Source organism: Marmota flaviventris, chromosome 13 (assembly GCF_047511675.1).
Source record: "Marmota flaviventris isolate mMarFla1 chromosome 13, mMarFla1.hap1, whole genome shotgun sequence".
Lineage (NCBI taxonomy): Eukaryota > Metazoa > Chordata > Mammalia > Rodentia > Sciuridae > Marmota > Marmota flaviventris.
Window position 1 is genome coordinate 91375709 of NC_092510.1, and position 60948 is coordinate 91436656.

The window sequence follows — 60948 nt, forward strand, 5'->3', positions numbered from 1 at the left end:
TCCATAATTTAGCCCCTGAACCTTGCAATTCCGCAGGCTGGCACATGCTTACCCACCTTAAACACCTCCCTGCCTTTCCCTAGGGGGCGTCCCATAAGGACACCAGTGGCTGTTTACAGAGCCCTTCTATGCCCAGGCCTTGGCATGGATCATTTCACTATTATAGGAAGAAACCAAAGCACCGAAAGGTTGAGTGAGTTCGGGTGTCTGCCAGCACCTACAAGAACAGAAATAGCACCACATCGAAGATTTTTAGTGTGTGTGTTTAAGGGATTTTATGAATTACTTTTGTGTGTGTGCGCGCGCACACGAGCGTGTACTAAGATTGAACTCAGGGGTGCTTTACTGCTGAGCCACTTATTTTTCACTTTGAGGCAGGATCTCCCTAAGTTGCTGAGTGTCTTGCTAAGTTGCTGAGTCTGGCTCCACACTTGTGATCCTCCTGCCTCAGCCTTCTGAGTGTGCCGGGCATGAATTACTTTCTGTTTCTAAAGCATGGCACCTTCTAACCCCTTTAAAAATAGTTCTATATATTTGTTAAACAACTCCACTCCAAATGCCTTCCATATAAGGAAAAGTAAGTAGGGACAGGGTGTAGCTAGGTGGTAGAGTGCAATACTTAGCATGTGTGAGGTCCTGGGTTCATGTACCAGCAGAGAGATCAGTAAGTTGTTATCAATACTTGTCTCAAGTAGACAAGAAGAGGCCAACATCATGTCTTAACATTGTTGAGATGAAATAAAATAATACCTGATCCTGTAAAGGAGGCACCGAAAAGAACTTACCTTGCCCTTGGCCTTCTTCACTTTGGCTATAAAAAGATTCTGTGCTTTGGAATCAGATCTGGATTCACATCCTATTCTATTGTTATAGAGACTGAAGTGGATTACTTACCTTTTCTGAGCCTGCTTTCTGATTTGAAACATGGACAATAACAATGCCTTGCTTAGTAGTTACAAAGTTTAACATTTGAAATAATAAAGTGGCCAGCACACAGAAAGCACTCAAAATAGAGTCATTATAATTGTGATTTGGTTATTATTATTATAAATACCACTGTGGTAGGGTCAGCTGTATGGAGCTGCGGGCAGCAGTAGTAAGCCCAGCAGAAGGAACAACTTGTACTTTTGGTCTTTCCTTGAAAATCTAACCTGGGAGGTGGGCTGGCTGAGAGATCTTCTGCTGTGTGATGATCAGTGACCTTTGCTGATGCCCATGCTTAATATTTATTTATTTTTTTTAGTTCTTGTATGGCATCTTACTGGCATTTATGGGGCATAATTAGAGTCATGCCTGCTGGGAGTCCAGTGATGCAGAAATCCACAAACTTTGCAGCTTAGGACTGAGTTGTTAGCGTTTATGTGGAACTCAGAGTCTTAAGTTCTCATTCAAATAAAAGGACAGGGGCTGGGGTGTAGCTCAGTGGTGGAGTGCATGCTTAGCATGCATGGGCCCTGGGTTCCATTCCCAGAACCCAAAGCAACAACCACAAAATAATAAAACAGTGGAACAGACATTCCTGCCGAGGGCATTGGGAAACATTTGGATAGGCAGCTCTTGCATCCTCCCTTGAGTCCACCGTAAGTGTTCCAAATCCCTCTATCTGACCAAACACTTCTCATTCACTCATTAATCCAATAAAAATGTTGCTAAGCATCTGCTCTGTGCCAGGTATTATTTTGACACTGGGATTATACTGGAAAACCAAGCAAATATACTTTCTCTTTGCACTGAGCTCCCAGTCTAATGAGGCAATACACCATAAACACACAATCTGAATGCAGAGAGTTGAACAGGGTTGTCAAGGGCAGGAAGGGGACCCAGGACACGAGTCAGTGATGTTCTGGGAAATGTTAAACATTAGGTTACAGATTTTACTGATCTGTGGTATAAATATTCCTACTTGGCTGATTTCAGGCCACCAACGTGGTATCACTGATGTTATGGGAGTTGGGAAGCAGTGTGCCATAGTACACAAATATAGTATTTCTACCATCTACATAAATATCTAAAATAATCTTAAGAGCATAGACAGTGAAGTATAGTAAAATTATTGGGAGGCTATGATTTAAGAATTACCGTTATAATTTGTTTAATTATAAGTTTATATGAATTGTTATGGAAGGCTGTAACAGCTGGCTGTAAAAATTCCTGGAGATTTAATAATAGGCTCTTGTGACCTAGCACGAGCTGGCTCTAGCACACCAATGAAGCAGGTCCAGGGTGGAACAAAACGTAGTCTCCCCCTCCCCCGTCCTTCCAGCTGTGTCTTGCTCCAACCTCTACACCCTTGCTTATTCTGTGCCTTAGCAGAAGAGTCTGTCTCCTTCCTCACCTCCATTCTTACCCTTCCATTCTTTAAAGGTGGCTGAGACCTCCTGCCTGGTACAACCATTTTCTCTTCCAGGTTGTCCCAAACTTTTCTATGGGAATTGCACCCCTCCATCCACAGCAGCAGGAGTAGCCAGGTTTGGATGGTATGACCCTGTCACTCTGGCTGACTTTAATTGAAATAAAGAATAGCCATCTAACCCAGGTTAGAATGAGGACCACAAAAAACGATTGCATCTTGCTGCTGGTAAATACTTATTTATGAAAAGCAGAAATGTTCGTGAGACATGAGGCAGAGGAATGAAGTGGTGGGCAGAGAGTGAAGATGGGGTGAGGGTAAGTTCTGAGTTCTCTTTAGTACCCAGGCCCTACTGTGGTCTATCCCGGAAGCCCAGCTGCATCCCTGCTCTGCATTCCATGGGGTGTTTCTGACCTCCTGAGAGCACACCTTTAAATCATCCTTGATAAGATCCCTGTCTTGCACAGCCACATCAATGTTTATAGCAGCTCAATTCACAATAGCTAAACTATGGAACCAACCTAGATGCCCTTCAACACATGAATGGATAAAGAAAATGTGATACATATATACAAATGGAATATTACTCAGCCTTCAAGAGGAATGAAATTATGGCATTTGCAGGTAAATGGATGGAACTAGAGAATATCATACTAAGTGAAATAAGCCAATCCCAGAAAACCAAAAGCTGAATCTTTTCTCTGATAAGCAGAAGCTAATCCATAGTGGGGCCAGATGATGGGGAAGATTAAGGAAATTTGGTTTGTGTAGAGGTGAGTGAGGGAAGGGGTGGGGTTGTAGGGATGGGAAGGACGGCAGAAAGAGACAGACATCATTACTCTATATACATGTATGATTTCACTAGTGGAGTGACTCTGAACCATGGACAACCAGGGGAATGAGAAGTTGGGCTCCATTTGTGTTCTATATGTCAAAATGCATTCTGCTATAAAATAAACAAATGATTTAATTTAAAAAATCCCTGTCTTGGCTCTGCTTCTAGGAATCTGTTGTAAGCTACTGGATGATCAGAAAATACATCCTTTCATAATTTATTTATTTTTTTAAAGAGAGAGAGAGAGAATTTTTTAATATTTATTTTTTTTTTAGTTCTTGGCGGACACAACATCTTTGTTTGTATGTGGTGCTGAGGATCAAACCCGGGCCGCACGCATGCCAGGCGAGCGCGCTACCGCTTGAGCCACATCCCCAGCCCCTCATAACTTATTTTTTAGTTAGCTCTTAGAGAAATCGACAACCAAAAGAGCCCCACTGACCCAGAAGTCCTCCCTGGCCCATCTAGCCTTCTGTGAGTCACTTAACAAGACTCTCGCTGCCTTTCTCTGTGAACATGATGGAAGATGGCTAGCCTCAGAAGGGCATCCTTGGCCTTCAGAGATGACCAGTCTTCACAAGCCCAATTAACCACAATTGTCATGTCCAAGTTCCAATTACAAATTCTGATAATCCAGTTTGGTTCAGGTGTCCACTGCTAATGCTGTCAACTGTGTTGCACGGGATGAAGGTAATTGTACAAACACAGGTGCCCAGTCAGAGCCATCCCTGGAAGTGGCAAGAGGTGTTCTCAAGGAGGGACAGGCACAGCAAGTATTTCTTGCATAGCCTGCATGAGGTCTTCATTTCTCCCATCCTCACTGCAGGGAGGAGGTGGTCTTCTGGCAAAAGAATATATCCAAGTTCTTTATCAGAGGAGATTCATATCAGCAAGACATTCACTCTGAGGTGAGGATACAGACAAATAGGCCTGACCGATGTCTATAACCAAGGAGCCTAGAAAAGAATAAGGACACGGCACCCCCACAAGGCAGGCGTGACCCAGAAGGAACAGGCTGGGATATATCCTGACCGGCCATGAAACATGTATGTTAATGCACAAAGCAAAGCACTGGGAACCTGCTTGGCCCTCCTAAATGAGTAGAGGTTATCATCACCATTGTCATCCTTTGGTGATAGCCTGTGCCTATGTGCCTTTCCAGCCACCAAATGGAGAAATCACAGGGTTATGGGTGTGTAAGTTCCTCTTCTCTCTTGGTCTCAATTTCCCCATCTCTAAAATGAGGTCGGATCAGATACTCCACAATTTTTTCTCCTGATTTGATATCAATTCCTGATTTGATATTTTCCAGCTCTACAAAAGTACAGATTCAGAGGTCCACCTCCCATAGGCTCAGAGAAGTTTCTGGGTTTGGAAACGCCATGTTAGATAATTCCAGGGTATGTGTGTGGCGGAGCTTGTGATCAAAGAGCTCAGAGCCAAGCAGCCTGTGTTTCTGCCTTCCTCCTCCACGACTCCAAGTGAGCCACAGAGAACCTCTGGAAAAATCAGAGTGGCAGGGAGGGTGTGAGCCTCTCTGGGGGTAGACACCCTGCTTCAGTACTCAGAGAAAGTAGAACTGGGTAGTTGCTCAAGCCATCAAGGATGGCAGAGTGTGACATAAGACATTGAGCAAAGGAGCCAGATCAAGGATTCTTGCACAGAGGACCAGATTGCACAGTATCCAGAGAGCTACTTAACCCACTGTGGCTTGGCCTCATCATCTGAAAAATGCACATGGTAACACAAACCCTGAGAGGCAGGCAGGGGTGGGGAGAATGACAGTTGATAACGAGCAGAAAGCCTGGCGCCTGATGTGAAGCATCAGAGAAGTGGTGGCTGTGATCTCTGCTGTTGTACAAAGAGAGTTGTGCAGGAGGAAGAGCCAGAAGGGATTCCCCAGGCCCTGCGGCTTCCCTGGCTGCTTCTCAATGGAAAAACCAGGAAGGAAGTTCTGCACTTTTTCTTTCTCTGCCATTTGAACACCACCAGCCTTTCCTGCTCTGATCTCTGGCACCCAGCAGTTATTGACTCTGGTGCATTTTGTCTTGCATTACAGGGAGTTTTACTCTGGTCAAACATGGGGCTGCTGCCAGCAACTAGACTGGGAATGGACACCTTGCCATCTGGTCCAGTCCTCTGTTTGGTACATGAGTTATCCCAAATTGGAGTCATGTAGCACCTGCAAGAGACCAGGGAACTCATGTTTGTACCAGGACTTTTCAGAGAGTGTCCTATGCCCTGCTCCATTATATATGGCTGTTTCTCAAATGCATGTTTGATACTGTTGTGATAAATAAGATCATTTGTTTGTTTAAAAGTGAACTTGCACTCATCTCTCTGGCCAGTGTGGATTTTCTCAATTGCCTAAGATAGTAGGCACCATCACACTACTGAGCACATCCATTTATGGAGAACACTGTGTTCAGTCTTTCTCCCACTGAGTCTTCCCACTGCTCCATGAAGAGGCAAGTAACTGTGCCCATTATGCAAATGAGTAAACTAAGACTGAGGTATGTTAAGTCAGTTGTCCAGAGTTCCAGGACAGGCAGATGCCAAGGGTTCCAACTCTGAACTTCTGACTCCAAAGCCCCAGCTGACTGTTCTCATTTTAGGCCAGAGACGCACCTGGCGTTTCTGGGTTCTTCATTCTGGATGAAGCTGGGAACGACTCTCCTTTATTCCTTTCCGTGGGTCTATCTGCTTTTGTCACATGTCCTCTACTTTTGTGGGGAGCCCATTTCACCAAAGTGGGCCCTGGGCTGAAATCTGCCGCCGCTGGTCCTAGCTCACCCTACTGAGCTCTTGGGCCGCAGCCCAGTTCCAGAGCAGCTGTCTGTCCACCCCAACCCCTAGACTCCTTCAGACTCCCGCCATAAATTCCTGGCCTCAGTTTCCTCCCAAGCAGGGAGCTTGCTGCCTTCAAGCGGGGCACAGTGAGGGGTTTCATAAAGTGAAACAGCTCGCTGGGCGAACGCCCGCCGGGATCCAGCGTCTCCATCCTCCCTGCTGCCCACTGGCGGGGCTGATGCTCCTCCCCCCCACCGCTGCCGGCCTGGCTGCCCCGCCCCGAGGGCGGCTCCCGCCCGCGCCCTGCCCACCGGCCGCTCACCCCGCAGCGCCCCCGCCCAGCCGCCCGGAACCAGCTGAGCGCAGCTGGACCCAGCAGCCGCGGTCGCCAGCTCCTCGGTAGCAGGTAGGGGTGACCGCCGGGGCGTCGGAGGCCGCGGGATGATCTCTCTCCTCTCCCTCCTCTCCAGCTCCCAGCTTGTGCGCGCCTGCAGCTCGACCCGGCCGCCGGGCATCGCTGGAGAGGGCTTGCTTGCCCCCTTTGGGGGTCTTCCAGGGGACCCGGGAATGTAGTCCCAGGGCTGGGCAGGAGCGGGGAGTTGGGGGTGGGCAGGCCTCCACCCACAGGCTCCGCTGCGCTGCTAACCTTGCCTCACCCCCGCGGGTGGGGGAACTGGGCCGGGGTCGCCCTCGCACTTGGGGTGTTGGACCGAGAAGGCAGGTGAGTGCCTGCCGGCGGTCTGGGCGGTGGCTTCGCAGAGGTGTCTGGGCGGTGGCTTCGCAGAGGTGTCTGCGCAGCGGTTCCTCCACTCCTGGGTAACACCTTTGTCTGCTTTCCCGGGCGATGGGGAGCCTCCACCTCCTCCTTCTTTCTGGGACCAGGACTGTTAGAAAGTTCTTCCTTGTATGGGGCTGAAATCTGCATGCGTCTGTTACCTGTAGGCGCTGTCTCCTCCCGGGCTCTGCAGGGTGCGTTACCTTGCCCCACGCCCGCGCGAACTCCTTTCAGAGTTGAAGACAGTGATTGGAACCCCTTCTCGCAGAGCTCCCATCTCTTCTCAGGTCCACCCTCCCCACGACCTAAGTAAACCACCTTCCCTCTGTCCTGTGCATACTAGCTAGCTACCCTAGGCAGGGCCCAGGGAGAGCCCCAATCCAGGGAAGTCTGAGGACTGGGGTGTGGGTGCGGAGACGTTGGCTCTGCTCAGACATCCATTCCCTATGCTGCCCTCTCAGAGCAGAGAGGGCATCTTTAAAACGCCCAGCCCTCATCCCTGGCTGTCCCCATGATAGAGCTACGCGGAAGGCGGGGCCTCAGGGGAGGTGCCTCTCTCGCTTTTGTTTGGCTTTTAGTACTTTTCAAAGACTTATTAATCCTGTATGTCCTGTTCTCCCAGGACCACATTTCTGACCAGGGCACGAGGACCTTTTGCCCTTTGCCCTTTATACTGACCATAGCTCCTTGGAGACTCACCCCCATCCCCATTCCACAGTGAGGAAACTCTAGGACCGAGTTCATGGGGCTCTTAGTCACATAGCAGCCAGGCCAGGACCCAGTTCCTACCTGCCCTTTGCTGACTCCTGGCTGGTGGGACTTTCGACTCTTTCTCTGGTATTCCATTCACTGAAGGACCCAGTCCACTCCCGACATACCCTTGGGGTTCTGGCTGATGTTTCTTGGGGGATATTAAGGGTAAGTGGCTTGGGACAGAGGAGGATGGGAAGAGGCACAGTTGGTATCCAGTTTCTTTGAAGCTGCATTTTCCTCTCCTGGAGCCCCCCCCCCCCCCATTTATAAATGCCAAGGGAAATTGTAAGCAGCTGGGGCAGCTTGGTTTGGCACTTGGGTGAGTTACATAGCAGCAAAGGTTTCCATGTGAACCAGGAAAGGGAACTTTACTCCAGAATTTTCCATAGTCTTCTTATTATGGACTAATATGAACCCCAGGGGAACAGGACTATTAGCCTGTCATGGCATTTCCTTCCTTTTCTCCTACCCCATTGTAGTACCCTTCTGGGGCCCAGGAACCATCCTCAAGGTACTTCCCATCTATAGTGGTTGGTACAGCTGTGCCATACTGAGATCAGTTTTAGGTTGTGAGAGGGGTGACTAATTCTGGGGGAACCAGATCTCAGAAGTGAGTAATTATTTATCAGGAAAAAAAAATGGATCCTAGGGAAAGCTATTCTAAGAAGCAGGGACAGTTTATGCAAAGGCACTGAGGTTTTCTGAACAATCCTCATGGCTATAATGGTAGGTGGGAGGAGTGGTGGAGTGGTGGAGTTGGGATTGTAAATGAAGATGGAGCTGAATTATAAACTAGGGACTTGGACATAATTCTGAAGACAGTGAGGAACTGAGAAAGGTTTCAAAGAGAGCAGTGATAAATACTGTCATTAATCTGGTGGCTGATATATGGGGTGCAGTGGAAGGTGCTGAATGGGAGGCAGGGAGACCTATAGGAGGTTATCCCTGGTCCAGGTGAAAGGGCAGGCAGGTCTGAACTAGAGCGGAGCCTGAGGGATTGAGCAGAGTGGCAGATTCTGAAAGCCCAGCTAAAGGTCTCAGAAGCTGCCACAAATTTCATCTAAGAAAAGACAGCAACTGGAGAAAGCAAACCAGGTAAAGCTGCTTCATTATTTTCAGTATGGTTGTTTTGTTCCTCTTTGTTAGTTTTAAAACAAGAAAAAAAATTTTTTTTTAAGATTTAAAAATAGAGAAGAGTTCACACGCAATTTTGTCCCTCCAAACCCTCTTCTTCCCCAGAGGTGGCCACTGGTTAACAGTGGTGTGTGCACTTCACTGAACTGTTTGTTACAAGCAAGAGCTGTCGACCAGAGGTCTTCAAGATTCTTAGCCATGCAGGGCCAGTGGTCACCCCTCTCTACTCCACGAGGGCAGTTTGGGTCCTTCATGACATGTGTCCAGGTCATAGAGATGACTTCTGGTGATACACTCTTTTTTTTTTTTTCTTTTCAAGATATGTTTACAACCTGTGTCTGCAGTTTCTGAGTGTGGATTTGCTTACTAGAGACCACCTGCTTGAGGGAAGTTAGAAGCACTGGCTTAGGAGTACAGCTGCAGTCTTAGTTCTTCTGGGTGACCTTGGGTTCCTCATCTGTAAAACAGAAGGCTTTTGGTCTGCATGATCATGATCATCATTGTCATCAAAAGTTACCTTTTAATATATCACACACTGGAATATTGATTATTTCATGGATTCCTCATAACTGTTCCTCTGGGGCAGATAAGAATGATTCCGTTTTACAGATGAGGAAACTGAGGTTTCCAGAAGATATATAACGTGCCTCAGTTGTGTGGCTATTTAAGGAGATGGTATCAGGATTCCAGAAGTCTGACTACAGAGCTGTAGCTGTTAATTACTGCACAAAATGTTCTCCCACAGTTTCTGTCTAGTCTGAGCACTGTAAGAGGTGTGGATGTGTGTGTGTGTGGGGGGGGGGGGGGGTGTCTGCTATGGCTGTTAGGAGGGATAGACTTAGTGGCTCAGCACAAAGCGGAGAGGCCTGGAGGGGCCCTCTTATTTATCAACTCCTCCTTTTCTTTACCATCAACAGGGCCCCTGAGTTTAGGCAGTCTCTTGCATATTTCAGGAAATCCAGGCTCCTAGACACAGACTTTGATGGACAAGGTCATTTGGTGAAATGGGAGCCCAGCGTAGACTGGTCCCCTCTTTTCACTATTTGAGCCCTTGTTGTGGAAATCTATCTAAAGAAGCCAGGGAAAGTGGGTCCCCTTGTGCCCCCTGGTTATTCCCTGAGGAAGTGTGGGCTAAAGCAGAGAAAAGCAGGTCCCAGGAGTTAGGCGAATTTGGGGGGAGGGAAAGAAAGAGAGCAGTGTTTAGGCAGCTGAGGGATGTTAAGTAAAAATATCTCCTGCCTTTCAGTGAGCCAGTGTGTCATATTTCAGCTTGATGTGGTTTGTGAAGTTGGAGACCACAGGAAGCTCAGTTCTTGCTCTGACCAGCTTCCCCTCCCCCGTCCCCTCTATAGGCCTGCTAGCCCCTGCCCTGTCCAGGACCACATCAGCAATTAAGGGAGGGCAGAGAATAGCAATGGGCGTGGTGGACAAGGCTAAGCTGCTGGAGGCCTGGGCTTGGGTCCTGGCTTTGCCACTGACAGTGCTTGGTGACTTGAACTGTTGTATGCCTTTCTCTGGGCCCCAGACTCCATTCCACACTATGGCTGGACAGCATGATGTCAGGTTTTCAGTGCTGATGGCCTCCAAGTCAAAAGGCTTTGTGTTCAGCGCAGGAGCATGACATCTACATGTCTGAGAGCACAAAATGAGCTCACAGAAGTCATGCACCTTAGTTCAGCTGCTCTTGAGTTTGGCCTTTTGGGGTTCAATTGAGGGCCCTCATTTTGCAGACAGGAAATTGAGGCCTAGGATTCATTTGCATACCCTTCTTCTAATAACAAGCAATGATAATGATGCCACTGTACAGAGATGTTAGCTGTGTGTGTTACTTTTTGCTTTCACTGTTTTTTGGGGGTTTTTTTGGCTTTGTTTTGGAACCAGAGATTAAACTCGGGGGTGCTCCACCACTGAGCCACATAGCCCTATTTTGTATTTTATTTAGAGACAGGGTCTCATGAGTTGTTTACGCCTCGCTGCTGCAGAGACTGGCTTTGAACTCATGATCCTCCTGCCTCAGCCTCCCAAGCTGCTTGGATTACAGACATGCACCACTGCACCCAGCTGCTTTCACTGTTTTTTGACAGTCTTATGAAGGAAGAGGACTCCACTTTATAGATGAGAAAACTGAGGCTCTGCCTAGAGAAACGAAATAACCTTTTTTTCTTTGAGCCTCACAATATCCCTGAGGTTGTCATGAGGTGATATATTTTGCTGATGAGGAGAACTGAGGCCCAGAGCTGTGAGCTCCCTTGCCCAGGGGGTCACCTGGACAGCGAGGTTCCTTCCCAGGCCCTCCTGCTTCCCCTCGTGCTGGCTTTGTTTTTTCTGCATCACAGGGCACCTCTGCCTCTCTTGTATTCAGTACTTGGATTAAGGAATAAGAACAGCTTTTTCCTGGGCTGTGAAGTGTCCCTGACACCCATTCGTCCTAGAGGGATTCAGAAAGAATTTGAGCCATGGAGCCATGTAGGGAACTCTGAGGAAGGACCAGGCCAGGAGGAGTGGCTTCATTTATTCTTCTGAGCTAATTAAACAAATAGTTTTTTTTGTTTGTTTTTTTTTTTTACTTTCTAATTTCAACAAATATATCATCTGGGTATATGTGAGCCTTCAGGGTGGGGCTGGGCCCGGCTTCAGTGGCTGTGGCTGGGCTGGGCTCTCGCTGGCACTCTGTAAATACTGGTTAAATTTGGGGAGTGGCTTAGTGACATTGGTAGCATATGTATTTTTCTCTTTCCTCCTCCATGAACCTTTATCCCCCTTATAATAAATGCTTCTGATGGAAAATTTAGAGGAAAACATATTTTAAAAAATAAGAACTGACTGTAATTCTACCAAGCAGAAGCAATCACTGCTAACATTTGGGTACATTTTCTTCCTGATATTTTCAGTGCCTTTGTTTTGATGCCATGTAAAATTGTGGTCATACTGCTTTTATAATTTTCTATCCTGGCTTTTTGGGGTTTTAAAAGTCTACTATATTTAAGTAGTATAAATGCATATTTAGTTTATTTCACTCTGAATAGATGAGGGGATTAAAATGAAACGATGCATTTTATTAAATTTTTTTTTTGTTTTGTTTTTTGACAGTGCTTAGAATCAAACCCAGGCCCTCAAGCAGGCTGGGCACCTGCTAAACTCCATCCCAGCCTTACTGTTTTAAATTATGAAAGTGATTCATGCGCATAAGACTTTTCATCACTCTCTAACATGCCATCTTTGATGTGCATATGCCATGTTTACTTGATAATCCTCTATTATTAAATATTTAGGCTGTTTACAAACACTAGTGTAATGAACACCCTGGGGCATAAGTTTTTGTATCTTCACAAAGGTATCTGCACAGTCCAGTGGCAGGAAAGGCTAAAGAGTTAAGATTCCAGGCTGAGAGCAGAGAGAACTTTGTTCTGCTTCCAATTTCTGCTTTGCACTTGCAATAAGACCTTGAGCAAGTCACGTCTCTGTGCTTTGGTTTCCTCATCTGTAGAGTTAGGATTTCAACACTGAGTTCATAGGAATTTAAAAAATGCTTAACATGGTGCTTGACAAGTGCGGTCCTTCAGGTACTAGGAGTTTCTATTCTCTCATTTGATTCAGAACTGCCTTAGGAAGGGGCAGGGAGGGGTAGGTCATTCCCTTCTATGGATCAGCTTATGTGTTCTTGGCTTCATGAGTTCGGTTGGGTTGAAGAGTGCTGTTTAAGAGGTAGACTTTTGTGGGCTACCCTGTGGCCCTAGCCCCATGCCACTCTTCCCCAGGGTATCTCTGTTTCTCTTACAAAGCATATTCCAGTTCCAATGACTGCCTTCTTTCTAGAATATTCTTTCAGAAGTAGGATCTATCAGCCCAGCTTTTTTAGCAGTGTTTAAAAAGACCATAACATTCATGGTTGTATACAGTTCAGCATTAGGGCTTCATCAGAGAGCTTTTCAGAAATGTGGGATCTCAGGCTCTGCCTTAGAGTTGCCGTATTTAGCAAGTTAAACACACACAGGATGCTAAATTAGAATTTCAGATAAAAATGAATAATTGTTTAAGCACAGTATCCTTCCTGCAATATTTAGGACATACTTCTACCAGAAACTTTCACTGTGTATCCAAAATTCAAGTTTAAGTGGGCGTCCTGTATTTTATCTGGCAACCCCATCTATTCTGGGCCTACTGAATTCAAATCTGCATTTTCACAAGATCACCATGGGATTCATGGGCAAATTCAAGTGTGAGAAACATTTCACCAGGGCCCCTGCCATCAAAGTTCAGGGGGGAGTTTTTTGGTAATGAATGCGTTTGTAAAAGAGAATGCCCTATTTGTAAGGAGACTGACTGATCATTCCCAAATCAATCATTTGTACACATCTACACTGTATTTGTTTGTTTTTCTGTTTTTGTTTTGTAGTAGGTTTTGCAGTGCTGGGGATTGGGCCCAGGGCCTTTCACGTGCTAGGCAAACACTCTATCCCTGAGCTGTATCCCCAGCCCTTAGGCTTTTTAAATAGAGGGTCCTTGCACATTGTCAGATGAAGGGAAAAATTCTTTGGTAAGAGGCCCAGGCCTCTTTCAAGGCCTTAGTTTCCTTGTCTATAAAATGGACCACATCCTAAGCATCCCTGCCAGTGCTCAGGCCAGGTCACTCCTCTGCTTCCACACTTATAACTGAAGGACTGGACTTTGTATTCCCAACTCCAGAGACTTCGGTATGTCTGTGGCCACTCTGGGCAGAGGACACTTCTCCTGACTCAAGACAGATTCTTTCCAGACTCCCCTTTAAAGCTGGCTCTTAGGAATCAGGAATTGCCTGGCTGCATCTCATGGACCTCATGGACCCGATGTTCATGCCCCAAGACAGCAAGTGTGTTTTCCAAAGCACACAGCAAGCTGTCTGACTGCTGTTCTGCCACTTGTGAGATTTCAAAAATACTCACCTAAACCAAAATGCCCTGGGAGGATCAAGGAACTTGGCCATGGTCATGCCCCTAGTTTGTCTGGGCTGTGTGGTCTTGGGTAAGTCATTTCCCTCTCTGGCCTGTCCCCCACCTTCCAATCCATGAACTGGGAATGGCACCTTCTCTTGTTCTACCAGGGTCTACTTCTCCACCTGTCTAGGGTCCGATTGGAGCTTTCGTGCCTCCTAGTGTGGGTGTGAGATCAGTGACCTAACACTAGGACATGAAAAATGTCTCAGGCCCCTTCTCCCCTCAGACTGATTAACCCATAACTATGAGTTTCTAGAATCTGGACAATCTTTGAAATGTTTACTACCTAGTTGCAAAGTGAGGCAGGGCCCTCTTTAGCAGAGAGTGACTCAGTAGGAAGCCATCTGAAGGGGGAGGATACGCCAGAGGGCTTAGCGTTTGGCTTAGATAAATGTTTCCACCAGAAGGTTTTGTGCTTAAGATCATAAACATTATTCTCTGAGTATCTGTGAATGCAAACTCTAGCTCCTGGAGAGGCCCCAGTCTGTTTCTGTCCCTGAGCTAAGAATGATTTTTATACTTTAAAAGAGCTATTTTAAAAAAACAAAAAAGATATGGGGAAGAATATGCAGCACAGGTTAAGGAGGTATGCAAAGACTTAAGTAGGTATGCCTAGCCCTCTGCAGAGGAGGTTCGCCAACCCGCATCTAGAGCAACCAAAACTTTGTGTTTTTCTCGAGTGAGCAAGAAGCCTAGCCTTACAGTTGACATTTAGTAAGACCAAGGATAGGGGAGGCAGCCTGGTTTGGTGGGAACTGTCTAAACATCTTAGCTGTGTGACTCTAAGTCTTTGTATTTGCTTTGCCAAAGGAGAACAATATTATCTACCTGGTAGAGTTATCGGGAGGCTGAATCATGGCGACTATGGAGTTTAACACTTGGTGCACAGAAAGTGATAACTGCTTGTCGGGGGTGGTAGTTTTAATCCTTTTGGCGTTACTGGACATTCGACACCTGAAAGTCCTCCCAATGAATTGGGGGTGGTCCCGTAGGATGAAAAAAGGCTCTGTCCCAGCCTCCCCCACTCCACCCCAGCTTCCCCTGCTCCACCCTTTAGCCACCCAAAGTTCTGCAGCAGCTTGCACATTTTGACTAATGAAGCAGACTGAATTGGGGAGGGGGGCTCTAAATTTAGGAGCAACTTCCTCATGCTGAGAATGAAGTGAAGGGTTGCACTCCCAACCCTGGGAGCACAGATCGCCTGCCCACTGTCTGTCCCGCGTGGGCCAGCTAAATCTTCCTATGTGCATTTCCTGCCTTTTGCCCCTCTTTGGCCAACTGAGTCTGCACATGTGTGTCACCTGACTTTCATTTCTACAATTTGTAACTTCTTCTATGGGAGTAGGGATAGGCGACCTAGCTGCGTCTCCCCAGTTTGGTCAAACTGCATAAAGTTCACTATTCATTTTTCCATCTTTGCTTATTTCTGGGATCTGGGCAGGGTCCCTGGGCAAGGCTGCTGGTAATGCTAGGGGTGCACTCTGTCCCCTGGGCTGGCCTTCACACCGGTGGACGGCTCTGATGCAGAATATGCCCCTCACCTTGTGCTGGGAGTTATAATTCAGCCAATAGGCACTGAGTGAGCACCCGCTGGGGTTATGAGTACTGAAAAGAAACCTCTGTCTTTTCTGGCCCTGGTGGGAGCTTGTGGGCGGTGGACTAGAGTCAATGGTTTGTGGACCTTGTTTTTAAGTTGCTGTAGCCTCAAGGTCCAAAATGGAAAACAGACCCACTTAGAGTTGGTTAGCTGGGCTCATTGTAAACCCAGCCAAGTTTGAAAACCAGGCCTCCTGCTGTCCTGATCTTGGGGAGAATGAGGTGCTTTTCTTGCCCATAGATGGCAGCATCTGTACTCTCAGCAGGCTCTATGGGAGTGCGTGTGGACACACGTGTTATGCGTGTGTGCTAGCATATGATTTTCTGTTTTCTTCCTTTAGTAAATCTGGAGCTGTGGTGGCCTTGGCCCAAGGCCAGGCTCTGGGATATATGAGCTGCTGACGTGGAAAAACCATTCCAGTGCAGTGTGACAGGGAAGACCTGGGGGCGGTGGGGACTCAGAGGAAACAGTCTGTCTAAGGGTTGTGTGGAGGAGTCAAGGGACAGAGTGCAGTCATGTCTGGCTGGAGCCTGGCGGGGTGCAGGTGGAAGACAGGAACCGGTGAGAGCTGAGGCTCCAGGGGTGGGCGGGGGCAGATCATGAAAGGTGATCGAAAAGTATGTTAAGGGTCTTGCCCTTTGTCTGGGGGCCTTACAGGAGCCATGGCAGAGTCTGTGCAGAGAAGCAACTTGGTCTGGGCCTGCTTTGAAGAGGTGGCATTGTTGGGGAGATAGAGGAGGCAGGAGGACCAGTTGGGGTGACTGCAGCCATCCAAGTGAGAGGAAATGGTGCATGGACCAAGATGCTGGTGTCAGGGGTGAGGCGGAGGGGACAGTGAGAGCAGCGAGTGGAGGAGGGCGATCCCTGGCATCTGGCTGGTCCCTTGTGTGTTTGATGGATGGTGGTGATGTTTGCTGAGAGGGCGACTCTGGGGTAGAGGGGGCACAGAGCAGGTTGCCCGTGGGAGCATAGGCAGCACCTTGGGTGAGCGTGAGCATGGGATTTGGGGTGTGTAGCAGAGAAGGGGGCTGGATTTGAAAAGTTCCATCTCACCCAGAGTTGACAGAGTGTGAAAGGTCATTCGTCTCTCTGCAGGAATGACCAAACTCAACTTTGCTTTAACCTGTCCCTTGGAACCGGGAAGTTTCTCCAGGACTCTCTGAGAAAGGCCATTTAACCCCAGGTCCAGGGCCCAGATAAACATCTGACCTCTGGCCTCCTAGGCTTTGGGTACCTTGATTCCAGGTCCACTGCTGTCCACTTGTGTCATTAAAAATGCAGAGACTGTCAGCAATGCCTGGGCCATTTACCATCAGCCTGAGAACAGGGCTTATTGTGTCCTAATCCCAGGCACTTGCAGAGCCCCCCTCATTGGGATCTTGGACTCTCCCTTTGGCTTGGAGAAGCTGGTTTGGGCAGAGAATTCTTCCAGTGTGGGCAGGATGGGCTTGCTCACCTGCTCCCCTTATGTAGATAGATGACCCTGGGTGCTAGGCATAATGGTGCACGCCTGTAATCCCAGCAACTCTGGAGGCTGAGGCAGGAGAATTGTAAAAAGTTTTTTTGGAAAAGGATTGGGGACATAGCTCAGTGGAAGAGGCGCGTGTGCACGCGCACACACACACACACAACACACACACACACACACACACACACACACGAGAACTCTGGGTAGTGAGGAAGGGCAAAACTCCAAGTTGTACCCCCTGGTCCTGCCGTGCGTCAGGTCCTATGCTGGGCTCAAGCCTCAGCGGTGCAGCAGACAGAGCCCTTGCCTCCAGGAGCTCGTGGCCTGTGGGAGACGAAGACCACCACCAGATGGTGACGGTGCAGTCTTGCGCAGTCGTGGAGCAGCAGAACAATAATAGAGCATTCTGTAGGTGGAAATGTCACGTGTAACAGAATAGGTCCCCAAACTGCTCACATCCAGGATGAAAAAGACACAATTTATAGGAAAAGATTTAGGAATTAAATGACTAATAAGTAAAGAGTAAATATATGCAAAACCCTTGACTTTTTTTGTGTGTTGTTTAATCCTCAGGATGTCTTCATGAGGTAGGTTTTAATATTATCCTGCTTGTGGGGCTCAGTGGTCGAGTACCCCTGAGTTCAATCCCCAGTAATGTGTGTGTGTGTGTGTGTGTGGTGTGTGTGTGTGTGTGTATAACCCCCTTGAACAGAGACTCAGAGAAGTGCTGTGGCTTGCTTGGTTACACAGGTGAGGGGCCAGTTGGTGTAACTCTAGAGTTATACAGTCCTTAGGTTGGCTGAATCCACACAATAGGGCTGCCTTAAATGCTCAAGGAATTTTAGGCTGGATGAATAGAAGCATGTATCTCGGGTGATGGAGGCGAGAGTCCTGTCCACCCTGCATGTCTGAATGTCTAATTCTAGGTCTTGTGCTGTCAGTAGGGATGGGGTTCATCTGGAGCATGTTGGGAAATGGAGTGAGGAAACTGGGTACCCTTGTGTTGGGAAGAGCTAAAGGAAAGAGGATACGCAACTTGACTTGGGGGTCAAGAATCACTATTTTCAAGTGACCAAGGAGCCGTTGGGAACCAGGGGGACGGAAGAGTTCTGGGTGACCCCAGAAGGTAGCACTGAGGCCAGGCCAGCAGGTGCAAGTTATGAGGGGTTTTAGTGCATCCTAGGGACGATTCTTTTGTTGGCAGCCTTGACGGGAACTGAGTGCCCGGTGGCTGCTGGAGGTGAAGTGTGTGCTGAGGTTCTCGGCCCTTTGTTTTCAGGTGCTGCTGACTCCCCTGGTCCTGTGCTTCACTCTGCCCTCGGAGCAGCTCTTCTCCCTGCACGGCCTGGAAGGTAGGTGCAGCATGGCAGACGCCCATCGTCCTCCTGAGCCCAGCCCTGGCTGCCCAGGGGAGTCTGGAGGGACTCCAGGGGGAAGCAGCCTCTGGTGGCCATAGTGGATCCAAAGAGAGTCCCGGGTTTTCCTCCTAAGGCTCAGAGCACGCCTCTAGGTTACCTCCTTTGCTCCTCTTGGTCCTCAAGAGGGGGCCAGGTGACCCTGCAGGAAGAGGCAAGGACCCGGCTGGGTGCCCCTAGGCCTGGCTCCCCCCTGACTGTGCTGCTCCCTGGCAGCGTGAAGTGACTTTCCTTCTCAAGGCTCAGAGAGCTCTTCTGTGGAAGGTCAATTCCCTGTGAGGAAGAGGGACGGGAATTCTGCCCGGAGACTTTGGAGAGGCCTGGGGTGTGGTCCCAGGTCCCTGACTGGTTGACCTTGGGAGCAGCACCTGAGAGTGAGTCACCGGTGTGGATGAGTCATTCCCGCAGGTGGCTGGCAGGGTGGGGCCACCTGACTCTCAGATTCCCAGGTGAGCTGAGGTGGGTGGGGCGCAGAGGTGAGGGCGGAGTCCCAGCGTGGGCCTCAGTTTCTCTGCCCACGAGTTGAGCACCTCCGTCCCCCCTCCCCACCACCTATCAAGATTGTCCTGAGGACAAAATAAGCTCCAAGATGCCAGAGGGCTTTGCAAGGTGTGAAACAGGAAGCAACACTTCCGGGGCCACAACCTTCTGCTTCTGACAACGGAAGAGAAGGAATTCTGATTAGCAGTTGAGGGAAGCTCCTGGAGCACCTGCCAGATCATGCTGTCACTCTCGGTGGCCAGAAGGAGGAAGGGATGAGTGCAGATGGCTTGCTTGTCCCTGCAGCCACTGTCTTTCTCTCCCAGAGCCTAGGTCCCCAGCCCTTTTTATGTTTTATTTAGAAACAGGATCTCACTAAATTATTTAGGGCCTTGCCAAGTTCCTGAGGCTGGCTTTGAACCTGCGATCCTCCTGCCTCAGCCTCCCAAGCTGCTCGAAGGCCGCATGCGCCCCCACGCTGGGCTGAAAATGCCTTTTGATGGTCTCCAGGGTTCTTTGACCTCAAAGCCAGGGATTCCTAGAGGGACCCGTGGGCCCAGAAAGGGGCCTTGTCCTACTTCAGGTGCCCAAGGACCATGTCTCAGTTCTGATGCTCCTGCTTTGACACCCCCAAAAGCTGAACTGCCTCAAAGTCGTCTGCTGATAAAGAGTGTTCTAGTCTGCGCATGCTTTTGGTAATGATGTCTTCTGCCTGCCCCAGAAGGCCCAGCCTGTCACCTGAGAGCTTTGCCTGTTCACCCTGTCAGTCCTCTGTCCCCTGCAGTGTACCCACCTCACAGTCTCCAGGAATGTTGGTTCAACTAGGAGACCCCAGTGACCTCCTGGTCAAACCCTTAGGTCTCCTTTTCTGCATCTCTGGCGCATGTCTAATTCCTCCTTCTAGAACTCCTTCCTCTTTGCTCCTGGGATGCTGTGCTATTATTTTATTCCCCAATTTCTCTGATCTTAGTCGGGGTCCTGTTTTACTGCCTCAAATGTTCCCCAGGATTCTGACCACTTCTTGTCTTGAGTTGCATAAATAGATCCATTCATGCCTTCATTCACTTATTTATTTATTTCTGAACCTGACAGATATTTAGGGCCTTAGCTGGGTGTTGATACCACAGATTTGTTCTCTGTTCAGCTGTGAAGGAAATGATGGGGAAAGGGTGGGGTCTTGTCTTGATGGGTCAGGAAGCCTCCCGTGGAAAACCCAACCCCTGAGGAGGGAGCAGGAGGCGGTGGGGTGAGCATGGATGATGGAAGGATTCCTCTGGCAGAGCAAATGGCTGGGGAGGCTCAGAGGCAGGGGAATGCTCAGGAACTAAAAGAAGGGAGGGAGGTCTGCCAGGGAAGGGGCCATGGTGGCAGAGGAGCGAGGGACCTGGAACAACCACGTTATTGGGCCCTGGAGTCTGGGTTTTATGCTAGGCACCAGGAACCGCTGGAATTTTTTAAGGGAGGCAGTGACTTGCCCAAATCTCATTAGTAGAACCCCTGAGACACTAGGAGGACCCTCCAAAGCCCTGGGGCTGTAATTTTTGGTTCTTCCACACTGGGGTGTCCTGATGCTACACCATGATATGAGGCTTGGCCTTGGGCAGTCCTGGGAGTGAGCACTTTTCCAGGATTTTCTTGTTCTGTTTTTTCACACAGAGGCCAAACTTCACCGACTTGGACGGGGACCTGAGTCACCATTCCCTTGCCCTGGAGAGCCGCTCTTGTCCCAGGGGGAGACAGTGGTGGCTAATGCCCAGAGTGCATTTCGGCTGCCAAGGGGCCCAGGGAACCAGCAAGGGCTTCTCCTCCTCTTGAGATAAGGAATGGGCTAAAAAGGGGAGTTGAGCACTCTGGGAAGAGGGTTGTGTTTGCCACCTGGAGGAGCCCCTGTGCTTGGGGACTAGTGATCAGCATTTGGGAGTTGAGGTGGGAAGTGGCAAAAGGGGACATGGAAAGCAGGGTTGGGAGAGGCCTTGGATGTTTAGCCCTGACCCTCAGGGCACCACAGAGCCATGGAACAACCTGATCAGTGGATTTCAGAGCAGTCAATCACAGCAGGCAGAGGGGAGGGTGGATCGACAAGGATGGTGTGGGAAGCCGGTTGGCAAGAACAGTGTCACTGGGGGAACGTTGTCACCCGCCTTCACTACACACACAGAAAGATCTTCCATTCCCCTTTCTGTTCCTTGCCCTTGATGGGTTTTGCCCCCATTGACCTGCCTGAGCTGCCCAGAGCTAGGCCACTGCAGCTGGGCTCAGGGGCAAACAGGTCTGAGCATGACCAGGGCTTGCTATGTGTCCCTTAACACTTTCCGAGTCCCTCTCAGACTCAATTTCCTCATCCGTTCAATGGGGCAATGAGGTCGTTGAGATCTAAGTAATGGGAAAAGTGGGGTCCTTCGCAGTGCTCGGTGCATGGGATGGCATCTTCATCTTATGGCTGAGGAATCTGGGGTCCAGAGAGGGACAGTGGCACATCCAAGGTCACTTCCGTGGAGGCCTCAAATCTGATCATTTATTGCAATTCCAATTTTTCAAATGGTGATCATTTAAATATTCCCAGGTCAACTAGGGGAGAAAATAAAACAGGCATCTGAGGGGCAGGGGTTGTCCCCAAACAGTTCCAGGGAGCATCCTGGATAGAAGGACCGGAGGGCATTACATCCAGCCTCCCTAGTTCACCTGTGGGGATGCCAAGGCCCAGGGAGAGGTAGTGACTGGCAGCCAGGGTGGGGGTCGGGGAAGGCGGAGGTCGAGGCAGAGCTCAGTGGTGTATAGTAGGCAGTGGGGCTCTTCGCACGGCCTCAGGCTTAAGAAAGTGAACTGCAGCATGAACAATGGTTTCCCGAGGAAGTTTTGGTTTTTCACTGTGTGGAGGAGAAAGGCTGTTTTGGGAACTGCATGCCCGTGAGGTCTGTGGAGTCCGGCTTGGCACAGCTATTTCCGACTAAGCCCTAGGATCCTATTTATAGGCCAGTGTGAATAAGTTGGCTCTGTCAGAAGGCCGGCTTCCCTCTGCCCAGCCCCGCCATGACTGAGGAGGAAACCCTCAGGGACAATTGTGACCCATGGGTAAGTAGCAAGTGATCTGAAGTGCTCAGAGGAGGGGCTCCTGGGAGCCTGCGGGGAGCCACACTTTTGATTTCTGGTTCAGCCACCAGCAAGGATGAAACCTGTTCCCATCCTGTTCTCCCTCTGCTTTCAAAGTCCCCAGCGTCTCACACCTAAAGCCCGACTGTAGCAGCCAGGCCCTCGCGCCCCCTGGCTCCAGCTACACCTCCACACTGAGCATGCCCTGTGCGGGCCACACCGCCAGGCATTTGCTTCTGCTGTTCCTCCCACCTGGCTGGCCGGGTCCCCTGGTGGTGCATCCTTCAAGGCTCTACTTCAGTGTTTCCTTTTCGTGGCTCCATCTGGTGTGGGTTCCCTTCTTTGTGCTCCTGCTGCTCACAGCCACTTGAGTGGCTCCCTGTCTTCCCGTGTGTGCTCCCCAGGGGGCCTGGGAGTCCTGAGATGAGGCCTGACACTGAGGAAGAAAGAAAGGAGGAACACCTTTGTGACCGAGCACCTGTCATGGCTGCTCACCTTGTGTGTCTGATGGCACCTGATCTGCATGCCCTTCCGTACGAGGCACTTTTTACAGGTGTGCAGGAGAAAGAGTCAGGCTCAGAGTCAAATGTTCCTGGATGCAAGCTGTGCTCTGCACTTTTTTGTTGCCTTTGGCTGAACTTCTTTGAGCCTCAGTTTTCCTATCTATAAAACGGGATGATGTCACCATGGGTTTGGGGGAGGGTTCAGCCTGACAATGCATATGAATTATTATGGAGGCGTCTGGTCCATAATGAACTTCTGTGTGAGGTAAGAGATCTTATTTCCAGGTGGGGAAAAAAGGCTCTAAGTTGGGGAGCTCCTTATCTAGGGCCCCACATGGGTTAGTGGCCAAGAGGAGAGATCATGTCTGGGAAGTCTGGGCCTCCTACTCCACCCTGTGTTCTCTCTCCCCGCCTTTCTTGGCCCCTTGGGCCTATTATGTTCCCCAGATCAGGGAAGCTTTGTTTGGGATTGTTTTTCCTAAGAACTTTCCTCTGTGGTGCCACAAGATGACTCAGAGCCCTGAGTCACAGGAGGATGAGGGCAGGGGGAGGCGTGGGAGGGAGGTGGAGGGAAAGGAGAGATGGGAAAAGGAAGGGGCCCCAATTCTAGTCCTGGCTCTCTCTTTGCCTGATTATGTGAGCCTGCTGAGTTCCCTCTCTCCTGGCCTTGGTTTCCCCAAGTATGAGAAACCCCAGATTCCTGGACCCAGCCCAGATCTACAGACCCAGAGGCTAGGGCTGGGCCAGGGCATCTGTAGTCTTCCTGAGCTCCCTAGGGATTCCCCTGCACACCTGGTCTGCAGAGGTGTTGGGATCCACCGGCTGGTGTAATGCTGCAGGGAGCTCCCAGCTGTGCCTCCAAGTGGTAGCTCACGGGATGCTTACTTCTCTTGCCAAGGGCTTGGGCACAATGGTACACCAGAAGGCCAATGGCTTTTATTTTTCCTTTTTTTTTTTTTAATTAAAAAAAACCAGCATTCTTGATATATACTTTACCTAATTTATTGAAGTAAATTTACATGCATATAATCCACCCATTTTCATGAATTCAATGATTTTGAGTACATTGACAGAGTTATGCAACCATCTTCATATCAAGTTTAAGAACATTTTCATTATCCCTAAAATACTCTTCATGCCTGCCTGCAGTCTGCCCCACCGGGCCCTGGGCTAACCACTAATCTGCGTTCTGTCTCTTTGAATGCCCAGCCCCCTTGTCCTCTCCCAGTGTCACCCTTTCTGGTTCTTTGACTTTGTGCAAAGTTTTGCTCTGCTCTGAACCTTGGATTTCTCCTTATCGAGAGAGGGGATAATCACACCCTCTTTGCAGGAGGTTGCTTGAATGTCACCAATGTGCACAGAGTGTCTCAGGCTCAGTAAGAACTGGGCACGTGGGAGCCTGGTGCTCAGCACACAGGACATCTGTTAACAGTCCGAGCCCACATTTTAAAGTACTAACTTTGTGTCAGGCCCTGGGCTAAGCACCTTAAATGCATTATCTATTTTAATCCCTGGGACAATCGTATTAGATGAGTGTTCATATCATTTCCATTTTATAGCTGAAGAAACTGAGGCACTGAGGAATAGCTTTTGCAAAGTCAGGTTGGTGATGACAGCTGGGAATCTGTCCCACTTAATTGCTACACTGCTTACCTGCCCTTCTCCTCCAACTTTGAATGTGAACCATGGAGCAAGGACCTCAATGCATAGATTCAGGACAAGATTGATGACATGTACTCCAAGGGATAGGATCTGGACATGGGCATGGGATTGGAAAGATGGTACAAGTGCAGGGTATGTCACACGACAGACATGACGTGGTGCATGAAGCATGACTGGGGCTTACATGCTGTGGGCTGCAGCCTCCAGGTAGATACCCAGGATGATGATGTGTGGGGGACACAGACCTAGTGTGTGGCACAGTCACATGGAATATGTGACGCTGGGCCCAGTACAATGTATATGATACAGAGAAGGGGTCACAAGAGTATAGGACTTGAGATAGGGCAACCATGCAGGCTCCAAGGCAACGGTGGGACCCTTTTTCATCTGGGATCCTCCAGCATGTCAGAGCCTGGGGCCCCTGAGGGTGGTGGCAGGAGCCATTTTTCTCCTCCTCACAAAGGCCTGCCTGTTTTCTTCCCTCCTCCCCCCTGTCTCTTTGGATGCCAAAGAGTGGGAGTGTCCCAGAGGAGTGGTGGGACCAGAGTACCCCCCCCCGCCCCCGCCTGACTAGCTCAGAGAGGGGTCAGGGAGTGGGGCCAAGTCCACACTCAAGAGGGGCCTGCCAGGCCCCCAGATCCCCTCTCAGAGCCCGCCAGCCAGCATTGGCTGAGCTGGGTGTTGGAGCCCGGTAATTTTCCTCTAAGCCCTGCTCCCCTCCTAGCTGCCGCTGCTGGCTCACAACTTGTCTGCATTCCAGGGCTTAGGGGAGAGCGTGCTGTCGAGATCCAGGAAGCAAATGGCTAACAGCTGCTGTGGAAGCGGTAGCAGTGCAGGGGAGGAGGCTGTTGTTTTAAAAAAAATTTATTTTAGTTGAGATGAACACAATAATTTATTTTATTTATTTATTTTTATATGCAGTGCTGAGGATCGAACCCAGGGCCTCACACATGCTAGGCAAGCGCACTACTGCTGAGCCACAGTTCCAGCCCAAGGCACACATTTCTTGATTCCTCCTAGCACCTGGAACTCAGGACCAAAATGAGTCTTATCTGCACAAGAGTCCCACTAGCCTGAGAAGACTGAGGCTCAGAGAGGCAAAGAGCTTGTCTAAGCTCATGCAGAGAAGCAGAGCCATGGCTAGCCCCCAGGGCGCCTGCAGGCAGGAAACTGAGGTCATACAGAGACCAGGTTAGATGGCACAGAGGATGTTGGTGGTGGTCAGTGGGCAAGGAGTTTTTAAGGGCACGTGGGCACCAGATCATAAAGGGCCAAGCTTAGGAGTCCTGACTCCTCCTCTTGAGCAGGGAATAACACAACTTGAAGGGACAAGGGGCTGAGTGGGGAGAGAATTCAGGCCAGTGAGGAAGCTGATACAGTGATCTCAGGACACTGAGCTTGTATAGTGGCTAGTGTGGGAGTCTAGGGGCTGGGTGTCAGGGAGGGACAGAGAGTGCAGTTGAGTATCTCTGCTGTCGTCTCAGCCCTATTAACTGTCCTCATGGGATGATCCTGGTTGGGACCTGCCTCCAAGTGTCCCAGAGCATTCTAGAATTAGCCTACAGAAGGAGAGGGTCAGGCATCTGTGGGATGATAGATGATTGGCAGGTACCTGGTTGGAGGTGAGGCCCCAGAGCACCTGGGAGAGAAGGCAACACACATTCCTGGAGCCTTTCTTTCTGTCTGTGTAGTGTTTTGAGAGGAGGGACAGCGTTCCAGTGTTGTGCCTCAGTTTAAGTTAAAAGTTTAAAAAATACTTTTATAAAAACCTATTAGAATTAAAAGGATTAGTAACAATAAAAATATCTTTGAGCGTTTGATATTGTAGCTCAAAGTTTGAGATAAATTTCAGACTCTAATGATGCTACAGTGTTTGGATGCTGCAGTATTTTTCTTTAAAAATAAATTTTACTATGTATATTTAAAGAATATAACACGGTGGTATATGATGTATGTAAGTAGTGAATCAAATGCACAATCTATTGCTTCACATCTTTACCCATTATTTGTATCCATTTTGTGATGAGGACAGTTAAAATCTCACTTAGCCAGGATCCCAAATACAGTTCAATTTGATTGCTGTGCTTAGCTCCTACACTTCTTTATCCCACACATCTGCTACTTTGTATCCTCTGGGCTTCCTTGTCTCATTGGAGTTTTTTCTGTAACCAATTTTTACTGGTATTAAGGACCAGTAAACCTGTTAGATGATCTGACCAGTCCTTGTGTGTGTGTGTGTGTGTGTGTGTGTGTGTGGTGCTGGGGATTGAACCCAGGGCCTTGTGCATGCAAGGCAAGCACTCTACCAGCTGAGCTATATCACCAACTCTGTCTGACCAGGCTTTACCTGAGGACACTAAAAGCTCAGAGAGGTTGAGTGCCTTGCCCAGCTAGTGGTTGTCAGGGCTGGGATCCTCGGGTGGAGCAGAAAGGTTAAGTTCAGAGAGGAGGGGTGTCATAAGGAGACACAGGGAGGGGGAGGGGAATGAGTGGCAAGGCTGCCTCTCCTGAAACGATCTTCCATCCCTGGTACCAGCCCAACCCCAGTTCTCCAGTCCTGGGTTGGAATGTCCCAGCCCTCCTCTGCTTTAGAGGCAGACTCAGGTGGTCCAGGATAGGTGTGGGGACAATAGAGCTGAGGCTTGCAGGGTGTGGACAGGTGCAGGGTGGTCATCTTTGGATGTCAGGGTTACCGAGCACTTACTGAATGCCAAGCACAATGTCAGTGGCTCCTTCCATCCTACCAGACACCGCACAGGCTAGGAATCATTATGCCTTTTACACAAGTGTTGCAGAAGGAGCCTCTTGCCTGTGTCCCCTGGTGGTAGATTTGGGCTCTTTTCAAGTTCATCCCTGGACATGGCTTGGTATTCCCTTGATGGGAAGATCATTCAGCCTTCACGCTCTTGGTCATTCTCGTGTCTCCACCTCACGGAGACTCAGCACGGGCTCCTGGATTCTGGTCTCCGCCTTTCCCCTCCGTTTACCGGCTTTTGTTCTTCTCAGGGAGTTCTGCTTGCAGGTACAAAGTGACACCCAAACAGTGGGCTGGAGCTTCCTCCCAGAACCAAGCACTAAGGGAATCTGAGCTGTGCGGGGCCCGAGGACAGAGAAGGGCTTCATCTGGAGCCCACGACAGGAGGACGTGGCACCATCACATGATGGCACGCACCCTTCTTTCCACCAGCATGGCGGCTGGCCCTGGTGGATCCCAGTGAAGGATGAACTTGATCCCCAGACAGGCAGGAGGGGACTGAGGGCGGGGGCCTTCAGGTACAATATTATTGGCTTTTTGCTTTTTCTCTCAACATCCTTGAATCCCAGAGTCCCAAGGTCCTTAGAGATGGTCTGGTTTGCTTGTCACTTGAGTTCTCTTGGCTGGGTCACCATTTAGCATCTCATTACCTCTGAGGAGAGAGAAGGGAATCATTATTTTTTTCCAGTTTTTTAAAAAAATTGTGATAAAATACACACACCATAAAATTGATCACCTTAACCACTTCAAAGTGAATGGTTTGGTGGTATTGAAGACATTGATAGTGTGTAACCATCACCCCCATTCGTCTTCAGAACTCTTCCTCTTGTGGATCTGAAACTCTGTCCCACTCCCGCAGCCTCTGACAGCCATCAGTCTACTTTCTGCCCCTGAATTTTGACTACTCTGAGTTCCTCATATAAGCATTTGTCTTCTTGTGAATGGCTTATGTCATTTAGCATAATGTCCTCAAGGTTTGTTCACTGGGCAGAATTCCCTTCCGTGTTAAGGCTGAGTGACATTCTGTGGTAGAGAGGTGTATTTTGCTTATTTATTCATTCACCCACGGACACTTGGCTTGCTTCCATGTTTGAGCTCTTGTGAATGATCCTGCTATAAACACGGATATGCAGGTCTCTTTGAGACCTTGCTGTTGGAAATCAGCATCTTTGAACATCTATTTTATGAAAGGCATGGTCCTAGGCTCTTTCGCATTTATGGTCTCATTTTGTCCTCCCAACTATCATTCAAAAAAGGCATTTTTTACTCATATTTTATACATAAGGAAATCGAGTCTCAGAGAGATAGAAACTCACCCAAGTGCACCGCCTAACAATAATAGCAGCTTTCTTTACACAAGCTTAATCTGCAGCAAGCCCTGTGCTAAGCCCCAAACATATTTTACCTTATTACGTTCTCACAATAATCCTAGGAAGAAGGCATTTGCAGATGAGGAAATCGAAGGTCAGAGAACCAAAGTGACTTCTCAAAGCCACCCAGTTGCTCAGAGCTGCTCTGGTAGACCAGAACTTAAACCCAGGTGTTTCTGGGTTAGCATAATCACAAACACAAGGCTACTTACTCCCTTTGTTTTTCTCCGTCTTTGAAAGTCCTTCTCCTGTGTAGCTGCCTCCCCTGGCTTCTCCTGCTCCTTCTGGCTCTGGTGGGGCACCGTGGACCCTGCCTTCTCCAGCAGATTTGTGGACAGGTTGTTCCCCCCCCCCCCCCCCCCCCCGTCTTCTGCTGGTTCTGCACTCACACTATCCGCCTCTGGACCTCTCTGTCCTGCTGCTGGTATTTGTGCCAGTGGTGGTGGACTAGGACATAGTTATATATATAGTTTCTATATATATAGCTGTTGATGGATCTTTATTTTATTCATTTATTTATATGTGGTGCTGTGAATTAAACCCAGGGCCTCACACATGCTAGGCAAGTGCTCTACCACTGAGCCACAACCCCAGCCCCTAGGACACAGTTGTTTGCAGCCATTTGTAGCCCCTGCTGCTGGCCTGACAAGTCTCCCAGGGTCAGCTCCTCCCCCAGAGCAGGGGAGATTGACTGCCAAAATGGGTCCTGGCAAAAAGAGGGCCAGGCTCACACCCATGGCCAAATCTGACTGCTTACAAGACACAAGGTTAGGAAGTGGCTGGGTCAGGCCCTTTCCAAATGTCCTGTCCTGGCTCTCAGCACTAGGTGGGGTTGGATCCGGAAGCTGGGAAAGGGCCAGAGGCTTCAGTCCCTGGGATAGTTGTCCTCCCGGAGAAGGCTTCAGCCCAGCCCACTGGCCATCTTCCCAATATCTGTCCACACCCAGAACAGCTTGGCCAAGGCAGACACCCAGCTGGCCTGTTAGAGAGCCCTGTCACATGCACACCAGGCTTTGGCTCTGACCTGGTTGTCAAAGAGACCTGAGTTCTAAATTTCTGCCAGGCTCTTGCTTTCTGGCTCTGAGACATCATCCTCTTGTTCTTGGTATGATTGTCCACAAAGACAGGAGGGACTTATGACCATATTTGCTAAGAAGCTCTGCTCAGTGCTGTGCCCTCCAGCAGGCTGTGCCCATTCCCCAGACAGCCCTGCAGCTTGATGCACTATCCCTATTTACAGATGAGTGACCTGAGGCTCACAGAGGGAAAGAACTTGCTCCAGGTCACACAGCCCAGACCTCAGCCTAAGTCCCGCTGTGGAATCTGTAACCTTTCTCTTCCCCCAGTCTGCTGCTCTCCTCAGTGCACATGGGCTGAACTCAGGCCTCTGGGAGAACTCCTGCTGTGTGTCAGGCCTTGGGCACTCTCCTTGCTGCACGGGCTCAATACCATTCTCCCCATTTTATAGTTGGGGAAACTGAGGCCTCAACTACAGGGGGCCTAGTCTGCTAGATTCTAAAACCTGTGTTCTTTCAAGTCCACAGGGCTCGCCAGAATTTGTTGAGGCCCTGTCCAGTTTCACTGGGTTTCATAACTGGCTTCTCTGTTTACTGACCATTGTCCTTGTAAGCAAGATCCCACGCCAGAGGGGTGAGTGCACCCAGGAGGTCCAGAGAGATGAGCCAAAAGCAAATGAGCTCCAAGAGAGGGCTTCCCATGAATGGCTGTGTGCCTGGGGAATCGAGAACATCCGCATTTGGGGTGAAGAGAAAAGAACAGGGTGGTGTCCTCCAGGCTTGGCCAAGGCCTTTTGTGCATTGTGGCCAGGGGTGGAGGTGAGGGTGAGGCACCTCCTCTGGTGTCTGGGAGCTGTCCTGGGAGGCCCACAGAGACACAGAGAGTGGCCTGCGGGTGTCGAGGGAAGAAGGGCCTGGAGCTGGTTGTGGGGGTCCTGTCCAGCTGTGGGGAAGGAAGGCCTGCCAGAGAAACATGGCTATACCACTCCATGCTATAGCAAAGCCATCTGCTATTTGTGTGGCACTGAGGAGGACCCAGGAACAGCCAAACTCAGAGGTCAGGGGATCTCCAAGCAAAGAGCAGGGACTAGGCCTGGGGATCTTTCTGGGTATGCTTTTGTCCCAGGTACTGAAACTGTGACAGGAGAGCTGGAGGGCTTTCTTGGTGCCTCCTGTCCTGGTCTGGGAGGTGTGGCAGAGTCAGTGGCCCCACATGCTCCTGGTTGCCAGCTTGACTTGGGCTTGACTTGGATTTGACTTGTTTAGCAACTGCACCCTTTCTGCATAGAGCCCTGCCGCTCCCTGCTCGGGCCAGGTGGTTCCAGGGACTCCTGCTTCATCCCCCAAGACAGAGCTGGCTCTGGAGCAAGTCAGACATGTGTGTGGATCTCAGCAATGCCTCCTTCCAGCCAAGTGACTCTGGCCAAGTGACTATCCTTCCCTGAGTCTCAGTTGCCCCAGCTGGGCCCAGAGGTGAAACAGTGTGCTGTTATGAATGCCTCCTCCCCCAAATCAGGGGCTCTGGACTGTCTGATTCAGAAGACCTGTAGAGGCAACCTGGCCCAGTGTCCCCATCTTAAAGATGGGGGTAAGAGAGGCTCAGAGACATGCAGGCTCTGGGTATGACTGCACAGCCAGTACCTGGGAATGAATGGTGTGGCTAGAAAAGAGGTGTAGAGGGGGGGCATTGGACCTACTCTGTCTTTTGCATATGGAGATGCTGAGGCACAGAGAGGACTTGTCCAAAGTCACCCGGAAGTCAATGGCAGAGCGAGCCCTAGCAAACTCCATGAATTCAGGCAGGAAGCAGAGTAAGACAGTGTTGCCCCAGCAAAGCCACCACTTCTCCATGCCCAATAGTGAGGGTTTCCAGGCTCTGGGGTCCCAGGGAGCAGGGACAGGGGCTTGGTGTCCAGCTATCTAGGGCTTAGAGCCAGACCCCACAGCTATATGGCAGGCAAAGTGTAGGGCCTTTGTGATCATTAACTTGGGGCAAGTGACCCTGGGTTGGTGGTCCATGACCCCTGGGATCTAGGCCAAGCCATAGCAGCTCTCTGTTAATCACCAACTGGGCAGGTCCAGGCCATACTGCTCCAGAGGGGGTTACTCAACTGGGCCAGCTGCTGGCTTGGGTTCACTCTGGGGGCTGGGAAAACAAGGACGTTTTTCTTTCCTGTTTGTTTGGATTTTCCAAATTGTCTAATGAACAAGTATTGCTTTAAATATATTTTAAAAGGTATTGTTCTTCATACACTAAAAAACAAACAAACCCATATTGGATATATATACTTGTAACATTTCAAACCCCCCAGCAATGCTTTTACAATTTTTTCAGTAAGTATCTTGAGGTGAATCACATATATAACAGTTCACTCACTGTGCGCATAGAGTTCTGTGATTTTTAGTTTAATCAGTTGTGGACTCATCACCGTAATTCAGTATTAGAACATTTTCATCACCCTAACGAGTTCCCTTTGCCATCTGTAGTGGATCTGGGCACTTCCTGCAGCTGCAGGCAGCCCTGGCAATGTCCAAGAAGGAAATCTCCCCTTCATTCCTTACAAGCAAACTGCCTTGACAGGTTAGCGTTTACTGGTTTCTTAATGGTGCATGAAAGACAGAAAGGAAGGAAAGAAGGAAGAAAGAAAGAAAGGAAACAGTCGAACAATAACAACAAAAAGCTCACAAGGAGGAGAGGAGCACACTCTAGTCATTGTTAGATAGTTTGCTTTTTGCACCTGGAGATCTCTCTGCTTATTGAGTGCCTACTATGTGCCAGGCACAATTTGATCTAGTTCATTCTTTTTTCTGCATAGTGGTCCATTGTACAGCAGCTCCATCATTTATTTAACCAGGACATTTGGGTCTTTTCCAGTTTTCTTCAGACAATGCTTCAGTGAACATCCTCGCACATGTTTTGCTGTTTGTAGTTCTGTAGGAAATGTTGTATTGTGCATTTTGAATTTGTATAATTACATTGCTATCCAGAGAGATGAAACTGGTTTACACTTCCATCAAGTACCTGTGAGCAGTGGGGTTTCTGACGCTCCTCCAGATGGGATGGAAGAGGGAAGAACTCTGTGAATTTAGGCCAGGGCAGCCCACTTCAGGCTCTGCAGGCCTAGGGGTAAGCTTACTAGGTCTTGGAGTTCTGAGAACTCAGGCGTCCCTCTGGGGCGGATACCCTAGATACAATGCAGACTCTTCAGTGTGGCCTCTGGGCACCTGCCACCCCTTCTGGCCTCATTTCTTCTTGTTCCCTGTGTTTCAGACTAGACCCTTGTCTTCACCAGAGGTGGCCCATATTTGCCTGCCCTTTGTGCATGCTATTCTCTCCCCTGGAATGCCTTTTCTTTTCCATCTTCACCCTCCCTGATATTCCGGCCCCTTCTCCAGGAAGCCTCCTTATAACCCCGCTAGTCTCAGTTGCCTTCTGAGTTCCCTTAGCCTTTGATCTGATCTCTCCCCCACTCCTTTTTAAGAAGGAGGAAATTGTAGGTTGGAGAAGGCAAACTTCAACCTGATTAGATAGAAGTCATCTAAGAGCTGGGATGGGTGACTATAGCTACGGGGACAGGCAGGGACACTCCCATTTACCCATGTGCAGGCCAGGCTGTTTCCAAATGATTTACTCCTCAGCAACTTCTGTACCCATGCAAATGTAAGAGTTAAGCATCAAATAAAGAAAATAACTTACAAGAATCAAACCCAGATCTCCCGTTTCCCAGTTACAAGTCTGGGACTGGGAGAAGGCTCAGATCCTGTCTTCCCCAGGACGAATGGATAGGGAGTGTCCAAAATGGAGAGAAACTTCAAGAAGCAACAAGGGCCTGTATTTTTGGAAACATGAAGGCAAACCCTGAGACACCAGCTAACGGAGGTAGATAGAAGTGATTGTACCCAGGAAGAGGTAAATGGGGTCAAAAGAGAGCAACATTGCACAACTATGTGACTAGGTTTTGATCAAAATGAAACCTTTGAGAAGTAAAGTGTTTTTAAAAGATGGGGGGGGGGACCACTGATTTGAGTAAAGTAGAACCAGCAAGCCCAGAAGTTGGGAGTTTTACAGGCAGGTGTCTAAGCCTGGTGTGCTTCACCTGCCCCTCACTGGTGGCATGCAAGCTGCTGAGCTGGGGGTTCTGATCCTGACAGTAGCATTTGTTAGCGGTGTGCAGGTTGTTTAATCACTCTGCACTCAGTTTCTCCGTACGTAAAATGGGCTGTCCTTGGTACCCATTCTGATGCACCAGTGGAAAGCTTGCAGTGTTCCTGTTGGTGGTGGTATTATTATTATTATCATCATTATTACAGGAGATAGGAACAAAGAGGAGAAAGGGCTCGTAGAGGTTGCACAAGAAGATGAGACTGAGATGGGCTCTCCGCGGTTCTTTCACGCGCCCATTTAGCTCGCATTGAGTTGGCACCCGCTGTATGGCAGGCCCTGTGCTGGGTCTTCTTGGGGGAGCAGATGTTCAGGGCCGGCCGCGCCCAGTGGGGTGGGTCCGGGTGGGAACCCAGATGTCTCCGAGATCCGGGACAGATCCCCGCCTCTCCCGCGGGCCCGCAGGGGCGCAGCCCTGCCCTGAGCCCTCCCTGAGGGGCGGTCCCCTGCTTGGGCGGGATGGGCGGTCGGCTACTTAAGGTCTGCGACCCGGGGCCGAGGCTGCCGACTGGGTGCTCTGCCGCCGCCGTCGCCGCCATGGCTCCGCACCGCTCCGCGCCAGCCCTGCTCCGCGCGCTGCTCTTGGCGCTGTGCGCGCTGTCGCCGCGGGTCCGCGCGGCCACCGCGTCGCGGGGGGCGGCCCAGGCGCAGGCGCCCCAGGGGCAGGCGTCCCAGGCACGGGTGAGTGCCGGGGGGGCCCCCGGGGCTCCCGGAGTAACTCTCTATTGTAAGTTCTTGCAGATACAGCGCTAGGAAAAGGGGAGTAATTCAGGTCTAGAATGGAAAAACTGTTTTGTTGCTTTGTAAGTATCTCTTGCTGCTTCCAGGGCTCTCGTGGGTGAGGGTGGGCGCCTCGGGGCCCTGGCTGTTTCCCTTCCTACAGGCTAACCCTCCCCTTGGCCGGAGCTCTTTTCCTTCATCGCCTTCTGATTTCTTACCCATCGCTGCCGCCTGATTTCTCCTTTTCGTGTCTAATTTCTCCTCCTGTCTGCCTGACTTCTCTCCTTGCCTCATTTGATTTCTTCTTCCATTTCTGATTCCTCCCCATTAGATGTCTCTCTTGCACTCCAGTTTTCTCCTTGTGTGATCTCACCTCGATCTGCTTATCGTCGTTCCTATTATTCATTTCCCCCTCTCTGCTGTCTCCTCTGCCCCGATTTCTCCTCCTCTCCTCGCCCTTCTGCCTGAGCTCTAAGCGCAGCGTGGTCCCTCTGACTTCTCCCATTTGACTTTTACTCCCACCAGATCTCCCCTCCGGCCTGAGGAGACCTGCGCCTGCTGATTTCCGCCCTCTGACTCCAGCCTAACCCTCCCGCTCCCTGTCTCCAGCCCTAGCGCATGTCTTGACAGCCTTCCCCCTCCCCTTGACCTCCTCCTCTCCAACAGGCTCCTGCAGACCCAGGCTGTGTCCTCTCCGCCTTTTCCAAGAAATGGAATTTGGGGGTGGGTGTTGGGGGGCAGAGGGAGGAGGCAGACAGCTCAGGAGGCCACTTGGGCTCAGCTATCCTTCTTGAGGGTGTGATGAGGGATGGATGGGACAAGGGCAAGCTTACCACTTCCAAAAAGCAAAAGCAAACAGGGTATGTGACCTTGGGCCAGTCCCTCCCTTTGTGGGCCTCAGTTTTCCTATCTATAGAGTGGAGGTAGACAATGAGCTGAGAACCCTGTAGTTCTAAGAGCCATGATGGTGCTGGAAGGGAGCAGGCTGAGCCCCTGGGGACCCCTAGATGTATCACTACCATCTGAGGGGGTCTACCCAGAGTAGCCTGGGGCAGTTCCTGTCCACTATTTCCTAGCTGAGTGTCCATTCACTTCTCTGTGCCTCAGTCATCACAGCCAATTGGCAATGAAAACAGAGGGAGAAGGGAGGTGGAGCCCTCTGCCTCCGCATCACCAGAAAATGCAGATCGGGGAGCTGAGCTGGAGAGAAAGATGCTCCCTCACCAAGGCACAGGATTTGGAGCCTAAATTCTTGCCCTGTTTGCCAACTCATAGAAAGGGGTCAACTGACCCTGGCCATGGGGAGGCTCAAGTGAGACGCTCTTGGTGCTGGAACCCAGCCTCCCTCGAGCCCGGGGTCTCTCCCTGCCAAGACTTATGCCCCTTCTCAGGCTCTGCCTTGTCTCTCCCCAGCCCAGCAGCATGGTGGTGGAACACCCCGAGTTCCTCAAGGCAGGGAAGGAGCCCGGCCTGCAGATCTGGCGTGTGGAGAAGTTTGACCTGGTGCCCGTGCCCCCCAACCTCTATGGAGACTTCTTCACAGGTGACGCCTATGTCATCCTGAAGACTGTGCAGCTGAGGAATGGGAATCTGCAGTATGACCTCCACTACTGGCTGGGTGAGGCGCCCCTGCTCAGCACCTGCCTGGTCCCAACCCCATATAGCCGCGACCTCTGAGGTGTGGTCCCAGGAGGTACCCAGGAGGCTCACTGATGACTGAGAGCTAAGTGTGTGCAGGCTCTTGGCTAGTGGTTACATGTCCCCAGACTCTAGAGCCAATCTGGGCACGTTCTGACCTCAGCTGTGATCTGCCCTTTGGCAAGACACCAATGTCCCTGTGGCTTGGACATGGTGACACAGCTGTACTACCTCAAAGGAGGGTCATGAGGTTGCAATAAGTTACGGTGAGTAACTTGGACACAGAGGACCCCTCCACAGCGTCCCTGGCCCAGCTGCAGTCAAACCTCCTGCAGTTTGTTCTTTAGAGACAGGAGCCTGGGGTCTCTAATACTGCAGATCTGTTCTGCAGTGGTGTAAGTCCTGAGCCCCATTATACAGGTGGCCTCACTGAGGCTCACAGAAAGAAGAAGCTTGCCCAGATTCTGTGGTGAGGCCAGGGTAATGCTGGAGGCACCATACTCCTGCCCCCAGGGTGCTGAAACCACTTCTGGGAAGCCAGGCTCATGCTGCTCTGATGTCTGCTAGGCAACGAGTGTAGCCAGGACGAAAGTGGGGCGGCCGCCATCTTCACGGTGCAGCTGGATGACTACCTGAATGGCCGGGCTGTGCAGCACCGAGAGGTCCAGGGCTTTGAGTCAGCCACCTTCCTTGGCTATTTCAAGTCTGGCCTGAAGTACAAGGTATGTTGGGCTTTATCTTGCTTGAGTGGCTGCGACAGATGCATTCATGGCAGGGCTTACGAGGGGTCACCTGTCTGTCAGCTTCATAGGGCGATGGGCAGAAGCAGCTCTGATTGTGAACCCTGGGCCCTTCCTAGCAGTGTGATCCCGGACGGATCACATGCTCTTTCTCTGAGTCTTTGATTCCTTATCTCAAAATGAGGAGAGGACAGTTCCCTGTAACTTCATAGTGTTGTGTTCCTGGCCCCAGCAGTGAGGAGTGGGCCAGAGGTGGAAACCTAGCCCTTCTTGCAAGCCCTATTTCTATACCCTGTAATTCTTGGGCCTTGCCAGCAAAGGACCTGAGTAAGGTATTTGGTAAGGCACTCTTGGTCACATCCCTCTTTCCAATCACTAGAATCCCTCCTGAACCTGAACTCTTAGGACATTGGTGAACTCTTAGGACATTGAAGACGGCTCTTTCCCTAAGCTCCAAGCCAGATGGGACTGAGCAGAACCAAGCTGGGAGCCCCAGGAGGCTGCACCCTCATATTTTGTGTGACCTCCATCTAGCCACTTGACTTCCAGAGCCTACCTTTCCTCTCTGGTTACAGGTGAGCCAGTTGTACCTGCCCTGCAGGGCTGGGAGAGGATTTGGTGAAAGGGAAGCTGGGAAATGACCTTGCGTGGGGCTTGGCTCCTTGGAAGGGCTGGGGAAAGATTTAGGTTTGCAAAGCAGGGCTCTCTTGGTCAGGATGGGGAGGGCATCACAGGTTTCTTAGCTAGATGAGATTAATGTCAGGGCGCAAAGTTCTCCCTTTATGGAGGGCAGAGGAGACTGAAATACAGAGAGGAACAGCAACCGGCCCAGGGTTACACTGATACACCTCGGTGTGGGAGCTCAGACCAGAACCCAGATCTCCTGACTGCTGGCATTTTCCCATCAAACCAGCATCCCTCTCATGACCAAGGTGCTAGTAGGTTAGACTTCAAGCCCTGTCTGTGCCACCCATGAGCTGTGTGCCCTTAGAGAGTTGTTGTCCCTTTCTGGACTGCAGGGTCTTCTGTGTCCATGGGACAGTGACCCTGTCTTCCTGAAATCAGGCACAAGGGGTTGAATAATGGAGAGTGCCTGTGAGACTCAGGGAGCAAAGGGCAGGGCAAGTGCTGGCAGCAGCAGCGCAGGCCTGGGGTGCTGGGATGGTTTCCCTGGTGTCCACCCAGCCCCATCTGCCAGCTTCCTGCCCAGTGTGCCTCTCTGCCTTCTTCCTGAAGCCCTTCTGAGCTTTGGTGCCTGAGGAAGGAGAGGGGGAAAGGGTGGGGACCAGCCTCTGGGCTGGGGAAGATCTTTGACAACTCCTCGAGCTGGAAGTGGGACAAGCACTTGGCCAGGAATCAGACTGAGTTTCAGGTCACCCCATGAAACTGGGGTGAGACTTCGGGCAAGGTGTGTACCCCAGTGTTCTCACCCCCTTCCCAGCTGCCATTCCCTCAACACGCAGTTCTGAAGTCCCTGTCACAGCAGCGCCTGCGTATTGTTGCCTGAGTGTGGCAGGCCCGGCACCAGGAACATCCTTTGTCCGCCTTAGGTCCCACGGCTGTCCTAGGAGACAGAGCTCCACTTTACAGAGGCTCAGGGAGGTCACAAAACCAGGAAGTGGTGGAAGCCAGCGTCACACCCAGGCCAGTGTTCCCCTAATTCTGGCAGGCTGTGGGCCAAGCCCTGGGGTGCCAGGGGAAGAGGTGAGAAGATGGGCAGGCCCAGGAGGGAAGGCCCAGGAAGAGCGAGCCCATGGTACATGGGTGGGCGGCAGATGGTGGCCACCTCTTCAGGGTGTTCAGGTGTCTGCCCAGCTATCTTGCCTCGTCCTGTTTCTCAGGTGATAGCTCAGTGTCCAACACAGCCACACGTACGAGAGTCCTTAGGCACCGAGAACGAAGCAGCGCAGATCATGAATTCCCCTGCGTTGTTTTCTTTTCTTTCTTTTTTTCCTTTGTACTGGAGATTGAACCCTGGGCACTCTATCACTGAGCCACATCCCCAGCCCTTTTTAGTGTTTTTGTTTATTCTGAGACAGGGTCTGGCTAAGTTGCTGAGACTATCCTTGGATTTGTGCTCCTTCCTTCTCAGCCTCTCTAGTGGCTGGAATTTCAGACATGGGCCACCACACCCTATTTACTCTCTTTTAGAAATGAATAAGGATGATCAGAACCACAACCATATATTGAGCGTTTACTACAGGATCTCATTTAATTCTTACTGTAGCCTTCAGGGTGGTTGGTAATATTGCCATTTCATAGATGATGAAACTGAGGCTCAGTGGAGTAAACTAATTTGCCCCCACATACAGCTAGTAGGTTCTTATCACCAGAAACTTGTGTTACTTATTATGTGTCAGAGACTCTTCTGAGCGCTCTACTTATTTAATTCACTTCACCCTATGAGGCAGTTACTAGGATTAGCACCATTTTGGAAATGATGAAAGTAAGATTCAGAGATGTTAAGCTACTTGTCAAACTGCAGGCTCTGGGATTCAAACCCAGGTGTGAAGGGGCGGGCTCAGAGCTGGTTCAGAGTAGACATTTCAAGATTCCCAGATCTTCCATCTTAGCTCAGACGGGGCCTAGAGTCTGCATATTTAACAAGCCTCCCTCACCCCCAGATGATTTTCTGGGTTGTTCTTGACTATGTTTTGAGGCATGTTCCAGAAAGTAGGACCCAACCAGGGCTCAGATTTGGTTTTTCAGTCCTGAAAGGTGCTGGTCCCTAGTGGAAATGTGAGGTCCAGGCGGTCCTGTTTACTACCTTGTGCAAGTCCCCAGGCCACCCGCCCCCGCACTTGACAGGCCCAGCCAGGTTCTCAGCAGGGTGCTCTCATCAATTATAGATTCCCAAGGAGCAGGGCTTGTTATGCAAGACTTGTCCCTGTGACAGCCTCTTCCTGGGAGTGGGTTCTGACCTCCTAGTGTGAGAAGGGGCAGGTAAGAGACCGACCTGCTAGGAGGTGCTGGCTTGGGGCCCTCTTGTTCTGTGAACCCTGCAAATCTTAAAAGTCATTGCACACTGCAAGGTGGTAATCCCTCACCTTCCCATCCTGCTTGGCCCCTGCCTTTCCGTTTTCAGACAGAAGGGGGGACCCCCCCTGGGGCTGGGTTATTTGAAACCCTTTGTTCAAACCCATCCTGGGCCTGGCAGAGTCCTCAGAGCCCTTGGACCAGGAAACACTGTTGAAAACCCAGAGAATCATTGGAAACGTTTTCTTCTCCCATTTATTGTAAAAGGAACTTTGAGTTTAGAGGGTAGAGGGGACCAACCCTGATCAAAAAAATTTTTAGTTTTATAAACAGTTCAATGTGTTTTTTTCATGTAAACATCTATTGCTTTCCCCCTTCTCATTATAAGAGTAATGCAAGTTTACTGTAAAATATCAAACGATACAGACGTATTTAGGTTTTAGACAGCAGAAGTCCCCCAAGAGTCTGCCCTTGTAGATACATCCCAAGTGCTGGTTCAGTTTTTTCTCTCTCTCCATGAACATATCTGTCTTATCACTTCAATTTGGAAAGTGGCTTTTTAAACAATTTATCCTATTGAATTTCAAATTATTTGATGCCAATCTCTTCCCACCTAATGATTAGACTATAGAAAGCAATCTAAAGATTATAGTAAAAAAAAATAGCAATAATCTCCAAAAAAGTCCTGCCTCCCTCCAGCATTTGGAAATCCACTAATGTTTTCTTAGAGCATTTATTTATGTATTTATTTATTTTAACTTATCTTGCCAAATCTAATTTCCTAGATCAGTAAGATTAAAGGAGTTAATAGGAAACTCATGGCTACAATCATGAGAAATCAAGTAGTGTTTTATTTTATAAATTTTATACAGAGAAGTCCTCAGAATTGAGATTAATGATATAAGTAACCTTTTTCCTTTTTTTTAAAAAAAAGGTTTTTTTTGTTTTTTTTTATCTTGACAGCCCCCTCCCCTGCCCAAACCCCCGGGGGCACTCTACCACTGAGCTACATCCCCAATTCTTTTTTTATTTTATTTTTTATTTTGATACAGGGTTTTGCTAAGTTGCTGAGGCTGGCCCCAAACTTCTTACTATCCTCCTGCCTCAGCCTCCCAGGTAGCTGGGATCACAGGCAAGAGCCACTGTACCTGACTAGTGTTTTCTATTTGTTCATAACAAAAACAAAAAGGCATGCTGGGTCAAATTAAGAATTTTAGGGGTGTATTTTTTAAAAAGCGACTGGGTTTCCTTTGCTCTTGTCTCCTCATATCCTTGTCTCTGAGGGACCAGTAGAAACAGTTGATGGGTCCTTGTATATTTTGGAAAAGCCATTCAGAGTCACTCTCCCTTGATGTCCAGCTGAGTGGAGCCGCAGGTCAGGGCTGAGGGGACAGATCATGGGCCCTGTCCATGGAAGGGAGAACAGGGAGGTGAAATCCAGCACTGCTGCCAACCAGCCGGAACCCTGGCACATTTGGTCCTGAATCTCCCACAGCCTTCTTTTCTTTGCTGGTGACACGGGGTGACACAAGCCCCTACTCAGTGGGCCTGTTGTGAGGATTGCATCGCGTGTGTGGAAGACAGGCCCAGCCCGGGTGGAGCACAGTAGGTGTGGGCCATGTGTCCTCCTCCCTGGCTGCTCCTCACCTGCTCCCAGCCAACTCTCAGAACTTTCCTGCTGCTGCCTCCCCTCCATCAGTCCCCACCAATGTCCTTCTCACTCTGTTCTGCTCACAGATCCCAAGCATCAGTGCCACCCAGTGCCTGAGACCCCTTAGACCCAGCCTGCATCCCGGAACCCCATCTTGTTTCTTCTGATAACGGGGAAGGTGACTGGTTGTTGGTTGCTACTTAGTTGTGGGTGGCAAAGTCAAGAGTGGAGGCTCTGAGCCTCCTCTGCACTGCACACCAAAGACATTCACAGAATGGCACCCACAGCTCCCTTGAGGGCGCAAAGGCAGAGTCAAAGGCTTGGCAGCTCCACGGAGCCCAGGGAATAAGGAAAGGCTCTGTGCTGATCCCAAGAAGGGACACCAGGGGGCGTTCTGGCTCCTGGCACCAGGAAAAGACTTCCTACTTGAAAAAGGGCTCTGAGTGGGGATTGTTCCTCCCTCTCATCTGAGTGACTCCAGCGACCTTTGTTTGCTGTAGGAAGCCTGATGTTGGGGGAAGAAGGTGGGTGTCACATGCTGGGTTTGAATCCCAGCTTTACCATCTGCAGCTGTGAGATCTGGGGCGAGTCCTCACTTGTGGGCTCTGCTTCTGTCTTCTGTGAGATGGGGATAATGATACCTCCCTCACAGACGATGCCTGCAAAATGCTCGGCACAGTGGGCATTATCATGTCACAATATTATGTGTCGCTTGCTGTGATTGGCATGACAGAGGCATGATTCAAATGGCTCCCTTTGCCTCTTTGCCCTGAGCAAATGCGGCTTGCATCAGACTTTGCACATCCCTGGAGAGAGAGGCGGGCAGAGAGGGACCTGGCTAGGGTGGCTGCATTTCCAGTCTTTTCCCAGCATTTCCAGGGTGGAAGCCCTTCTGCTTCTACCCTCCTGGAGTGTGGAGTAGGGAGAAGTATCAAAGTGGGAGTGGGAGGCAAAATTTCCAGTCTTGACTGCCACAGGCTTGCTGAGCACTTATAAGTAAGTCACTTTACTTTTCTGGGCTTCAGCTCACCATGGATAAAATGGGACGCTGGGTTAGGACCTTTTTAGCTCTGATCTTGGGAACTGTGGCTGATGGGAAGAAATCCCAGCCAGTTTTTCTTGGCTTTCTGCTGAGCCAGGGGCATTAGGGACTAGAGCAGGGAAGCCCCCGAAGGCCCTGCTCCAGGACTTGGTGATGGCTGCAGAGGGTGGGTGAAACCCTGAGGCTTACCCAAGCTGCCCAGCACTGTCCTGGCAGCGTAATTTTCTCTTACCCACAGCTGCCTCCTAAGGCTCAATTGGTGGCACTTGCTGTATTACCCCAGGAGGAAACAGGCAGATGGTGTGGGTGCGGCCAGTCCCAAAGACTTCCCAGGAATCCTTGAAGGGTGGGAAGGATTTATAGTGCATTAGCCCTCCCCAAAGTGGGTTTTGCAGAGCACTTGAGCTGGAGGCAGGATGGTTCTTGAAGAATGCTGTGTAAGGCCAGGGAATGCTGTTTAAAGAGGTGGCCAGCAGTGCCCCCACGGGATTTGCCAGAGCCTCATCTGTGCTCATGTGTGTCGGGTAACAGTCAGCAGCGGGGAGTAAGGATCATCGCCTACACTTTCTGATCATGGAACCCTTTCCTTGCAGACTATCATGGGGGAGTTGGGTGTCATAGAACATTCCTTGGGAGATGCTGGTTTTGAGAAAGGAATGTTTTCAATTTTTTGATTTAGGGAAGTGGCTCCAGGGATCTTTTTAGTGGAGTGACTGTGAGATTCAGTGGGACACAGTGTGTAGGGAATTTAATACTTCTAGCTATGTGGCCTTGGACAAATTTTGTTCCTTTTTCTAAAAGTCAGTTTCCATCTCTGAAATGGGCATAAGAATGTCCCAGTCTCAAGTGGTAGTGGATGTGAAAGTCCTGCATTGACTGGTTGTCACTGTGATGCTGTAAGGCCACTGGTCACAGGCACAGTTTCCTTCACCCTGATTCTATGCCCTTCCTGCTGGCTTCCCTGAACCCTGACCCTGGACTCACGCTGCCTCCTTCACCCAACAGAAAGGTGGTGTGGCATCAGGATTCAAGCATGTGGTACCCAATGAAGTGGTCGTGCAGAGACTCTTCCAAGTCAAAGGACGGCGTGCGATCCGTGCCACCGAGGTGCCTGTGTCCTGGGACAGCTTCAACAGTGGTGACTGCTTCATCTTGGATCTGGGCAACGTGAGTTCTGCCTGACCCTTCCCCAGGGGCTACTGACACCAGGGAGGAAGATACACTCATAAATAGGGGCATAGACTTGGACAGGGCAAACCAAGGGAACCAGCAGGCCCTGTGCCCTGTGGGCCAGTCAGAGACCCACGTACAGATGTGTCCAGCATGCACAGATTCCTATACATGTAGACTCAAGCCCATCATGTGCATGTGCATAGACCTGAGTACACCTTGTATGCACTTGGGATTTGATTGACGCCTAGATTCCCTGACACTTTCATTTATATCTCTTGTTTACCTTCCTCCCAACACATACTGGGGATTGAACCCAAGGGTTTATTTATTTATTTTGGTACTGAGGATTGAACCCAGAGGTGCTTAACCACTGAGCTATGTCCCCTTTATATTTTTTATTTTGAGCCAGGATCACACTAAGTTGTTCGGGCCTTGCTAAGTTGCTGAGACTGGCCTTGAACTTGCAAATCCTTCCTGCTGCCTCAGCCTCCCAAGTCCCTGGAATTCCAAGTGTGTTTCATCATGCCTGGCTAACCCAGGGTTTCTCTAGCACTGATTTATATCTCCAATCCTTGTAAATTTTCAGTTCTGGAACAGGATCTCACTAAGTTACTGGGGCTGACCCTAAACTTGCCATCCTCCTGCCTCAGTTTCCTGAGTGGCTCTTATGTACCTTTCTACACAGAGACACACACTTATAAGTACATGGCCAGCATGGACAAAAACTATCGGCTGTTGCCCACCAGATGTGGACATCTGCACCACAACAAATACCCTCATGTGTAGACCTGGGCCCAAACATATATGTCATACACATGGTTGCACGTGTACATCATACATGACAATGCACTTCCCTAGATGACCCTATAAATGGATGATATAAATTTGTTACATACTTGTCTCACAGATCTGTGTGAGCGCAAATCTGCAAATGGACCCACAGGACATTCTACCCCAAGACTCATGTGTGTATATGCCCATGGTCAAAGCCCCTCCCTGAGTTAGCGTGGGCTTTTTAATCAAAGAGAGTAGACACACAGAAAAGTATATGAGTCCTCAGTGTCCAGCTCTGTGGATTTCACAGCATGAACACACCTGCATAACACCAGATCAAGAAACTAGCTCACTGGGCCTTCAAGGCCTCTTTTGCCATCTTCCAGTCCCTTTACCCACAAAAATAATCCTCATCCAGAACTCTCTTAACAGCATAGATTAGTTTCACCTGTTTCTGAACTATACATGCCTAAAACCTCACTCTTTTATGGCTTAATTCTTTGGCTTAACATTGCATTTCTGAGATTCACCTGTCTGTTGCATTTTGCAATTCAGTTATTCTTCTCGCTATATAAGATTCACTTTCATGGTGTCCCACAATTTATTTATTTTTTATGTTGTTGATGGGTATTTGGGGTGGTTTCTGGTTTGAGCTACTCTGAACATCCTTTCCCATGTCCTTTGGTGGACATGTGGGTACAGTTCTGTCAGATATGTTCCTAGGAGGTTTGCTGGCTCATAGGGTGTAGGTATAGTGAGCTTCGGTAGCTATGGCCACATGGTTTTCCAAAGCGCCTGTACCAGTTTGTATTCCCATCAGCAAGTGTCTTAGTTCATTTTTTGTTGCTGTAACAGAATATCTGAATCTGGGTAAATTTATTAAAAAAAAAAAAAGAAGTTAATTTTGACTCACAGTGCTGGAGCCTGAGAAGTCCAAGATCTGGTGGCTGCATCCAGTGAGGGCCTTGTGCTGCTTTGTAACATGGCAGAAGCAGGAAGGGCAAGCAGGAGCATGTACAAGAGGCAAGACATGAGGGATGGCCTTGCTTTAAAACAAGCTGCTTTCCAAAGAATGAATGCATTCCCACAGAAAGAAATGAACCCTTATAATGACTTAGTCACCTCTTAAAGGCTTCTTCCCAATACCGCCACAGTGGCAATCAAATTTTAACATGAGTTTTAGAGACAAAGCATTTAAACTGGAGCAGCAAGCAAACATTTTTTGTACATAACCTATAATGGCATAACTGTGGTTATATCTGTGAAGTCACATCCCCTGGAGTGTAAGCTTCACACTGATTGCACTTGGATAATGCACATGTGTGTATTCTGCCAGCCTTGCCTGGGCAAGTGCAGAACAAGATGGGCTTGTGCACACCCCACAGCCTCCTCCTTGCCGTGTCACCAGGCAGGGCTTATATAAAGTCTGGGGCGCTGACTTCCTGGGATCTCTTTCTTACAGAACATCTACCAGTGGTGTGGTTCCAACAGCAACCGCTATGAGAAGCTGAAGGCCACACTGGTGTCCAGGGCTATCCGCGACAATGAGCGAAGTGGCCGTGCCCGAGTATATGTATCCCAGGAAGGTGCCGAGCCCGAAGCCATGCTCCAGGTACCCATGGGAAGTGGGTGGGGTGGAAAGGGTAGGCTGCTCTGGGTCTGGTTCATGCATTAGGCAATCGGAGGGGAATGTGAGGAAACCGTGTTCCCCACGCCTCCTCCTTAAGGCCTTTGTTTATCCACCAGGCCAGAACACTTCAGGGAGTGGGGAGGATCGGCTTCCCTGGCAACTTCCAGACCTCCTGAGAATTGCACAGATGTGGTGCATGCTGGGAGTGTGAGCCACACCCTCCAGTGAGAGGGCCAAGTCCTCCAAAGGAGTGGGAGAGGAAAGTCTATCAGCATCCCCTGGGGTCAGCTGAGACAACCAAGACCCAGTCCCTATTTTCCTCCTTTGGCAGTTCCTGATAGATTATGGCTTGTTTAGTTCATAACATGATGGGATCACCAGTCATTGTTTTGAGACTTGTCAAGAGAGGCAAAGTTCACCACCCCCTATTTGCCTCCTACTTGCCTGGGAACATCCAGTTCCAGTTTTTGGAAAGAGCAGAGGGTTGATTATATGGAGAAGGGGAGCTTGGACATCAGCCATAGTTTTGGAGGGACAGTAGCTGTTGCTGTTAAGACTTGACACACCCAGAATGGAGGAGTGAACAGAGGCTCTGAAGTGAACAGGGATCAAGGTTCAAATTCTGACTTAGCACCTCGTAGCTGCGTGGACAAGTGACTTCATCTCTCTGGACCTCAGTTTCCCCTTCTGTGAGCGGAGAGTGATACCCTGTGTCTCCTGGCATGCCATCTCTTAAAGCCTGTGGTCGGAGGTGTTCAGAGCTGCAGCCAGCTCTAAGAGAAGGCAGATGACCTATCTGAAGGGCTGTCTTGGAAGAAGGGGGACGGGCGGTGTGTGTGTGTGTGGGCTTTTGACAAGTAGATCCAGCAGGAGGCCTGTGAACAGATGCAGGATGCTAAGGGAGATGGGCTCCACCTGGAGGGTCACCGTGGGTGCCTGTGTGGTACCTGCCTGCCAGGGGAGCTCTCTCAGGATCCCTCCCTCATGGCCACCCTTCCTCTCCATCACCTGTAGGTGCTGGGCCCCAAGCCAGCTCTGCCCGAAGGTACTGAGGACATAATCAAGGTGGATGCTGCCAACCGCAAGCTGGCCAAGCTATACAAGGTGAGCTCCTGGGCATGGCGTCAGGACCAGGTGCCAGGAGACCTGGCGGTCCCCAGCTCCTCTGCTGTAGAACCTTAAGCAAGGCAGAGCCCCTGATGCAGGCTCTCCTTTCTGTGTTTCCGGTGGATGCTCATGTATTTCCCTGTTGTCCCCGAGCGTCAGTCAGTAGACCTGGCAGAGCAGTAATGGAAAAAGAAAAAGGAGACCCACTGTGCTCAGAGGTGGCGGGCAGAAGCAATGGGTGTTGATCAGCCATGCTCCGTGTGTGTGCTTGGGCATCCTCTAGCTGACGCTCACCTGCTCTGCTCACCTCTCTGTCCCCTCAGGTCTCCAACGGAGCAGGCAGCATGACGGTCTCCCTCGTGGCTAATGAGAACCCCTTCGCCCAGGGGGCCCTGAGGTCAGAGGACTGCTTCATCCTGGACCACGGCAAGGATGGGAAAATCTTTGTCTGGAAAGGTACGGGGGGCAGGGCCAAGGTCTCACCTGGTCTCTAGGAATTGGTCTCCTGTGACTGTCAGGAGCTCCCGGGGAAGGCCGAGTTTTGGAGGCACCCTGGTGCCGTGCAAATCAGGAATCTTGTTGAATATCTTGGCTTTGCAGTTGACTTGCTGTGTGATCTTGGGTACTTTATTTAACCCTCTCTGGGCCTCAGATTCCCTATTTGGGCTCACATTAGTGTTTTCAAAGTGCATTACAACATCAGTTCTCAGAGAGGTCAACAGGTGTCAGGTAAAAGACGAGAAACATGTCTAACTCGGTGGTCCAGTACGTTCTCGGACCACAGTGAATTGGATGTTAAACATTAGACTTTTAATTTGCTTGTGTACATTGGGCCTCTCATGAAGGTGCTTGGTTTCTGTTTGGGGAGCATCATGCTTGAAGTCTGCAAAACTCTTTGAGGAATATTTTGTGGGAGGCTCTTGGAAAACGTTGGCTCACATGATTCTGAGAGGTCTGAGATATTGAGGGGATCCCTCTGGGGTCTCCCCACATTCTCTAAGGGTAGTCACAGGGAGGATGACAAAGGGAGGAAGGCAGTGGGTGGACAGAGAGCCACAGTGCTTGTGGCTGTTACTGTTAATACTCTCTGGGGCCCTGGGGCCTGGGCTAGCTGACCTTGTTCTTGACCTTGGCAATGGGAAGTCTGGGCACTAACTGGCAAGGAGCTTTCAGGGTTGAAAACTTGAGACCAGAGAGTGGGATAGATTCCTCACTGTAGAGGGAGGCTGGAGTGTGGAGTGCAGGGAGTCTGAGTCATGGGAGTCCCACTTGCTGAGTGGTCTTTGTGGCTCTTAGCAGTCTTGGCTAAATCACAGAGCCTCTCTAAGATCCTAATATTCTCATATGTAAACGGCAACAATAATGACATTGGTTGCATGAAGTGTGGTCTGGATTGAATGAACTAATCCATGTAGAGTTGTGAGCACAAAATATGTGCTCAGTAAACAGTCCCACAGTGTTTTTATGGTTGCTGCTGTTGACCAGGGTCCCAGCTGGACCCCCAGGAGCTCCAGGTGCCATCAGCTCTTGGGGAGGGGGATGTATCTCTGGCCTTGGCTGTCCACAGACTAAAAAGAGTTTGGCCTCCAATGCTCCATTTTCCTGGACCATTGGACATTAGGCTGCAGCAGGACCCCAGGCCCCAACCCTCTATTGCCTTTTCTGGCTGCCAACAGGCAAACAGGCCAACACAGAGGAGAGGAAGGCTGCCCTCAAAACGGCCTCTGACTTCATCTCCAAGATGCAATACCCCAAGCAGACCCAGGTGAGCCTTGGGGGACCGAGAGGGGTGGGGCCAGTTTGGGGGGTATGTGCTGAGGGATGATGTCCCACCCTCAGTATGGACTGGGTATCTGAGGACCCCTGCTGGGCACCCAACCACATCCTCCTTCTCCCCCTTCCCTTCCCAGGTTTCAGTCCTTCCCGAAGGTGGCGAGACCCCACTGTTCAAGCAGTTCTTCAAGAACTGGCGTGACCCAGACCAGACCGATGGCCCAGGCTTGGCCTATCTCTCCAGCCACATTGCCAACGTGGAGCGTGTACCCTTCGATGCTGCCACACTGCACACCTCCACCGCCATGGCCGCCCAGCACGCCATGGATGACGATGGCACCGGCCAGAAACAGGTGCCATTGGGGGTGGGGTGGCTGGGGTGGCTTGCACAGGGATAAGGACACTTAGGTTGATATCGGAGCAGGAGTAGGAGTTGCCATGGAGAGAAGGGGCGGAGTGGTGGGCATTGCGCACAAGACTTCCTGTTTGGGGAAAAGGCTGCTCTGGAGAGGCCCGTGCTGACGGCAGCCTGTGGGAGGTGCTGTGACGGCAGGCTGCTGGACTTGATCCTGGACCCGATGGGATTTTCTTTTTTGAAAAAGCAGACTTATGATATGCTCAGTTCTGTGCTCTAGAAACTCACTGCGCAAGTGGATAGGAAGCTGGTGAATGGAGATAGAGAGCCTGTGAGGATGCTGTTGTAAGAATTTAGGGGAGAGAAGGTGATGCCCTTGAGACTTGGGAGGTCACGGTGAGGATGGAGAGGTGGGGGTGAGGCAGAGTCCACTTCAGGGCAATGTGGGCTGCATTCCTATGGCAGGAATAACAACCGTGTTCATTTTGATTTACGATTCTTTTGGTGGTTTTCTCATTGGTGTTATTCATTCACTGCTGCACTGGGTTGGGGAGGATGAAATGAAAATATATTTGGGGCAGGGCAGTGTAGAAGGAGCCTGGATATGACCTGAACTAAGGTATTTAACCTCTTGGAACCTCACTTTCTTGCCTGTAAATTGGGGTTAATCCTGCTGTATTTACCTTCAAGAATTTCCAAGATCCTGAGACTGTGGAGCAGTTTCCCAGGAATTGGAAGAACTTGGTGTCTCTGTACCACCAGGTGGCACTGCAGGGCCTCCTGACCACTTGGAAGTGCTGCAGAGACCTGCCAGCAGGGGTCTTTCTGAGGCCACTTAGTGATGGCCCTGTCTCTGGAGGTGACCTGTAAAATCCAGGAGATTCAATAATGATACAGAGAACGGTAACATTAGTAATACAATAATAGTTATATTCATAAGAGCAGCTGCCATCTACAGAGCAGTGAGCTGGTGCTAGCACCCTGTTGGACTTCCATGAACGAACTCTGGGACTTCACAATGCTTCCAAGAAGCTACTGTGATTATCCCCGTTTTTCAGATGAGAAAACTGAGACTCAGAGAGGTTTAACAAGTTGTCCAAAGTCACACGACCTGTAAAGGGTGGAGCCTGATCCTGGGTCTGGGCCTGGCTCTTAACCCCCACTGAGCTACATTCCACAGGAGCTGCCCTCATGGTCCTTCCCAGGGGAAGGTCCAGGATGGGCTGGGGGTGTGGTTTGAAGATCCAGAGTCTCATCCCTGCCCCTTGGAGGCTCTTGTGCTTTGGGCAAATTATTTAACTTCATCCTGAGCCCAAGTTGTGTCACCTGGGGAAAGCTTGTCCTGTGTGCTCCATGCCGTGGTTTTCAGATGGCCTGCGTTGGGGTAGGGGTGCCGCATGGTGTCTGACCCCAGCTTTGCCCTGACAGATCTGGAGAATCGAAGGCTCCAACAAAGTGCCTGTGGACCCTGCCACGTACGGGCAGTTCTACGGAGGTGACAGCTACATTATTCTGTACAACTATCGCCACGGTGGCCGCCAGGGACAGATCATCTACACCTGGTGAGGGCCTGGGGCCATCTGCTGTGTTGGGGGGAGTAGGGGGCACTTGCTGGGCCTTGGGCGTGGCAGCAATGGGAGGAGAGTTGAGTAAGATGGAGGGAAGTCTGGGGTGTGTGGGCCTGAGGTGGGACAGCCATGCCCCGTCGGGAGAGCCCGCAGTGCTACCTGTTTCTCCAAACAACATCTAACTCACTCTTATCAAAAGATGACATCGTCAGCAATGTGGTTAACAGGTGGAAACAAACAAATCCTACTTCTCCTACAGTCCATGCCAAGCACCGAGCACACTCGGGCTGACCCTTCCATACATTTCTATACCCATAAATACTTACAATGATTAAAAACATATCAACTAAAAATAACTAACTAAACCATTATTTTAAAGTAGAGGGCACACTCATGTTGTTCTGTTACTGAACTCAGTTCCTGGACCCAGAGTTGGAGGAGGATCGCTGAATCCAGAAAGAACTGCATTGCAGCCCAGGCTGCGTTGAGGGACTTGGGCTGGACCAGCAGGTAGTCGCAGCACTGATAGGAAGGTTGTCTGGCTAGATCCAGAGAAAAAAACGGTCAGAAACTTCTGCCCAAGGCAGAAGGGAGACTGCACATGGGGAAAAGTGATCCCAGGCTGACTCGCGCAAAGAGCACAGGGGACACGTTTCATGGCACCTCTGGGGTAGGCAGGCACTCATCTCTTGGTGTCATCAGCTGCACCAGCACCCTTCCTCCTACCTCCTCAGGTGTTCCGTGTCTCATTTCCATCTTGAGTCTCCACCCAGGATGGGCCTTCTACTCTGCTAATAAGGTGAAAGCAGCTGTGGGTTTCTTGGGTGACTGCCGCATCCTGCATTTGCCCCTGGTCACCTGGAGTTGCCCTTCTCATCAGGGAATCTCCAAGGTCGTTATTTTCAGAATAGTGCAGACCCTGCCCTGGCTGGCTGGAGCTGGCGTTTCTGCTGACCACAGTCTCAGGAGGCTGAGCTGCCTTTCCTGGCCACTGTCCCCCGGCGAGGTGTCTCACCCTCTTGGCCTTGCAGACTGGCACACCGCTAACTCCTCTTGTGGCTGTCAGACCCCGAAGACTGAGAGCTGGCCCTGCTGTCTCATTTCCCTTGACAGGTGTTTATCCTAAGGGATCCTATTTTCACAGGGGTCCCCTTCTGTGTCAGCTCCCAAATCAAAATGATAAAAAGGTATTATTGAGAAATCTCACTCACACCTTCTCTACCCCATGCACCAGAGCCCATCCTGCAGGAGTCACCGCTTTCAGTAATTTCTGGCACATTCTTCCAGTTGTTCTTTATGCAAATGTAAACAAATATAACTTTATATTCCTAATTTCCTTTCTCACAGAAGAGAGAGTTACTGTGTATATTGTTCTGTACTTTGCTTTTTGGACTCAGTTCTTCCTGGAGAGGAGTCAACGTCATTGCGTAGCTTCCTCTTCTTGGGGTGGCCGTGCTGTGGCTAATTGAACCTGCTTCCTGCTGAGACATAGTTGGGTTGCTTCCAGTCGTTAGCTATGACAAGCATCTCTGAGATTAGTCATCTTAAACAAACATCATGTGGAATGTGTAGAGAAGTCCCTCTAGAGCGAGTTCCCAGAAAGGGGGTTCTGGGTCAAAGAGCCAATGCACCTGTCACTTTGATAGATGGCGGCCAATTTCCCTGGAGAGTATTTGTATTCCCATTTTGTATTCCCACCAGCAACATGTGACAGGCCCTGTTTCCCTGTATCCACACCCCTGGACTGTGCTGTCAAACTTTTAGATGTTTTATCAACCTGATAGTTTATAACTTGACGTTTCAGTGTGCTTTACATTTGTGTTTGAGGCTGAGATGTGGCTCAGGGGTAGAGCACTTGCCTGGTATGTGCAAGGTCCTGGGCCCCATCCCCAGGACCAAAAAACAAAACAAAAACCCCCAAATAACCAAAAAAACAAAAGCAAAACAATACTAAGAAAAATTTTTATAAATTGTGTTTTGCTTTGTATACAGTCTCAGACTTTTTTATTTGATTATTGGCTTTTGTATTTCTTCTTGTTAAAACTTCTTATTTTGAAACAATTTTAGGCTTGTAGGGAAGTTGCAAAAAATCCTAGGCAGTTCTTGTACACCCAGGACCCAGGTTCCCCTGCGGTCACATCTTAGGTAACCCTCATTCAGGAACCTGCCATTGTTACAATGCCTCGTGTTGTCTGTGGGCTTTCCTGGAATTCCCCCAGTTTTCCCACTCATGTCCTTTCCCGTGGACCCAGATCTAACCCGGGAACCCACGTGGCATTTACTCCTCGTCTCAGACTCCTGGACCCTGTGGCACTTTCTCCCTCTTCAATAATCTTTTTATAATCTTGACGTTTTTTGAGGAATGTCGGGCAATTAGCTTGTAGAATGGATCTCAGTTTTTGACAACTTCACCCTTTTTTAAAAGATGCTTAAAAATTTTAAAAATAGATACTACGTGCACATGGTGTAAAGTCTTAAGAAAGCCCTTTTAAAATAATTGGCTGTGGCAGCACACTAATTTGTCAGATTTTGCTTATTCAGATAGTAGACGTTGGTAATGGGTCATTTAGGCAGCACAGGAAGGGGGTGGGATAGAAAGCCCAGCCACCCCTAACTGTCCCCTCTCTGGACAGTCACCGATCTGTGCAGACCTCTCTGCCTGTGTCCACATGAGGCTAAATCAACTGATGTCTTTTCCCACAACTGGGCTCAAGTCCACTTGCTATTCTCCGACCTGCCTTTCCACACACAGAAATGTCCTTGGCCACTTTACTGGATCTCAGATTTGTCTCTCAAAGCACCCTCTCCTGTGGCTGTCCAGCACAGGATGACCCAGCCAAGCCCCTGTGGGGCAGGCACGTTGAGGAGAGGGAAGTCAATTTGTTGTACTCAGATCTGTGCAAGACCAGTGCTAAGCCAAGAGCTGGCCGTGTTGGTTTGGCTCCTGGCTCTGGTTTCTCTCTCGAGAGCCCCTTTCTTTCTCTAGCTCGGTTCCATCACTTGCAGCGTGGAGCTCTGTGGGTTTCTCAGGCCCAGGACTCTGTGCAAACCTCAGTGGCGAGTCTCACTTCCTTTTCCAGGCAGGGCGCCCAGTCTACCCAGGATGAGGTCGCTGCATCTGCTATCCTCTCTGCTCAGCTGGATGAGGAACTGGGAGGAACCCCTGTCCAGGTGAGCCAGCCCACTGCCTCTCTGGGCTGTGGCCTGAACCTTGTCCGTCTGGTCACTCCTCTGTTTGTCCATCATGCCTACAGCTGCCCTGATGGGCCTTAGAGTCTAGGGGAAGGTAGACATTCAGCACACATGCACACTGATGGATATGTGGGCCATGCACGGTGACTGCACAGCCAGCAAAATGATAGGACACTGTGGGAGAGGGCAGTGGGACAGGCAATGGGGTGGGACAGTAAGAAGATGGGTGTGGAGCAGCCCGCTCGGGTTTGGACACTGTCTTCATCTCTGGGCAACCTTGGCCAAGTCACTTAGCCTCTCTGTGCCTCTATGTTCTTCAAATAGGGGTGACAATGGTACCCACCTCACAGAATTCCTCTGGTTGAGGAGTAAGAGTTAACATTTGTAAAGAAAGTTACAATCACGCCTGACATGCAGGGCTCCTCCTGTGTATATGAGTGGTAAGTATAAGGACATAAATGCCACAAAAGATCTAATTAGATTTGAGAAGCCATTCTCCTGCTCCCAGGAACGAACTCTTCAGGTGGGGCCTAACAGACAAGTCGGAGTTGGCCAGGCCTGGAGTGAAGGGAAGTGCATTCCAGGTGGAGGGAGGAGCATATGCAAAGGCCCTGAGATGGAGGCAGCAGTTGGTGTGAGGGTGAAATGACTTGAGGCTGGAGGGGTGGTCAGAGGGGCTGGACCACATGGAGGCCACAGTGATGGATGCTGACCTTGACCCAGAGAACAGTGGGGAGTTGCTGAATGGTGAAGTTCACCTTGGGTGAAGGGATTTCTGGTTAAAAGGTCACCCTGGCTGCTGACTGAGCCCTGGAAGGCCGCAGAGCCAGGCTGTCAGGGGATTGTGGGGGAAGCAGACAAGAGTTCCACCTCCATCCTGCCCTTGGGGCGGGTGGGGCTCTGCATGTGGATCAGTGGTCAGCTTCCTTCCTGATGACTGTGATGGTCTGGGTACCAGACAGTGAGAGGGTCACTGTCTTTGCTCATTCATCCCAACAACAGCCTTGGCCGTAGCTCTGGGCCCCACTCAGAGAGGAAGAAGCCAAGAGGCTGAGGTGAGGCCAAGTGCCCCCGTCAGGTGGCTCTGAGACATGAGCTCCAGCCCAGCCAGGGCAGGTGGCTGCCCCGATGCAGTGAGCAGAGACCACGCCTGGGCTGGAAGTGAGGGAGACGCTCAGGCAGAAGCGGATGTGACACATCTTGGTGTAACTCTTGCTCCTGTCCCTCCACCACCAAGCCCCGTGTGCAGGAGGGGTCTCTCCAGATCTGGAAGTCCTCTGTGGCACCGGCTCGGTGTCTGGAACTGACGTCACCATTCTGGAAGAATGTCCACCACCAATCCTTAACTTCCATTTAAGGGAATATCTGCAAACATGGGCTTCCCTGGTTCTTGGACTAGACTCAGGGTCAGTGAGGCAAGTCCTCATGGGGGTAGAGAGGGGGAGCAGCCAAGGCAGCGCCCAGAGGACCTCAGGAAATAGCATTGTTTCCAGCCTTCCTGGAACCCCATTTCCCTGCCCAGCGCCTGTGTGCAGCAGGGTCACGTTCAGACACTGTGTGATGGCCTTGTTTGGGGGTGGGTGGGTGCAGTGCCACCCAGAAGGACTGATCAACACCCCCCCTTTCCCGACTTGCTCTCCTGTCTCCCTCCAGAGCCGTGTGGTCCAGGGCAAGGAGCCTGCTCATCTCATGAGCTTGTTTGGCGGGAAGCCCATGATCATCTACAAGGGCGGTACCTCCCGCGAAGGTGGGCAGACTGCCCCTGCCAGTACCCGCCTCTTCCAGGTCCGGTCCAGCAGCTCTGGAGCCACTCGGGCTGTTGAGGTAATGCCCAGGTCCTGGATCCCAGAGGGATTCCCTGGAACCTGCCAGGCTTGATGGGCAGATCCACAGGCCCAGGAGTGGGTGGGGCCGGGTGAGGGGCTGCGCATGTTCTACCTTCCTACACTGGCAGCAGGACTGTCTTAGACGTCCTCCTGTTTCAAGGATGCCCAGGGTCTTTAGCACATCCTCCATAATACAGCTCCTTCCCTGCACCACCTGGACACGGTTCCTGATCCCATTCTAACTGCCCTGTCCCTTTCATGGTGGGAGGCACAGACCCAGATATAATTCTCCAAGATGGTCTGAGTCCTGGAGAGGAAGGGTGAACCTCTGTTAATGGAGCCTGGAATTCTAGAATCATCTTGGCTCATCACTGTGCATTAGAGACTCATGGGAGTCAGCTGCACCCCTCAGCTTCCAAAGTCTGTGCACTCAGCTCTGCTAGGGTGTGTTTTCCCAAGTCCTCACCTGGGCACTGGCTGGTCCCAATGCGGGGTCTCCTGGGCTGTGAAGAGGGGCCTGATAAAGTGAGTGCTTTCCTCACAGGTAATGCCCAAGGCTGGTGCTCTGAACTCCAACGACGCCTTTGTCCTGAAAACCCCCTCAGCTGCCTACCTGTGGGTGGGTGCAGGAGCCAGTGAAGCCGAGAAGACGGGGGCCCAGGAGCTGCTGAAGGTGCTGCAGGCCCAGCCTGTGCAGGTGGCAGAAGGCAGTGAGCCAGGTAGGAGCTGGCAGGCTCTGCAGCTGTCAGCTTTCCCTCCTTCCTTCTGCTCAGGGCTCTATCTTCCCACCTGTCCCCAGCATGTGTTAAAGAGAAGTGATTGGATTAAAATGGGGGCGGTGATCAGGGAGAGGGTGGTCTCCAGGAGTTAGACAGGAGAGTGCAGCACAGGCAGGGGCAGTCTGGGAAGGATGCTGGAGGAGGTGGTCACTTGCCAGGAAGCCACCAGGGCTGATGGCATGAGGGCAGTCATGCCATCAGGCTGCTTCTCTTGCTGAATTTAGATGAAGAGCATCTTCCCTTTTCTGGGAATGAGGAACCAAACTTTGGTTTATATTTAATTTTAATGAGTTTAAACATCAGTATGCTCATGTGGGCAGCGCAGGCAGAGACAGAGCAGGTGTAGTGAGAAGAATATGGAGATCGAGATCAGAAAGGATTTGCATCCTGGCTTACTGATTACCAGCTCTGTGCCTTGGCTGAGTTGCTTAACCTCTCTGAGCCTCAACTGCCTCGTTGATAAGTGGTGATAATTATCCCCGTCCCATGTGCTGTCGTGCTGGCTGTGCCTCTGCCAAGGGTACCCTCTGTAGGCCTCCCTTTCATCATCTTCAGACTCCCCAGGGCCCCTCCCCTTGGCCCCCTGGGATTTGAAGGTGGAGTTGGGGTACAGAGCAGTTGGTTGGGCTCTGGCAGGGCTTGCCACCCAGTCTAGTGTGACAGTGGCATCCCTCAGCAACTACTGTGGCCTCTCCTCATAGACAGCTTCTGGGAGGCCCTGGGCGGAAAGGCTGCCTACCGCACGTCCCCACGGCTGAAGGACAAGAAGATGGATGCCCACCCTCCTCGCCTCTTTGCCTGCTCCAACAAGATCGGCCGCTTTGTGGTGAGCCTCTTCAGAAATGGGTCCCAGGGGGCCAGTGGGCCCCAGGGGCAGGAGAAAGGATCCCCTGCCTGGGAGGCAGCCCTGCAGCTCCCTCCTGGGGGAAGGGAAGGGTGCTGATGCCCTTCCACCATGAACCTCCTTCTGTCTTCCCCAGATCGAAGAGGTTCCCGGCGAACTCATGCAGGAAGATCTGGCTACCGATGACGTCATGCTCCTGGACACCTGGGACCAGGTGAGTGAGAAGCAAGGTGAAGGCCAGAGGGAGGGGGAGAGGCTGGACCTCTAGCTCTAGGAGCAGTGGCCAGGTGGCCTGCAAACAGGCAGCACCAGGTGTTCTCAGGAAAGTCCCCAAGTGCGGCAGGCCATTTCCCCTCCGAGCCTCTGCTTCATCTGCTATTAATGGGAATGAGGGTTCCTACCTTGGGGACACAGTGCACCATGTCGGTGCAGATGGTGAGTGCTCACCTAAACCTGTTGGTAAAGAAGGCTGAGCTCCTGTGTCACCCGGGGATGGCGGGTAGAGTTGGAAGTGCCCCTCTTTCTGTTTCAGAGGGCTCTGGACTCTGCTTCTTCTTACAGGGGGACTGTTGTGCTGGACTCAGTTGGGAAAGTACTGTTCATTCATTCATTTAACCAGAATCCATCGAGCACCTGCTTTGTGCCTGGTGCTCTCTGTTTTGGATGCTGGGAATAGAGGGATGAATGGAGTCCTTGTCCTCCCAGGGCTCATTCTCATGGTGGGTGTCGGGTCACCCCTCCCATCAGATTGCCTTCTCCCAGAGTCCTCGGGGTTGTGGAATAGATGGCCACTGGGGCATGAGCCTCCCCATCCCTGCAACAGGGCTGCTTCTTGGGTTCCTAGCTGGAAGATCAGCACCAACATGTCATTGATTGATCCATGAGCTACTTAATCAGCTTGTCCATCTGTTTATTAGTCCACTCAGCCAGCACCACCATCTTCCGGGCAAATGCTGAGTGCTGGGAATCCTCTGATGAGCCAAGTAGATACAGTACCTGCCTCGGAGGGGCTCCAGTTTAGGAGGAAACACACTGATAAATAAAGAGCCATCGAGTCGGGCATCTTATTGTCCAGGGCCATTCAAGGCAGGTGCTCTTGAAAGCAATGTTAGAAATGCATAAAAACAGATGACATAAAAATAAGCTGAACAGACTTTTATGTAAGGCTCAAGCGGTGGTAGTGGCGGTGGGCTGTTTTTATCCCAAGTCTTAGACCCATGTTGACCCAGACAGAGATGGGCACGTAGGAGACTTTCAATATATATGTGTTGGATGAATAAATGAATAAGAATGTGTTACTCATTTGTTCAACAAATAAATCCCTTTAAATGGATTGTTCATGAACTTTTTGAGAGGTGTCTCCAACTCAATATCTGATGGACCTGGTCAGGCAGGGGTGGGGAGACAGGAAGGAGCGGTGGAGCCTGAGGCTAACTGCATCTGCCCAGCTTCATCCAAGTGAGAGTGGACACCCAGGGCGGCTGGATCCTCTAATTTCTTAAGAGAAGTTGGAAATCTAAACGTCTATGTCATCATTGGTTCCTGAATTTGTGGAAGAAGATATTACATATGGCGGGTGGGCAAACACATTTGTAGGTTACCACTTTGTGACCTCTGTTCCACATCCTTCCAGCTCTGGGCTCTGTTAGTCGGCCGAGGGCTCTGTCTTGTCCAGTACCTGGCGCCACCCCATTCCTCCTCCAGCAGGGAATTTGGTCAGCGCCCCTCATGTACTTTTCATTCCATACCTCCAGGTCTTTGTCTGGGTTGGAAAGGATTCCCAAGAAGAGGAAAAGACGGAAGCCTTGACATCTGGTGAGGATGTCTGTGTGATCTTTGGCTGTGGGGTTGTGGGCACAGCTTAGGGCACTGGTCTGGAAGTTAGCATCACGGGTTGAGCACTTCCTCCTTCCCAGTCAGTCCCTCGTAATCCCTGCCTGGGGTGGTGTATCAGTCAGCTCTCTGTTACTATTAGAAACACCTGAGACAATCATTTTCTAAAGAGAAAAAGGTTTATTTTGGCTCACGGTTTTGGAGGTTTCAGTCCACTGTCAGTCAACCCTGTGGCTTTTGGGCCTGTGATGAGGCAGCATGTGGTAGAACAAAGCCATTCACCTCAGGTTGTGACTCAGAAAAAGAGGAGGCAGCAAAGTCCACTGTCCTCTTCAAGGACACATGTCCAGTGATCAGAAGACCTCCCCAAAGGCCCCATGACCACCCACTCCTTCCAATAGTGCCCAGCTAGGGACCAAGCATCGCATAGGCTTGTGGAGGGCATCCAGAAGCCTATTATATAGCAGGCAGTGAAAAAAAAAACAGGTTGGTTGCTTTAGGAAGCCTCAGGGGAAACCAGGGGAAGGAAGGGCCAGAGGAGAAGCTGCACCCAGCGTCCAGGAGGTCTGACAGCTGAACTCAGCAGGGTTCTGATGTAGGAGAGCAAATCCCTAGTAGTTTCATGGAGCTGATTTCGGAACTGGGAACGTAAACGCAGGTTCTTTAATGTCTTCCAAAGGACCTATCCAAGGAAGGGCTGAGAGTTTTGTGGCAGCTCATGTCCTGAACCACCCTCTCCCTGGTGGGGGAGGCACTAAAAATTCTTGGGGGTTCTTTTTCCCACATGTGTGCCTACAGCTAAGCGGTACATCGAGACGGACCCTGCTAATCGGGACAGGCGGACCCCCATCGTTGTTGTGAAGCAAGGCTTCGAGCCCCCCTCCTTTGTGGGCTGGTTCCTCGGCTGGGATGACGACTACTGGTCTGTGGACCCCTTGGACAGGGCCCTGGCTGAGCTGGCTGCCTGAGGAGCAACAAGACCCACCGGGGTCACTATTCAGTGCCTTTGAGAACTGTCTGTCTCCCCAAGTGATCTTCCGGCGAGCCAGATGTGTGTGCGTGTGGGGTTTTTTTTGTTTTTTGTTTTTTTTTCTTTTCTTTCTTTCTTTTTTTTACAGTAGACAAAAACAGCCCTGCAAAATCTCAGGGTTCTTGCAGAATTTCCTCAAATATCTGCGCTTTGAAAATTGAATTCAATAAAAGCTTTTTGAAGTGTGTTAACTTCGCATGCCTTACCTGTTCTCGTGCAACAGCCCTGCACACCTGATAGCAATAGTGTCTTCCTGCCTGTGACCCTTGTAATTTGGAGAAATGCACAGAGAGGCACCTTGCATGTGCTTGGGAACCAGTAGATGAGCTACATGCACCCTGGGTGCTAATCCTGGTCCTCCAAGAAGCAGATGCTGATCTGAGATGAGATGAGCTCAGACTGTACTGGGGAAAATGCCTCGCAGGAAGACTGGGAGGGCCATCAGACCCGGATGCAAGTACGACCTAGGTGGAGAAGGAGAGCAGGCCGGCAGAAGCATCCTTCCTGACCATCAGGAAGGTTGAGCAAAGCTTTCAAGCAGTCCTGAGCCACAGTCCTATTTTTGCTGTTTTTGATTGTAGCTAACTATACGTAGCAAAATATATATCCCTTCAGCCATTTGTAAGTGTACAATTCAGTGATATTATCCACTATGTAACTCAGAGTAGCTATCACACTATCTTTTTCATACCCAAATCTTTTTCATAATCCTCAACATACGTAATGTAACTTGCACATTAATTAAATGATAATTCTTCATCCGCCCCCCACCCCCGCAACCCCAGGAAATCTCTGTCCTACTTTGTCTCTGAAGTTGCCCACTCTGTGGAGTCACGTGATAGCTGTTGTCTGTGTTGGACTTGTTTCATTTAGAATAGCATTTTCAAAATTCATCTGTGTTAGAGCATGTACCAGCATTTCATTCCTTTATCTGGCAGGATAATATTCCATTGTACGTATACGCCACATCTTGTTTATTCACACATCCACTAATGGACACATGGGTTGCGTCCACACTTTGGCTGTTGTGTTAATGCTGTTGTGAACATAAGTGTACAAATATCGGTTTCATTCAAAGTGTTGTGGGCCAGAGTCAAAGTCAGCCAAGGAAGGAGTTGCATGTCTCTCATAAGCAGGTGTGTCTTATGTCCCCACTGAGTTCTGCCATC

General features: G+C 50.3%; 1 protein-coding gene across 2 annotated transcripts; it reads left to right on the forward strand.

The window, feature by feature from the left end:
• The first annotated feature begins 6297 nt into the window (after positions 1 to 6297).
• Positions 6298 to 59970, forward strand: Gsn (gelsolin). Of its 2 annotated transcripts, XM_027944992.2 has the most exons (18): positions 6298 to 6381; positions 17955 to 18027; positions 35262 to 35466; positions 36054 to 36208; positions 42901 to 43062; positions 45305 to 45454; positions 46487 to 46576; positions 46903 to 47035; positions 48256 to 48344; positions 48490 to 48705; positions 50136 to 50269; positions 53356 to 53446; positions 55121 to 55291; positions 55838 to 56012; positions 56774 to 56898; positions 57053 to 57130; positions 58671 to 58731; positions 59548 to 59970. In XM_027944992.2, exons 3-18 carry the CDS (start codon positions 35271 to 35273, stop codon positions 59715 to 59717), a joined length of 2196 nt encoding a protein of 731 aa, XP_027800793.1. In that variant the 5' UTR covers positions 6298 to 6381; positions 17955 to 18027; positions 35262 to 35270; the 3' UTR covers positions 59718 to 59970. The 2 variants fall into 2 exon arrangements, with proteins under 2 accessions (XP_027800793.1, XP_071456993.1); XM_071600892.1 differs by lacking the exons at positions 6298 to 6381; positions 17955 to 18027 and adding an exon at positions 33631 to 33809.
• Positions 59971 to 60948: the final 978 nt, after the last annotated feature.

What these genes read in the sequence shown, in the direction of transcription:
- Gsn (XM_071600892.1), top strand. Translation starts at nt 33,666, where the DNA reads ATGGCTCCGCACCGCTCCGCGCCAGCCCTGCTCCGCGCGCTGCTCTTG. An exon ending in GAAAATCTTTGTCTGGAAAG is followed by an intron (nt 47,036 to 48,255) that starts GTACGGGGGGCA and finishes GGCTGCCAACAG; the next exon opens with GCAAACAGGCCAACACAGAG. An exon ending in TCCTGGACACCTGGGACCAG is followed by an intron (nt 57,131 to 58,670) that starts GTGAGTGAGAAG and finishes CCATACCTCCAG; the next exon opens with GTCTTTGTCTGGGTTGGAAA.